We start from the raw sequence: 72,089 nt of genomic DNA, 5'->3' as shown, positions 1-72,089 counted from the left end.
GTTAATGTTATTTTTTGTAGCACTAAATCACAATGTACATTTTCTCTAGGCACTGTACATAATAAGGCAGAAACCTTACAATAATAGAGAGAAGAGAAACATAACAGTTCACACAATGAACACACACTAAAAAAAAATGCAACTCTCTATTAGCAAGAAGAAATCTCTGGCAGAACCAGACTCAAACATGTGCAGTGTCTGCCTCGACTGGTTGGGGTGAAAGGAAAAATGAGGGGACAGAGGAGAGGTGGAGGAATGTAAGAGAGGAGAGAAAGGAAGACAGAGACCAGGAGCAAATAACAGTTGTATCAAGTTTTAAATTTAGTCAGGACAGTTCTGAATTGGTTATGACATGTTTATAGAACTACATTGTCATTTATACAAGCAATAGCATCAATAGTTGAAAATAAAATACTGATATACATTTCAATCATAGCATAACAATGATGACAATAATACTACTGCTACTACGATAGAGGACAGGAAGGAAAGGCACAAACCAGGATAGAAAAAAAACAAGGTTAATGTCATATTCATCCCCTGAGTGTAAAGAAGTGAGTGTGAGTACACCACAGGAGTTATAGCAGCATAACCAGGAGATGCTTTAGGTTTCCCTGAGCCAGCTCATAGTATAAGCTTAATCAAAAAGGAAGGTTTTAAGTGCAACTTTAAATACAGAGAGGGTGTCTGTCTCCTGAACCGACACTAGGAGCTGGTTCCACAGGAGAGGAGTCTGGTAACTGAAGGCTCTGCCTCCTATTCTGCTCTTACAGACTCTGGGAAACACAAGTAATCCTGCACTCAAAGTGATCTGTTAGGAAGATAAACTAGTATGATGGAGACTGATCATTAAGTGCTTTGTACATGAGGAGGATGTTAAATATATATAAAAAATCCAGAATTATAGTAGAATAAAATAAAAATATAATTATTTATATTGTTTAACAATATTAAACTTCAGTGCATTAGGTCTAAATCATTCACAGCAAAAGCAAAACTGACAGTTATTGTATCACTTTAAACACAGAGTAAATGTGTTTGAATAAGTTGAAGCAGAGGTGATTTTCACTCTGTTCCTATAATAACTCTGAACACACTCTTTTATTGGCTCCAGTTACACCAACACTGATGCTGCACATATTTGACTCGATGCAAACTCAGTGATCTTCCTATAAAAAGTCAACATCAGACTGACAGTGGAGCTCACAGCACGTTAGATTCATCATAAACCATGTTTCCTGTAGCTCTGCTGCTGCTGCTGTTGGCAGCTGGATCCTGTGAGTCTCTCTAGATTTGTCAGAGTCAACAAATGTTTCTTTTACAGGAAAACTTGATCATTTATAACTCAACATTTTATTCTTTTAACAGGTGTGAAGTGTCAAACATTGACACAGCCAGCCTCTGTGACTGTGCAGCCAGGTCAACGTCTGACCATCACCTGTCAGGTCTCTTATGATGTTAGTAGCTATTTCACAGGTTGGATCAGGCAGCCTGCAGGGAAAGGACTGGAGTGGATTGGAATGAGACAAGGATCCAGCACATTCTACAAAGATTCACTGAAGAACAAATTCAGTATTGACTTAGACACTTCCAGCAACACAGTGACTCTGAATGGACAGAATATGCAGCCTGAAGACACTGCAGTGTATTACTGTGCCAGAACGGCACAATGATACAAACCATCAGTAGACATGAACAGAAACAAATCACAATGTACATTTTCTCAAGGCACTGTACATAGTAAGGCAGGAACCTTACAATATTACAGAGAAGAGAAACACAACAGTTCACACAATGAAGAAAGACTAAGCATTAAAAAAAAGCAACTCTCTATTTGTAAGAAGAAATCTCTGGCAGAGCAAATATGTGATGTGTATAACAAATATGTGCAGTGTCTGCCTCGACCGGTTGGGGTGAAAAGAAAAATGGATGACAGAGGAGAGGTGGAGGACAGAAAGAGAGGAGAGAAAGGAAGAGACCAGGAGCAAATAACAGTTGTATCAAGTTTTAGGTTTAGTCAGGACACTAATATTAATAATACTACTGCTACTAAGATAGAGGACAGGAAGGAAAGGTTAGAGATAAACAAGGAGACTGATCATTAAGTGCTTTGTATGTGATGAGGATGTTGTATCGTCCTATAAAAAGTCAACATCAGACTGACAGTGGAGCTCACAGCACGTTAGATTCATCATAAACCATGTTTCCTGTAGCTCTGCTGCTGCTGCTGTTGGCAGCTGGATCCTGTGAGTCTCTCTAGATTTGTCAGAGTCAACAAATGTTTCTTTTACAGGAAAACTTGATCATTTATAACTCAACATTTTGTTCTTTTAACAGGTGTGAAGTGTGAAACATTGACACAGCCAGCCTCTGTGACTGTGCAGCCATGTCAACGTCTGACCATCACCTGTCAGGTCTCTTATTCTGTTAGTAGCCATTACACAGGTTGGATCAGGCAGCCTGCAGGGAAAGGACTGGAGTGGATTGGAATTAAATACACTGGAGGCTCACACTATAAAGATTCACTGAAGAACAAATTCAGTATTGACTTAGACACTTCCAGCAAAACAGTGACTCTGAATGGACAGAATATGCAGCCTGAAGACACTGCAGTGTATTACTGTGCCAGAGACACAATGATACAAACCATCAGTAGACATGAACAGCCTTCAGACCACTGATGATTTCAGATTTAATTCAATTCAAATCAATTTCAGTCAATGTTATTTGTATAGCACCAAATCACATTGTACATTTTCTCACTGTACATTGTAAGGCAGAAACATTACAATATTATATCCGAGCTAAATACAATGGTAGCCGGATCCAAACCTTTGACCTGTCTCCTCGATCTCCATTCCTACTACAATGTTAAAGGAAGTTCTACCATTAATTATCAATCCCATATTGTATCAAATAAATCTGTCTTTACATGCAGGGTATGTGCCACAGTCTTTGAAAGTTGCTGTCACTAAACCCCTACTTAAAAAAAAAAACACCCTGTACCTGTATTTTGTGGCTAATTATCGTCTTATAAGTAACCTTCCATTTATTTCTAAACGCCTTGAAAAATGATCTGTTTGAGGACTTTCAGTCAGGATTTTGAAAACATCACAGTATAGAAACAGCACTTTTGAAAGTCACCAATGACCTTCTTTTGGCCTCAGACAATGACCTTGTATCTATATTCAACCTGTCCCTGGCGCAGGCCATCATCCCACCCTGCCTCAAAACCTCCACATTAATTCCCGTTCCCAAGAAGACAGCAGTGCACAGCCTCAACGACTACAGACCTGTTGCACTTACGCCTGTAGTCATGAAGTGCTTTGAGAGGCTGGTCTCCCAGCACATCAGGGCCTGTCTGTCTCCCACATTAGACCCACACCAGTTTGCCTACAGGGCAAACCGATCCACGGAGGACGCTATCACTATAGCGCTCCACGCCGCGCTGAGTCACCTGGAGCACCGGGGGAGCTACGTCAGAATGCTCTTCCTGGACTTCAGCTCAGCCTTCAACCACATCCTACCGGAGATCCTGGTGCAGAAGCTCTCACACCTGGGTCTCTCCAACCAAACCTGCCTTTGGATTAAGGACTTCCTGTCAGATCGTCCTCAGTCAGTCAGACTTGGTCCACACCTCTCCAGCACCATCACACTCAGCACCGGCTCCCCACAAGGATGTGTATTGAGCCCCCTCCTCTTTACTCTCTACACACACGACTGCTCCCCGACCCATCTCTCAAACAGCATCATAAAGTTTGCGGATGATACCACCGTAGTCGGGCTCATTTCAGATGGAGACGAGTCTGACTACAGAGATGAGGTCAACAGACTAACAGCGTGGTGTTCAGTTAATAACCTCAAACTAAACACCACAAAAACAAAAGAAATAATACTGGACTTCAGAAAGGACAGAGCGGCCCCGACCCCACTGCACATAAATGGGGACTTAGTGGAAAGAGTCCACTCCATCAGGTTTCTGGGTGTGCAGATATCTGACGACCTCTCCTGGACTGTCAACACCAAGGCGGTGGTAAAGAAGGCCCAGCAGCGTCTCCACTTCCTGAGAGTGCTCAGGAGAAACAACCTGGAGGAGAGGCTGCTTGTAACCTTCTACAACGCCACCATTGAGAGCATCCTGACGTACTGCATTACAGCGTGGTTCGCAGGGTGCTCTGCAGCAGACAGGAGAGCGCTACAGAGGATCATAAACACAGCCCAGAGGATCACGGGGTGCTCTCTGCCTAACCTGGAGACTATTGCCAGCTCTCGCTACCGAAGCAGAGCTGGAAATATCATCAAAGACTCCTTCCACCCAGCTAACCAGCTGTTCCACCTGTTACCCTCGGGCAGGCGGTACAGATCCCACAGAAGCAGGACTAACAGGCTCAGGGATAGCTTCTTTCCCAGAGCCATCAGAGAACTAAATAAATAAACAAAAGCAAAAACATTCATTCATAGGGAAACACCACTGGAAAGTGCAATAGTCTGATGTTTCAGTCACTTTGTCCTTGCTGCTATATTTTGTCATCTTGCTGCTATATTTTGTCATCTTTGTAAATGTCATAGTCATAGTTTCTGGAAAAATGTAAACAACATTTTCATATTCTTATTTTATTGTTAATATTTTTATTTTCTCTTTTTAAAATTGTTATTTATATATTGTATTTTGCACCAAGGGAGTGGCACCCAAATTTCGTTGTCCACAAAATAACGACAATAAAGGCTATTCTATTCTATTCTATACTGTTAGACCTGAGTGCTGCATTTTGACACCGTTGCCCATCGCATTTTATTACAGAGGTTGGAGCACGTTATTGAGATCAAAGGAGCTGCATTACTTATCAGAAAGATCCCAGTTTGTTCATGTTAATGATGAATTGTCTTTACCCACTGGAGTTAAACATGGAGTTCCACAGGGTTCCATTCTCGGACCAATTCTTTTCACCTTATACATGCTTCCTCTTGGCAATATTATTAAAAAAAACACAATCTAAATTTCGGGCCACACAGTGGTGTAGTGGTTAGCACTCTCGCCTTGCAGCGAGAAGACCCGGGTTCGAGCCCCGCTTGGAACAAGGGCCTTTCTGCATGGAGTTTGCATGTTCTCCCTGTGTGTGCGTGGGTTCTCTCCGGGTTCTCCGGCTTCCGCACACAGTCCAAAAACATACAATGTGGGGATTAGGTAAATTGGACACTCTAAATTGACCATAGGAGTGAGTGTGAGAGTGAATGGTTGTTTGTCTCTATCTGTGTGTGTGTGTGGCCCTGCGATGGACTGGCGAACTGTCCAGGGTGTACCCCGCCTATCGCCCGATGTAGCTGAGATTGGCACAGCACCCCCCGCGACCCTCTGGCAGAGGATAAAGCGGTAGATGATGACTGACAATCTAAATTTCCATTGTTATGTAGAAGACACAGTTGTACAGTACATTTCCATGAAGTCATATGACAGTCATCAAGTTATAAAGCTCCAGGAATGTCCCACAGACATTGAGACCTGGATGACACATAACTTTTTACTTCTTAACACTGATAAAAGTAACGGTCCTCTGCCCTATAAACCTTAGGGAAGCTCTACCTGAACACCTAGTCACACTGGATGGCATTACCATGGCCTCCAGTTCTGCTGAAGGATCTTGGAGTTGTACTTGACTCAGATTTGTCATTGGACTCTCACATACAAGTCTATAAGTCAGCCTTCTTCCACCTGCGCAACATAACAAAAATCGGAAACATCCTGTCATTAAAGGATGCTGAAAAGCTTGTTCATGCTTTTTATTACATCAAGACCAGATGACAGTGTGTAATGTTTGCATGACATATTAAAGTGCAGGAGTTGAGGTCACAGTAATAAATTAGAAACACGGGCACAGTTTACTGTTTACCTCTTTGTCTGTCTAACAAGATCGAACGAAACGCCCCAAGTGAAATCAGTTCAGACGTATTAAGGTCAGTGTTTGTGTGTGTGTGAGCATACTGTATATAAAGGTAAACCCTGTACTACACCTATACTATACAACCAGCCTACTCAAATGGTGGCCCGCGGGCCACACGTGGCCCAAAATCAACCTCTTAGTGGCCCAGTCAGTGGTCCCACCAGAAACAATGAGAAAAACAAGACAAACGCTTTTCACTGTCAGTCAAATATTGCTACTGTAGCACTGAACACGCGTATGGGTCATAATGTGACAAATAAAAAAAATCATCTTAAAAAAAGAGAAACTAATGCTGTTGCTGATATTGTGCACCTTTTTTGAAATCACCTTTTTTGAGGAACAACCGTGACGGCTACTTCAGTGCACATTTTTAGTTTAGTTGAAAAAAGTTATTGCTACTGCCTCAGATTCTGTTTACCTGCAGTTATTGTATTATTTTTCATGCATTTGCGCTGGTTTTAAACTTTAAATTCGGTTTGAAAATGTGGCCCAGCTGAGTTTGTAATTGAATAGCCCTGCTATACAATTATTCATTAATGTCCCTCCACTAGGGGGCAGTAAAACACTATGATATGCATGTTACTGCTCCCTTACTGATATTCTGTTAAGACTGACAAAACTATTTTATCTCTGTTTTATTCTTTTGCAGAACATGTGTCTGCTTGGCACTGTATATACTGTACATTAGGCCTTTGAAATGCTGCCTGATGCTGTGATAGATAGATAGATAGATAGATAGATGGATAGATACAGTGCTGTTCATCATCTATATATGTATTTTAAATTTGTGTTGTGTATGTTTTTACTCTGCTTTAATTCATCTGCTGACTGTTCCATAATTTAATTTCCTCACAACACAGTTCATATCTTTCAGTCATTTGTACTGTATGGGTCAGTTATTGATAGGCAGTCGGTGAATTGCATTCATGTCCCTATGTGGTCCGTCTTCTACAGACAGATGTGTGGCCTAACTGCATTCTGGCCCCTTCAGTCCAAATGAGCATCAACCAAAGGATTTGTGGAGCCTGTGGCCGTGTAGTCTTCATCCACATGATGTCCTGCAGTCTCACGGCAGCTTCTCACCACTGGGTGGTGCAATAGTATGAAAAAGGAGAAAGATTACTGCATGCAGTCATTCTAAGAAAAAAACATAAGAGACTGATTACACAGCATTAATCTGAATTTACTGAACTTGTCACATCAGAAATTACATCGTTTTATATATATATATAGGAGTTAGCCCGTTCTTGATTATCATAGCATCTTAATGTAAGTGATACAAATTAATTATTAATTCAGCACATAATTATCTTGACTCTCAGGTAATATCAAGAGGGAAAGTGGATATATTTTTGTTGATCTAACATAGAAAGACACACTTTGAATAAAAACCTGTATTGTCCAAAAGCGACTTTGCATGACACATATGAGTTTATCAAAGTGCCTCACCAGTCCAACATGACAATGTGACATGAAGCAAAGAAAGCAAAACAAACCAAGGCAATCAGAGATGGCAGACTTCACCCCATTCACGCAACAAGCCTCTGTCGGCCTCTGTTGGTCAAATTGGCAAGTGCAAGTGCGGAAACACAGACAGACAGTCAGACACACTCAAGTTTTGGACTACATACTAAAGTATGACTTTTTTTGTCACATTTTGGACGACATACTAAAGTATGACGTTTTTGTCACATTTTGGACGACATATTTAAGTATGATTTTTTTGTCACATTTTGGACGACATACTTAAGTTTGACGTTTTTGTCACTTTTTGGACGACATACTTAAGTATGACTTTTTTGTAACATTTTGGACGACATCCTAAAGTATGACGTTTTTGTCACATTTTGGACGACATACTTAAGTATGATTTTTTTGTCACATTTTGGACGACATACTAACTTATAACTTTTTTGTCACACTTTGGACGACATCCTAAAGTATGACGTTTTTGTCACATTTTGGACGACATACTTACGTATGATTTTTTTATCACATTTTGGACGACATACTAACTTATAACTTTTTTGTCACACTTTGGACGACATCCTAAAGTATGACGTTTTTGTCACATTTTGGACAACATACTTAAGTATGATTTTTTTGTCACATTTTGGACGACATCCTAAAGTATGACGTTTTTGTCACATTTTGGACGACATACTTACGTATGATTTTTTTGTCACATTTTGGACGACATACTAACTTATAACTTTTTTGTCACATTTTGGACGACATACTAAAGTATGATGTTTTTGTAACATTTTGGACAACATACTAAAGTATGATGTTTTTGTCACACTTTGAAAGACATACTAACCTATTATTTTTTTGTCACATTTTGGACGACATCCTAAAGTATGACGTTTTTGTCACATTTTGGACGACATACTTACGTATGATTTTTTTGTCACATTTTGGACGACATACTAACTTATAACTTTTTTGTCACATTTTGGACGACATACTAAAGTATGATGTTTTTGTAACATTTTGGACAACATACTAAAGTATGATGTTTTTGTCACACTTTGAAAGACATACTAACCTATAACTTTTTTGTCACATTTTGGACGACATCCTAAAGCATGACGTTTTTGTCACATTTTGGACGACATACTTAAGTATGATTTTTTTGTCACATTTTGGACGACATACTAAAGTATGATGTATTTGTCACACTTTGAAAGACATACTAACCTATTACTTTTTTGTCACATTTTGGACGACATACTTAAGTATGACTTTTTTTGTCACATTTCGGACGACATACTAACCTATGACTTTTTTGTCACATTTTGGATGACATACTAACCTATGACTTTTTTGTCACATTTTGGACGACATCCTAAAGTATGTTTTTTTTGTCACATTTTGGACAACGTATTAAAGTATGACTTTTACCCTGCACTACAGTGTTGAGTTTGTTTAAGAATCTCGTACAAGCACACTTCAAAGACCCAAACTATCTACTGTAACAAATTTTCTTTGCTCATCAGACGACTCATGTTTTTGCTGACATTAGTCAACAAAAAACACCAGCTAGCACCTTTGAGGCTTTTTCAAGCCTTTTCAAGGCTAGCTTATTCCTCCTTTTATCGCAGAGTCATCGATGATGAAGTTGAAATCCTCATTGAAGTTGAAATGTCGCAAACGCACGCACGCAACGGAGTGTTTTAGTTTGGTTTTTTGAAGTTGTTTTGTTTGCTTTTTATGGTTTTTAGTTTGGTTTTGTTGTATTTGAGACACCCAGACAGACACACACACACACACACATATATATTCGTAGACACATACCTCCAGTGGGATTTGAACCCACGGCGTTTTGAGTCATGATGCGACGTCCTTGTCCGCTGGACCATCTTCAGCGCTTGTAATGTGTCCGACAGGGACAGAGGATCACATGAAATAAGTCAACTGATGAAGGATCTAACAGTTTTTTCTCGTAATTCAATGGTTCAGTTGTTGAAAAACTCTGGCCAAGATGAGAAAGTAAAAAATTCAGAGGAAGAGCATGAAGACAAGTCCACCAGAAGATGACTTGTATCTCTGAGGTCATAAGTTTTAATCTTTCAATGAAGTGAAGTAAACACGCTTTTTCAAGTGTTTTCTTGAAGCTCAAAAATAGCTTCTTCTGTAAGAATACTTGACTTGCGTATCTTGCGTAGACTCGGGTGGAGTGGCTCAGTGGCTAAGACCGTTGCCCTGTATGGCAAAGACTTCATGGTCGCAAGTTCAACTCCACTCCTCGCAGGTTGTACTCAATTCCCTTGTAAGTTGCTTTGGATAAAAGTGTCTGCTAATTGACATCTAATGTACCTGAGACTGTGAGTTCAAATCCTATGACAAAGTGAACTTTTGAGTTAACAATCAAAAGTTCTAAGAAAACGTGAAGAAGTGTAGTAGCAGGTAGCTCAGTGGATGTGAAATCCTGATTTCATGGGTTAAATTCTTATAAAGAGCAACACACAACAACATGTCCAAAGTGAAGATTGAAAGGAGATGAAAAGTCCTATTTTTACCAGATCTAGGTGGTGTGCTACCTTTATTCATGACTCTAAGGTTGTGCAATCTGCAAGATGGTCGGTTCAATACCAGAAGTGCACAGTCTACAGAAGTCAGGCTGAGTGGACACCACAAGTTAATGGTGGGAAACAAAAGCAAACAATTCCTAATGGGTGAGAGACTACTTTGTCCTTACAATATTGATTTTGGATGTTGAATTAAAAATGGCTTCTTCTTTTTAACAACTGGTAAACTATGACTTTTTTGTCACATTTTGGACGACATACTATACTTTGACTTTTTTGACCAGTTTTGGACGACTTACTATACTATGACTTTTTTGATAAATTTTTGACGACACACTATACTATGACTTTTTTGATAAATTTTTGACGACACACTATACTATGACTTTTTTGATCCTTTTTCGACGACATACTATACTATGACTTTTTTGACCGATTTTTGTCGACATACTATATACTATGACTTTTTTGGGTGATTTTGGACGACATACTATACTATGACTTTTTTGACCCATTTTGGACGACATACTATACTATGACTTTTTTGACCCATTTTGGACGACATACTATACTATGACTTTTTTGACCCATTTTTGACGACATACTATACTATGACTTTTTTGACCCATTTTGGACGACATTCTTACCATGACTTTTTTTGACCCATTTTTGACGACATACTATACTATGACTTTTTTGACCCATTTTTGACGACATACTATACTATGACTTTTTTGGGTGATTTTGGACGACATACTATACTATGACTTTTTTGACCCGTTTTGGACGACATACTATACTATGACTTTTTTGACCCATTTTTGACGACATACTATACTATGTCTTTTTTGACCCGTTTTGGACGACATACTATACTATGACTTTTTTGGGTGATTTTGGACGACATACTATACTATGACTTTTTTGACCCTTTTGGACGACATACTATACTATGACTTTTTTGGGTGATTTTGGACGACATACTATACTATGACTTTTTTGACCCTTTTGGACGACATACTATACTATGACTTTTTTGGGTGATTTTGGACGACATACTATACTATGACTTTTTTGGGTGATTTTGGAGGACATACTATACTATGACTTTTTTGACCGATTTTTGTCGACATACTATACTATGACTTTTTTGATCCTTTTTCGACGACATACTATACTATGACTTTTTTGGGTGATTTTGGACGACATACTATACTATGACTTTTTTGGGTGATTTTGGACGACATACTATACTATGACTTTTTTGATAAATTTTTGACGACATACTATACTATGACTTTTTTGATCCTTTTTCGACGACATACTATACTATGACTTTTTTGACCAATTTTTGGACGACATACTATACTATGACTTTTTTGACCCATTTTGGACGACATACTATACTATGACTTTTTTCACCCATTTTGGACGACAAACTATACTATGACTTTTTTCACCCATTTTGGACGACATACTATACTATGACTTTTTTGACCCATTTTTGACGACATACTATACTATGACTTTTTTGGGTGATTTTGGACGACATACTATACTATGACGTTTTTGACCGTTTTGGACGACATACTATAATATGACTTTTTTGACCCATTTTGGACGACATACTATACTATGACTTTTTCGGGTGATTTTGGACGACATACTATACTATGACTTTTTTGACCCATTTTGGACGACATACTATACTATCACTTTTTTGACCCATTTTGGACGACATACTATACTATGACTTTTTTGACCAATTTTTGACGACATACTATACTATGACTTTTTGAGTGATTTTGGACGACATACTATACTATGACTTTTTTGACCCATTTTGGACAACATACTATACCATGACTTTTTTGACCCATTTTGGACGACATACTGTACTATGACTTTTTTGGGTGATTTTGGACGACATACTATACTATGACTTTTTTGACCCTTTTGGACGACATACTATACTATGACTTTTTTGACCGATTTTTTGTCGACATACTATACTATGACTTTTTTGACCCATTTTGGACGACATACTATACTATGACGTTTTTGACTGATTTTTGACAACATACTATACTATGACTTTTTTGACCAATTTTTGTCGACATACTATACTATGACTTTTTTCACCCATTTTGGACGACATACTATACTATGACTTTTTTGGGTGATTTTGGACGACATACTATATCATGACTTTTTTGACCCATTTTGGACGACATACTGTACTATGACTTTTTTGGGTGATTTTGGACGACATACTATACTATGACTTTTTTGACCCATTTTGGACGACATACTATACTATGACTTTTTTGACCCATTTTGGACGACATACTATACTATGACTTTTTTGACCCATTTTTGACGACATACTATACTATCACTTTTTTGACCCATTTTGGACGACATTCTTACCATGACTTTTTTTGACCCATTTTTGACGACATACTATACTATGACTTTTTTGACCCATTTTTGACGACATACTATACTATGACTTTTTTGGGTGATTTTGGACGACATACTATACTATGACTTTTTTGACCCGTTTTGGACGACATACTATACTATGACTTTTTTGACCCATTTTTGACGACATACTATACTATGTCTTTTTTGACCCGTTTTGGACGACATACTATACTATGACTTTTTTGGGTGATTTTGGACGACATACTATACTATGACTTTTTTGACCCTTTTGGACGACATACTATACTATGACTTTTTTGGGTGATTTTGGACGACATACTATACTATGACTTTTTTGACCCTTTTGGACGACATACTATACTATGACTTTTTTGGGTGATTTTGGACGACATACTATACTATGACTTTTTTGGGTGATTTTGGAGGACATACTATACTATGACTTTTTTGACCGATTTTTGTCGACATACTATACTATGACTTTTTTGATCCTTTTTCGACGACATACTATACTATGACTTTTTTGGGTGATTTTGGACGACATACTATACTATGACTTTTTTGGGTGATTTTGGACGACATACTATACTATGACTTTTTTGATAAATTTTTGACGACATACTATACTATGACTTTTTTGATCCTTTTTCGACGACATACTATACTATGACTTTTTTGACCAATTTTTGGACGACATACTATACTATGACTTTTTTGACCCATTTTGGACGACATACTATACTATGACTTTTTTCACCCATTTTGGACGACAAACTATACTATGACTTTTTTCACCCATTTTGGACGACATACTATACTATGACTTTTTTGACCCATTTTTGACGACATACTATACTATGACTTTTTTGGGTGATTTTGGACGACATACTATACTATGACGTTTTTGACCGTTTTGGACGACATACTATAATATGACTTTTTTGACCCATTTTGGACGACATACTATACTATGACTTTTTCGGGTGATTTTGGACGACATACTATACTATGACTTTTTTGACCCATTTTGGACGACATACTATACTATCACTTTTTTGACCCATTTTGGACGACATACTATACTATGACTTTTTTGACCAATTTTTGACGACATACTATACTATGACTTTTTGGGTGATTTTGGACGACATACTATACTATTACTTTTTTGACCCATTTTGGACGACAAAAAAAAAACTATGACTTTTTTGACCCTTTTTTGACGACATACTATACTATGACGTTTTTGACTGATTTTGTCGACATACTATACTATGAGGTTTTTGACTGATTTTGGACGACATACTATACTATGACTTTTTTGGGTGATTTTGGACGACATACTATAGGATAAGGATGTGCTAACATTTAGGAGAACAAGGTTGGTGAAGTGGTTAGCACTCATGCCTTTCATGTAGAAGATCCGGGTTCAAGCCCTTGTTGGAACAATGCTCTGCAATCCTGAGACATAGAGGTTAAATGATGGACAACATCCTATACTATGACTTTTTTGGGTGATTTCGGACATACTATACTTTGACGTTTTTGACTGATTTTGGATGACATACTGTACTATGACTTTTTTGGGTGATTTTGGACGACATACTATACTATGACTTTTTTGACCCATTTTGGACGACATACTATACTATGACTTTTTTGACCCATTTTTGACGACATACTATAATATGACTTTTTTGACCCATTTTGGACCACATACTATACTATGACTTTATTGTCACATTTTGGACCACATACTATATTATGACTTTTTTGTCACATTTTGGACGACATGCTATACCATGACTTTTTTGTCAAAATTTGGACGACATACTATACTATGACTTTATTGTCACATTTTGGACCACATACTATACTATGACTTTTTTGTCACATTTTGGACCACATACTATACTATGACTTTTTTGGGTGATTTTGGACGACATACTATACTATGACTTTTTTGACCCTTTTGGACGACATACTATACTATGACTTTTTTGGGTGATTTTGGACGACATACTATACTATGACTTTTTTGACCCTTTTGGACGACATACTATACTATGACTTTTTTGGGTGATTTTGGACGACATACTATACTATGACTTTTTTGGGTGACTTTGGAGGACATACTATACTATGACTTTTTTGACCGATTTTTGTCGACATACTATACTATGACTTTTTTGATCCTTTTTCGACGACATACTATACTATGACTTTTTTGGGTGATTTTGGACGACATACTATACTATGACTTTTTTGATAAATTTTTGACGACATACTATACTATGACTTTTTTGACCAATTTTTGGACGACATACTATACTATGACTTTTTTGACCCATTTTGGACGACATACTATACTATGACTTTTTTGATCCCTTTTCGACGACATACTATACTATGACTTTTTTGACCCATTTTTGACGACATACTATACTATGACTTTTTTCACCCATTTTGGACGACATACTATACTATGACTTTTTTTGACCCATTTTGGACGACATACTATACTATGACTTTTTCGACCCATGTTGGACGACATACTATACTGTGACCTTTTTGACCCTTTTGGACGACATACTATAATATGACTTTTTTGACCCATTTTGGACGACATACTATACTATGACTTTTTCTGGTGATTTTGGACGACATACTATACTATGACTTTTTTGACCCATTTTGGCCGAAATACTCTTCCATGACTTTTTTGACCCATTTTTGACGACATACTATACTATGACTTTATTGTCACATTTTGGACCACATACTATACTATGACTTTATTGTCACATTTTGGACCACATACTATACTATGACTTTTTTGTCACATTTTGGACGACATACTATACTATGACTTTTTTGTCACATTTTGGACCACATACTATACTATGACTTTATTGGCCCATTTTGGACGACATACTATACTATGACTTTTTTGACCCATTTTGGACGACATACTATACTATGACTTTTTTGACCCATTTTGGACGACATACTATACTATCACTTTTTTGACCCATTTTGGACGACATACTATACTATGACTTTTTTGACCCATTTTGGACAACATACTATACTATGACTTTTTTGACCCATTTTGGACGACATACTATACTATTACTTTTTTGACCCATTTTGGACGACAAAAAAAAAACTATGACTTTTTTGACCCTTTTTTGACGACATACTATACTATGACGTTTTTGACTGATTTTGTCGACATACTATACTATGAGGTTTTTGACTGATTTTGGACGACATACTATACTATGACTTTTTTGGGTGATTTTGGACGACATACTATAGGATAAGGATGTGCTAACATTTAGGAGAACAAGGTTGGTGAAGTGGTTAGCACTCATGCCTTTCATGTCGAAGATCCGGGTTCAAGCCCTTGTTGGAACAATGCTCTGCAATCCTGAGACATAGAGGTTAAATGATGGACAACATCCTATACTATGACTTTTTTGGGTGATTTCGGACATACTATACTTTGACGTTTTTGACTGATTTTGGATGACATACTGTACTATAGCGTTTTTGACCGATTTGTGAAGTCATACTATACTATGACTTTTTTTACCCATTTTTGACGACATACTATACTATGACTTTTTTGGGTGATTTTGGACGACATACTATACTATGACTTTTTTGGGTGATTTTGGACGACATACTATACTATGACTTTTTTGACCCATTTTGGACGACATACTACTATACTATGACTTTTTTGACCCATTTTTGACGACATACTATACTATGCCTTTTTTGACCCATTTTGGACGACATACTATACTATGACTTTTTTGACCCATTTTGGACAATATACTATACTATGACTTGTTTGGGTGATTTTGGACGACATACTATACTATGACTTTTTTGACCCATTTTGGCCGAAATACTCTTCCATGACTTTTTTGACCCATTTTTGACGACATACTATACTATGACTTTATTGTCACATTTTGGACCACATACTATACTATGACTTTATTGTCACATTTTGGACCACATACTATACTATGACTTTTTTGTCACATTTTGGACGACATGCTATACCATGACTTTTTTGTCAAAATTTGGACGACATACTATACTATGACCTATTGTCACATTTTGGACCACATACTATACTATGACTTTATTGTCACATTTTGGACCACATACTATACTATGACTTTTTTGTCAAAATTTGGACGACATACTATACTATGACTTTATTGTCACATTTTGGACCACATACTATACTATGACTTTATTGTCACATTTTGGACGACATACTATAATATGACTTTTTTGACCCATTTTGGACCACATACTATACTATGACTTGTTTGGGTGATTTTGGACGACATACTATACTATGACTTTTTTGACCCATTTTGGCCGAAATACTCTTCCATGACTTTTTTGACCCATTTTTGACGACATACTATACTATGACTTTATTGTCACATTTTGGACCACATACTATACTATGACTTTTTTGTCACATTTTGGACGACATACTATACTATGACTTTTTTGTCACATTTTGGACCACATACTATACTATGACTTTATTGGCCCATTTTGGACGACATACTATACCATGACTTTTTTGACCCATTTTGGACGACATACTATACTATCACTTTTTTCACCCATTTTGGACGACATACTATACTATGACTTTTTTGACCCATTTTTGACGACATACTATACTATGACTTTTTTGACCAATTTTGGACGACATAATATTCTATGACTTTTTTGGGTGATTTTGGACGACATACTATACTTTGACTTGTTTGGGTGATTTTGGACGACATACTATACTATGACTTTTTTGACCCATTTTGGACGACATACTATACTATGACTTTTTTTGACCCATTTTGGACGACATACTATACTATGACTTTTTCGACCCATGTTGGACGACATACTATACTGTGACCTTTTTGACCCTTTTGGACGACATACTATAATATGACTTTTTTGACCCATTTTGGACGACATACTATACTATGACTTTTTCTGGTGATTTTGGACGACATACTATACTATGACTTTTTTGACCCATTTTGGACGACATACTATACTATGACTTTATTGTCACATTTTGGACGACATACTATACTATGACTTTTTTGTCACATTTTGGACCACATACTATACTATGACTTTTTTGTCAAATTTGGACGACATACTATACTATGACTTTATTGTCACATTTTGGACCACATACTATACTATGACTTTTCTGTCACATTTTGGACCACATACTATACTATGACTTTTTTGTCACATTTTGGACCACATACTATACTATGACTTTTTTGTCACATTTTGGACCACATACTATACTATGACTTTTTTGTCAAATTTGGACGACATACTATACTATGACTTTTCTGTCACATTTTGGACGACATGCTATACTATTACTTTTTGTCAAAATTTGGACAACATACTATACTATGACTTTTTTGACACATTTTGGACCACATACTATACTATGACTTTTTTGTCACATTTTGGACGACATACTATAATATGACTTTTTTGTCAAAATTTGGACAACATACTATACTTTGACTTTTTTGTCACATTTTGGACGACATACTATAATATGACTTTTTTGTCAAAATTTGGACAACATACTATACTATGACTTTATTGTCACATTTTGGATGACATACTATACTATGACTTTTTTGGGTGATTTTGGACGACATACTATACTATGACTTTTTTGACCCATTTTGGACGACATACTATACTATGACTTTTTTGACCCATTTTGGACGACATACTATACTATGAGGTTTTTGACCCATTTTTGACGACATACTATACCATGACTTTTTTGACCCATTTTGGACGACATACTATACTATGACTTTTTTGACCGATTTTGGACGACATACTATATTATGACTTTTTTGACCGATTTTGGACGACATACTATACTATGACGTTTTTGACCCATTTTGGACAACATACTAAAGAATGACTTTTTTTGTCAAATTTTGGACGACATACTAAAGAATGACTTTTTTGTCACATTTTGGACGACATACTAACCTATTACTTTTTTGTCACATTTTGGACGACATACTAACCTATTACTTTTTTGTCACATTTTGGACGACATACTAAAGTATGCATTTTTTGTCACATTTTGAAAGACATACTAAAGTATGACTTTATTGTCACATTTTGAAAGACATACTAAAGTATGACTTTATTGTCACATTTTGGACGACATACTATACTATGCCTTTTTTGACCCATTTTGGACGACATACTATACTATGACTTTTTTGACCCATTTTGGACAACATACTATACTATGACTTGTTTGGGTGATTTTGGACGACATACTATACTATGACTTTTTTGACCCATTTTGGCCGAAATACTCTTCCATGACTTTTTTGACCCATTTTTGACGACATACTATACTATGACTTTATTGTCACATTTTGGACCACATACTATACTATGACTTTATTGTCACATTTTGGACCACATACTATACTATGACTTTTTTGTCACATTTTGGACGACATGCTATACCATGACTTTTTTGTCAAAATTTGGACGACATACTATACTATGACCTATTGTCACATTTTGGACCACATACTATACTATGACTTTTTTGTCACATTTTGGACCACATACTATACTATGACTTTTTTGTCAAAATTTGGACGACATACTATACTATGACTTTATTGTCACATTTTGGACCACATACTATACTATGACTTTATTGTCACATTTTGGACGACATACTATAATATGACTTTTTTGACCCATTTTGGACCACATACTATACTATGACTTGTTTGGGTGATTTTGGACGACATACTATACTATGACTTTTTTGACCCATTTTGGCCGAAATACTCTTCCATGACTTTTTTGACCCATTTTTGACGACATACTATACTATGACTTTATTGTCACATTTTGGACCACATACTATACTATGACTTTATTGTCACATTTTGGACCACATACTATACTATGACTTTTTTGTCACATTTTGGACGACATACTATACTATGACTTTTTTGTCACATTTTGGACCACATACTATACTATGACTTTATTGGCCCATTTTGGACGACATACTATACCATGACTTTTTTGACCCATTTTGGACGACATACTATACTATCACTTTTTTCACCCATTTTGGACGACATACTATACTATGACTTTTTTGACCCATTTTTGACGACATACTATACTATGACTTTTTTGACCAATTTTGGACGACATAATATTCTATGACTTTTTTGGGTGATTTTGGACGACATACTATACTATGACTTGTTTGGGTGATTTTGGACGACATACTATACTATGACTTTTTTGACCCATTTTGGACGACATACTATACTATGACTTTTTTTGACCCATTTTGGACGACATACTATACTATGACTTTTTCGACCCATGTTGGACGACATACTATACTGTGACCTTTTTGACCCTTTTGGACGACATACTATACTATGACTTTATTGTCACATTTTGGACCACATACTATACTATGACTTTATTGTCACATTTTGGACGACATACTATAATATGACTTTTTTGACCCATTTTGGACCACATACTATACTATGACTTGTTTGGGTGATTTTGGACGACATACTATACTATGACTTTTTTGACCCATTTTGGCCGAAATACTCTTCCATGACTTTTTTGACCCATTTTTGACGACATACTATACTATGACTTTATTGTCACATTTTGGACCACATACTATACTATGACTTTATTGTCACATTTTGGACCACATACTATACTATGACTTTTTTGTCACATTTTGGACGACATACTATACTATGACTTTTTTGTCACATTTTGGACCACATACTATACTATGACTTTATTGGCCCATTTTGGACGACATACTATACCATGACTTTTTTGACCCATTTTGGACGACATACTATACTATCACTTTTTTCACCCATTTTGGACGACATACTATACTATGACTTTTTTGACCCATTTTTGACGACATACTATACTATGACTTTTTTGACCAATTTTGGACGACATAATATTCTATGACTTTTTTGGGTGATTTTGGACGACATACTATACTATGACTTGTTTGGGTGATTTTGGACGACATACTATACTATGACTTTTTTGACCCATTTTGGACGACATACTATACTATGACTTTTTTTGACCCATTTTGGACGACATACTATACTATGACTTTTTCGACCCATGTTGGACGACATACTATACTGTGACCTTTTTGACCCTTTTGGACGACATACTATAATATGACTTTTTTGACCCATTTTGGACGACATACTATACTATGACTTTTTCTGGTGATTTTGGACGACATACTATACTATGACTTTTTTGACCCATTTTGGACGACATACTATACTATGACTTTATTGTCACATTTTGGACGACATACTATACTATGACTTTTTTGTCACATTTTGGACGACATACTATACTATGACTTTTTTGTCAAATTTGGACGACATACTATACTATGACTTTATTGTCACATTTTGGACCACATACTATACTATGACTTTTCTGTCACATTTTGGACCACATACTATACTATGACTTTTTTGTCACATTTTGGACCACATACTATACTATGACTTTTTTGTCACATTTTGGACCACATACTATACTATGACTTTTTTGTCAAATTTGGACGACATACTATACTATGACTTTTCTGTCACATTTTGGACGACATGCTATACTATTACTTTTTGTCAAAATTTGGACAACATACTATACTATGACTTTTTTGACACATTTTGGACCACATACTATACTATGACTTTTTTGTCACATTTTGGACGACATACTATAATATGACTTTTTTGTCAAAATTTGGACAACATACTATACTTTGACTTTTTTGTCACATTTTGGACGACATACTATAATATGACTTTTTTGTCAAAATTTGGACAACATACTATACTATGACTTTATTGTCACATTTTGGATGACATACTATACTATGACTTTTTTGGGTGATTTTGGACGACATACTATACTATGACTTTTTTGACCCATTTTGGACGACATACTATACTATGACTTTTTTGACCCATTTTGGACGACATACTATACTATGAGGTTTTTGACCCATTTTTGACGACATACTATACCATGACTTTTTTGACCCATTTTGGACGACATACTATACTATGACCTTTTTGACCCATTTTGGACGACATACTATACTATGACTTTTTTGACCGATTTTGGACGACATACTATATTATGACTTTTTTGACCGATTTTGGACGACATACTATACTATGACGTTTTTGACCCATTTTGGACAACATACTAAAGAATGACTTTTTTTGTCAAATTTTGGACGACATACTAAAGAATGACTTTTTTGTCACATTTTGGACGACATACTAACCTATTACTTTTTTGTCACATTTTGGACGACATACTAACCTATTACTTTTTTGTCACATTTTGGACGACATACTAAAGTATGCATTTTTTGTCACATTTTGAAAGACATACTAAAGTATGACTTTATTGTCACATTTTGGACGACATACAACCTATCACTTTTTTTCACATTTTGGACAACATACTAAAGTATGACTTTTTGTCAAATTTTGAACCACATACTTAAGTATGACTTTTTTTCACATTTTGGACGACATACTAACCTATTACTTTTTTGTCACATTTTGGACGACATACTAATCTATTACTTATTTATCACATTTTGGACGACATACTTAAGTATGACTTTTTTGTCAAATTTTGGACGACATACTTAAGTATGACTTTTATGTTACATTTTGAAAGACATACTGTACTAAAGTATGACTTTTTTTGTCATTTTGGATGACATACTAACCTATTACTTTTTTGTCACATTTTGGACGACATACTAACCTATTACTTTTTGTCACATTTTGGACGACATACTTAAAAGTGTGACTTTTTTGGGTTTTTCTGGACGACATACTTAAGTATGACTTTTTTGTCAAATTTTGGATTACATACTAAAGTATGACTTTTTTGTCACATTTTGGAAGACATACTAAAGTAGGACTTATTTGACAAAATTCAGATAACAGAGGATGCAGTGGATCTGCTGTAATCAAGCAGGTCAAACAAGTGTCAGCCAGATTTGTTATACTGCCCGTTTGCACTGAATAAATAACGTCACTACACTCTGAATGAGCATTTTCTTATAATAAATTTTTTTTTCTGTTTCTATTCACATCTAATGATGCTTCAGTGAATACTGGTCTCATGAGGCCGCTTTTCCTTTAAGTATGCAAAAGCACTTTAATCGTTAATGTGTGCCAAACATACGAAAGCAAAACTTTCAAGCAAATTGTGGCTGAAACCACCGAGTGGGTTGAAACCACAAAGAAAATTGTTCATACACGTCAGCCACCAGGTGGGCCCAGTAAAGTGTGTCGAGATTCAAGAATGAGCGGGTCTACACATTTCATCTGAAGGTTTATGAAAGTAATGTACAGTAAATAACCCAGTTCTTCTCATTCTCATAATACGATGATTATAATATATATACACAAATGATTTTATAACGATGTTTTAATGTATTCATTTGGCAGTAAAAATGTTACATTTCCCAATCAAATTCTTATTCATGTATTCACTTTATCTAAAATGATATTAAGAAATAATTATGTAAATTCACAGGTGGAGGTTACATGTCAAAGATTTTCCTCTTCGTCTACATACATATGGTACACACACATATACATATATATATATATATATATATATATATACATATATATATATATATATATATACATATACATATATATACACACACACACACAACAGCTTGGACATAATCATCCATTATCATTCATAGTTTTCGTGATTATCATTGTGGAATAATATTGTGAAGGATCATGTGAAATGAACACTGTCAGTTTAATGCAAGTTTGAACACAAAATAACACGACACAAACCAAATACAACTCGGAGAGAAATTGTTACAAATCTTTTATTAAGATATTCATTATTGAATCCATTTTTCGACATTTTAACTAGGATTTGTACTTATTTTACAGTCGTTAATGTGCAATTACCTTTGACAATGTTGGGTCACAGTTACAGGGCTTTCACAAAGTTATTGGCACTTGGAACACAGAAAGAATAGAATGAACAGTACAGGAGGGAAAACTGGAGCTACAGGGTTACAGAGGGCAAGGCGCAGGGGGGCAGAGACATGAGCAGACCAGTTACTGCGCAGCTTTGTGGAGAAGCGCTGTTTCTAGGTAAATATATATACCTCATGCTGTGAGTGCACAACAAACAATCTGACCTCTATGTGTGTGTCTATATATAATATACAGTATTTATCTATACATGTATATAATCGTATTTATATATGTACTGTTTAGTGACAAAAAGGTTCCCCATGCCGCGCCACACCTTATCCATTCAAGTGTGTAGGTCTACATGTTTTGTGAAGTGTAAACACATAAGCTGTCAAGTACCAAATTTACATTTTGCTGTAGCAAGAAATTTGAAAAAAAAATTAAAAGAAAAGTAAAAAGAATGAAATCCTTACACAGTAGAAACGCAAAACCACACTTGCGTCATGTCTATTGCAGATAATGAACAGTGCAAGTAGGTTGTGAGTGAGCAACTTGCTGTGTGTGTGTGTATATATATATATATACACACACACATGTATATGTATATGTAGAGTTGTCATAAGAAGTAGAGTTGGCCCTGAAAGCTGACTATAGATAAAAGGTCCTGACAGTACCGTTTCCATTTGAGCTGATCTCATTCAAGCGATCTTAACGCAAGCCTGAACACAGCGCTGTGAAGCTTTGCTTGTGAGGTGTGACGGCGAGAGACTGTGACTTTGTCCGCGGTACAGACAACTGTGTGAACACCTCCAAATCCAGGCAGAGCCAGTGTTTTGTCAGAGCACACGAATATGGCTTCCTTTAGAATGAATGCAAATTCACTAGTGATAGTTCAGCTTCACATTTCTTTATATTCTTCTCGTCGCAACTTAATGTCTTTTCCACAAGCGTCGATGGTAATCATACTCTGCTTTCATCGATCCCCTTCTGAGAGGCACAATCAATAACAATCCTCCAATTATGGCGATAAAGACATTTAAACAGTTACTTGGCCATTTTAATACCTGGTCTTTTCTTCTTTCTTTCTTTCTTTAAGCAGGAATTTGAACTGGTTTAACGAACATTGTGCTCAACGAGGAACTAAGCAATGACCTTTCTCATAGAATTTTACACCGATTGATTTTGTCTCAAAAAATCCACCTCTGTAATCAGAGTTGACAACAGATCTTTGAGCAAAGTATTTTGGGCCTTTCAGTTTAATGGAAATCTTCAAGTTTGAGTGGCTGAGGTTTTCGGTTTCATGTGTTATCCCAGCAGACTAGTTCATGGATAATGGTAACTTTAACACAACTGGCAAAGACTTAACTCAAGTACTATGCTAATTGAATATGAACTGCAGACTTCAGGACCTGATATAAAAACCACTTGAAAGCAACAGTTCAAATGACACGTATTATAGTTCAGATTTGTCTACGTAAAACTACTGCTTTGCCTCTTGACACAAAAGTAAACTGGTGGAAGTGAACCATGACACCAGCTGCATGAAGGACAGGAAGCACAACAGTCTTCAAAAATACAGAGGAGGTAAGTAAGGGAAGGGCTGCCCATTTGGCATCTACAGTCAAATGCAAATTTGAGGTTTTGTTGTCATTATACTTACAAGGTACTGCATTGTTGTTCTTTCCACATGTCTCCGAGTCAAAGCACCTAAAGTAAACTCATTCTTAAAATCTTAAAACAACAATAATAAACACAGGTATATCTAACATGCCGTTACTTATTTTCTAATAAGATTGACTCAGCACACATCCCTTCTCAGTTTTCACACTGTGTCAGTCTTCAGAAAATTAGAACCTTTTTCAGAAATGCCTGTTCAGTCACCTGCGTGACACCACCTCATCATTTCAGGAGGAGCGCACATACACCTAATTCAGACATATATCCACCTGCAACCAGAATAATTAATTCCCTGTGTGTGCGAACTAACTTTCACAAAAAAAAAAAAGGGTCATTACTCAAATTCAGACACGTCATCAACAGAAAGGAGGAACACTTGGGATTCAACTCAACAATCGTCTTGATTATTTACAGTAGGACTTTGTGCCACTTTAAAAACAGGACACACAGGTAGACATGGGAAAAAAATAAAATTAAATTCTCCTCCTAAGGGGATTCAATTGCTACACTCATTTTTCCCCCCAAAAAGGTGCATGAACCACTGGTTCTTGTCATTAAGGTGCACAAACCTCTACTTCCTCTCATGGAAGGTGCAAAATCATTTAAAACTCAAAAGACAAAAGAAAGAAACAAAAGTCAGCCATTCTGAGTTTCCATGTGTAAGAGAGGTGGAGCATTAGATATGTGAAGTACATACCAGAATACAAAGCCGCATAAAACAGAGATCTATGTCTCACATAGATAGTACCATAAAACCTAGATTTCCTATTGCAATTGTTTTCTCTTTGACGGTGATATACCCACCAGCCTTCTGCTACTTAATTTCAATTAAAAGGCACATTCCATTATTTTAAAACTATTCCACAAAATGTCAGCAGTTTCTCTTTACAATAATGTTAATACAATTACAAAAAAACTAACCGAGGTGTTAGATCAATATAACGCTTATATATTTCTACAGGTAAACGCTGCAGGTTCATTACCGAACAAGTAACGGTTATCACAGACAACAGTCAAGCTGGCTAAATCAGTCTCATTCCTTTTTAAGCTAGTGAACAGAAGATGAAACGCTTCAAATTTAGCAGTTCAACTGCCCATTCCATCACTCTGCACAGTAAAATAAGGATAAAAATAAATGACTATGGGACCTCTGATAAGACTGCTTTATTACACTCCTTTTTTCAGCAAAAATACCACTTCTCCTTATTTGACAAGACCCCTTTCGATAAAATATGAAGATTGAGATTTTAAAACAAACCCTCTCACTCTCTCTTCGCTCACGCCATTCGAGGCATGGACACTCATATAAATATAGTTTGTCTTCTAAAAATAGGAACGTCTCCAAATTACCTGTTGCCCTTCGTTTTTCTTTACAGTCAACACAGGGATAAAAAAAGGAAAAAAAAAAGAAAAAGCTTCTTCCCTTCTCTCTGGATAACATCTCAGAATATAGACAAACATGCTAGAAATTTAGAAAACAGAAAGATGAGATATATTTCTGTAAGACACTGCACAGTGAAACACTCCGGTGAGATTCTGTGGTCTCGAGAGAAAGAGAGGTGAGGTGAGGTGGGGTAAAGAATTCTTGCAGGGCAATGAGCAGAATATGCAAGAGGAGGAAGAACAGGTAGTGTTTTTTTTTTGTTTTTTTTTTAGTAATCATACATCCATTTCTAATTTAGTTCCTTTCCCAAGGCTGAAATACAAGATGTCAGAATACCACTGACACTTACAATCATTATAGTCTCCACCTCTACTACTAGTCTGTCCATCAGCACCTGAATACCCCCCCCCCCCCCCCCATCACCTGCACGCCAGGGAATGTATTTATTTAATATGCAACAGTGGATGCGCTTACACACCTTAAAAAGACAAGGGGAGGCAGAGGCAGTTAGCATGTCGCCGACTCTCTCCCCCATTCCTGAACTAACTCCATTGCACAGTCATAAAGCAAAACTTAAGTTTTCATGTCCTGGTTACATCAGGGTGACAAAAACCCCAGCAGTGTAGTATAGACAGTCAAATATGAGATATCAGTGTGGGCAAAAGAGTGAGGAGGCAAGCAGAACTGGGGGTATACTGGTGTGTATGTTGCCAAATTTGAAATTTCTCCCAGGAACAGTGTTCAAAATAACGGTCCTCCGTCCCCACCCACACCTGGTAGTGATTCACCTGAAGAGCCACCTGACTCCATGCCAGCACTGCCAGTGGCCTCCAGGGAGGTGGGGTCAAACGCCTGATCCATCCCGAGGGCGTCGTCCTCCGTCTTGACGCTGTCGGGGAGGAAAGCGGAGTAGGCGTCGCTCTCGGCCATCAGCAGCTTCAGCTTTGGGATCCAGCTCTTGCGGACCACACGCCGGGCGTTGGTGCACATGTCGGCTGCGATGGCGTTCATCTCGCTCTCTTTAAAGCTGGTGGCAAAGTTCTGGCAATAAACTGACATGGAAGAGGGGGAGGGGGGGGAAAGGGGGGAAAGGGGGAGATACAAAAGAGTCAAGAACGGCTGTCATGAAGGAACAGGAGCCTTAACACCACACATCAAATGTGTCTTACCACCTACTATTCCTGCATAAAACTGATTTAACATACAAAGGAACAGAGTCGTAAACATAAAAACGAGTAAAGCATTTTTATATACAGTGGCATTCCAAAGTGGTGCACAGTGTGCAACATTTTCTCAAGATTACTTAAAATAAAAGAAGTAAAACCTCTGTACATTAGTTAATAATGTAAAAGATCTTTTCCTTCCTTCTGGGTCTGTAAAAACATTTACAGTTGACATATTGAAATATTGTTCCTCGATGTTGCCGTTTTTCTGCAGCAGTTTGTTTTGGCGGCTCATTAGTTCTCAGACACAGAAACATCAAAGCAAAGTTTGTTTAATTTCTTTTGATGCTTAATGTGGCATCACAGATGATACAAGCAGAGTGATGTCACCCATCTATTAATCTAAGGAATGTCTGTCTCTCCGTCCGTCTATTAGTCGCCTGACTGTCCTTTTGGTCATTTGACAGGTTTCTAACTTGGCAGGGGACGGAGAAATGTGACGGAGATCTCATTAACAAAAAAAAGCCTCTTTTGAATGCCTATAGACATTTGTGTCGATAGAGAGAGTATAAGCAGTTGAAGCCAGAGATGTGGGTTCTGCACTAGTATCAAAGAACTAAAGTACTAAAAGGGTAGTTAAAATTGTAAAGTAATTTCCTAAGATGAAGCCAATCTGGCAACGCTCCATTGAATTGTATGAACAAGCAGCTGAAAATGAGGAATTAAAATGTCTGAATGAAAGGAAGAGGTTGAAAATGAGTGCAAAATGAGAATGAGGAAAAGTCTGTATACATCCAATTCGGTGAATGTGACCGGCTGTGAGGCACCTGCCTCTAGTGGAGCCCGACAGAAGTTTTGTGAAGCTAGAGTCCAAAATGGAAGAGACATTACAGCATTAAAATTGGGGACTTTTGTCAGACAGTTCTCCTCTCACTCAGAGGAAAAACTGGTCAAAGTCGCTGTGCTTTGGTGGTCAACAAAAGCATGAAACTCGACACATGTGTGTCTACATTCTGTGAGGACATCATGTATGAGTTGAGGAGGGAAATTTGTGAACTGGAGAACAGTGTCTGTCGGGGAGAGGGGTGGGAAGAAAGGGGTAATTCTGATCTCATGTGGAGGATAAAGCGGTAAAAATGGATGGGTGGACGGACGTGGACGCATGTGAAAAAAATGGTAGAATATGAAATAGAAGGGGGAAAAAAACGGTCACATCCCACAACAACTAATTAGCGAGATTGCTGCAAGAAATGTGTATAACTACAGTACTGTGCATAAATCTTGGGCCACGATTAGATTTGTTGTTTGAGCAATGCTGTAATGTAAATGACATACATTATTTCTCAATCACTTTATTGGAACACGTCCAGAAAATGCAGGAATTGTTAGAAAAAAACAGTGTCAAGTATTTAGACGCCTGAGAGTGGAACCATAGTTAATGTTACTGGTTAAACCTGTGTTGCTTCTACTATTATATGTTGAAAAATGTCTGCTGTGGAAAAGGTCTATTTCGCCAGTTTTCTTCAAGACATGCTTGAGTTTAACTAATTGTCAGCTTAACTCCTTCAGTCACGTCGAGTTTGACAGACTTAGAACAACAAAGCTGCCCTGACATTGTTGCACGGCACCGTAGATCACTCCATGTTTTCCTTTAAGATCTGTCTGCGGCTGAAGTTAGCCGTCAGACTGAACGTTGCTCTCTAGTGGTCACTGTGAGTTACTACCTTTCAAACAACATCCAAATAAACAGCCAAGTTTAACTGCTAATGGGTAATGGTCAGCAAGAATTATCTTCACTGAATAATCGAAAAGAGGAATTGGAGAAATACACCCAAGTAGGGCTGAACAATAATCTAACTACTAATTGAAATGTTATTGAAATCGCAATACGGCGTACTGCAATTTTCAAATCGCATGAGGCGCAATATCTGTTAAAGCCAAATTGTGTGTAAAAATATAATTTTAGATGAATTATTGTCCAGATCTATACACATCTTATTCTACACACTGAAGAGAACATATTTGTTTTTCACAAATATCACACAGTTATCATTTTAAATATGTTTTTCGATTAAAAATGAGAATAATAGAGCTGAAACAATCGATTATTAATCAATTACTAAATTAATTGACAACTATTTTGATAATTTCTTTGCTGTGGATAACAAAGAAATCATCGATCAACATTTTTTAAGGTTTTCTGATATTTTATGGACCAAACGATTAATCGATAATGAGAATAATCGTGAGTTGCAGCTCTAGAGAATAATGATGTACAAATTGCAATTTCCTGTGATATCACGAATCACATCGCGATCCCTGTAAAAATAATCGCTATTATATATTTATTCAAAATCGTTTAGCCCTACACCCAAGTGTACAAAAATCCCCTAAAACTAACTGCACATGGTTGTTTGTGAGGTGTATTTTGAGTTGAGGTTGGGGGGGTGGGGACTAGGAAGTCATGTGATGTGATGACATTGTTGGATAATATAAGGACTACATCACTTCAACAACAAACGATTGTTTCAAAAATGAATGACATATCGTTCTCTGTTAATGATAATTGGTTATTGTTAATCGGACATATTATTCTATGGAGTCAGTGAGGGTTGATCTGTTTATTTACTATATCTGTGTTGTCATGCCAGGAGGAGGATTTCTTCTCTGACAGCTCAGACCGGTAAAAGTGACATTTGCATTTAAACACACCAGGATGTCCCCAGAACAGCTGTGTTTTCAGAGCTGCAGCACAGCTCTTACTGGGTTCACCAGGAATGGCAGTGTGTTTACAAATCCGAATATTTCAGCCTGGCTTTCATGTTCAAGTCAGTCCACCTTTACTGTTGAGAAACATTTTACTCGGCCATTTACTTGAGTGTAGCTGAGGTGCATTGCTAATGCTCAAACGAGAGAGCAGAGAAGCAAGAAGCGAGAGGAGTTACAGAGAAACTCTCTACAAACCCCCCCCCCCCCCCCCCCCCAGCCCTGAAATAAAAGTAGCATTGATCCCAATGAATGGTAGAGGAAACAGTTGATACGTACAACACTCGTGTTGATATTGCGATGATAATAAATGTACAATATGTCGTGCAGCCCTAATGTAGATTCCCCTTTTTGTCTGTATGCAACATCACAAGCAGATGTTAAAATGGTCTGCATGCTTTTGGGCAAACACCCACGTACAGACAAATATGTACACTCACATTTAACAGCGTGCAGCACTCTGTTGTCCAGGGGCTTGCGGCTCGGGTCGTTGGTGGATGAGCGGATGCCTGTGCCACAGCTATTGGCCAGAGTATTCCTGATAGATAGAGAAAAAACAAAAAACAATTGAAGAGAAACAAAAATAGTCTTCTATGTTTTATCCCTTCTATGGCAGCAGATTAAAAAACAAAAAAAACAAAAAAAACATCTATATTAAAACTAAGCTTTACTGAACTTTACATGAAACACTTGCAGAAATAGAACCAGATACGCAGACGGAAGGAACAAACCTGTCAAAGAAGGCGGCCAACAGCCTTCTCAGCAGCACTTTATGTCTGGTCCCTGCACTCACATGACAGTTCATTAGCTGGGCTCGCGATATATACACAGAAGTACCTGCAAAGAATGTGGATGAAAGGGACAGATTTACCACCAATCGTAATCAAATCATACCACCATTCATGATTTACTCAATTTATGACACTTTAATACTGTTTTTGAGTATTTATCCAGTAAAAAAAAAAAAAAACCTTGTTCATATCCATATCAAACACTACAGTTGTAGCTGGGGAGAGATGAGGCTTCTTTTTTTTTCTATATTAAATTTGCATCCGCGTCACATGGTGAGTAAAATAGCTTTCTTTTCCTGTATTTTTTTGTTTTTTTGTCATGATTCAATCTCTCAAAGTTTGGATGTAACCAAAGCCAAAAAGAAAACACAGACACGGTCACAGGATGTCCTTGACATACACACAATGAGTCACATGTGCAATAGTGCTGAGGAATCTGCATGCCGGTGCCAAGCCCAGGCATTTGAGGACACCCTTCTCTACATTTGTATACACATCACTGCAATTGTTTAGATCCCTAGAATCAGGCAACACTGGTTTATTGCTGCAAGACGACTTGTTTCATTCAGTAATCCAGATGTCAAGATTATGCACTATATGCCAAACTATTAAGGGGCCTGGATAAACAATAATAATAAAAGTTAGATTAAATCTAAATCTTAAATTGTTTCTACGGAGAACAAACATAGAAATGTTTGTGAGGTCACTCATTAACGTGGTGGAGTAACTGGGCCCAAACCTTAACCAACACAGATTAAAGCCTGACCATACCACCCTTCCAACATACCTGAGACTAACTCTAGTTTCTCAGTGGGGTCTCCTTCTTCATACAGTTTGGGATGACAGCGGTTGCCTATCTGAGCAATCAGTTCTGCTGGGAGACACGTCAGGTCTCGGCCTCGCATCCGACCCCGCGTCTCTGTGTGGTCTGGTAGAGCCTCAACACGCTCGCCAGCTGCTGTAGACACGCAGATAACGTTACAGTAAAAATAAAAACCGCATCACATTCAGACACAGAGACAATATGTTGTGCTTTTCATAATCGATTAACCAAATTTCCATTTACAGGTATCATATATCGGTTACCTGCCGCTCCCATATTAAGCATGCTGTACATGGTATACATGTTGCAGATTTGCCTATACTGCTCTTCGGCACATTCATCCGTCCCTTCCTCCTCCTCTTCATCATCATGGTAGCTGATGGGCGAGTCACTAGTGTAGGTGCTCAGAGTGCCCGGGCTTGCTCCCTCTGACATGCCAAGTCCTGCTGCAGAGTTCCCGTTGGTGCTGGCACTGCCACTTAGCCCACCACTGGCTGCCATGCCTGCCAGGCTGGTTGCTGTGGCACCCATACTCATGGCCAGCCCGAGTGCTGCGGAGCTTTGGATGGCGCTGCCCCGCACTACTTCTTGGGAATAACGAGCCGCCTTCCTGGCTCCACCCCCTCCTGCTGAGCCTACCACACCTCCATCGCGGCTGCTGCCGCCCTCCCACAGCCGCTTGGCGACGGGGGTACAGACCACCGAGTAGGGAGTGGCTGCTTCGGGCTGGCTGGGTGGCTGCTCAGTCTTCACTCGTGACACCAGAGGGAGTGGCGTCAGGCAGGAGGCGGGCCGTGCTGCACTGTTACTGGTCTGAGTTACAGGGCTTTGTGGCTCAGAAGGTGGGGCCTCCTCTGCATGAAGGCCCTGGGAGTCACAGCTGGGTGAGGAGACCTAGAAATGACAGAATATGTATAGATCAGCGAGGGGTGGACCAGTTCCCTGATAAAATCACGGTTTGGGGGAACATGTGTACAGTCCAGCCCATTTGGTTCATGACGTAACGTCCATACCCACAAAAAAGAAGCACAGAGGCATGTAGCTTAGTGACGGAGATGACGTTGGAGAGAGAAGGACGGATGTAAAACGGATGGAGTATAAATGGGCCTAAAGTCAGACAGAGCAAAAGCCATAACTAAAACAAAAGGGGTGTTTACCTTTTTAGTCTGCTCAGTGTTAGCTGTTTATCTGTTTTTTTAGTGACAAGAAACCCTATTCTTTTAAGACTTGACAGAACAGACAGTTTACCTAGATGGCAAACAGTTGAAAAGCATGTTTTCACGCTGCAATGTCTCCCATCTTGCTGTTAAAATCGCTTTGATTTAAGATTGTTACAATGACGTGCATTGTAAAGTCACCCTGTTCTTTCAGTTTTTGCATAATTAAAAAAAAAAAAAAAAGAAATCTGTAAAAGAATTAAATTAAGCTATAGATCTGATGTTGATATATTTGGGTGCATAACATTAAAAAAAGAAATGAACCGAAAACCCCAAAAAACCTGATATGAACCAAACCACGGATTTTGTGAACAGTTCCATATCTATTATCAGCTTATTGATGACCCAGTCATGTGCTGAGAAATGCCCATTAAAATCAATTTTAATTGTGGGAACTTAGTTTCAGTTTCATTTCAACTGCCCTGTTTGGGCCTGCCCTCTGACTACAGCTAATGTCAGTGGTTTGCGATGTGTATTTACCCCACGACACACTGTGAACCGACATTATAAGTGGAACATATATAAAAGCCTAATTTCCTCTTTTCAGTTAACAAGTTCCAGTTACAGACACATTTCTACTCCAATCCACTTAAACTTTACCTTGAGGAAGAATTCAGTGCCTTTTTCCATGATCTGCTGGATCTGCAGAAAGCCAGCAGTGTACATGAGGAGAAACTGGTCTCCCACTGTCATGCTTAGACGGCCTGTGTAGCAGAAAGCTAAAATCTGCTGGAAGCTCTGGGGCTGCACTGCCGGTGGGAGCTCCACTACTGTGGGGCTGGTGTCATTGCTGCTACCACCTCCACCACTGCTGCTGCTGCTGAAAAGGTCCCGGAAATAAGAGCTGCTAGCAGCCAGAACAGCCCGATGAGCCTAGAATAAAAATGAGTAAGGTATCCTGTTGGCATGTTTGACAAATCTTTGACCCAACATTAAGTTATAAAGGAACAAATCAACATTGTCAGGTGTTTTCAGATAAAAACCTGCACACAAATCTATCAGTAGCTGAGTGCTCCATCATTTATCCTAGTTACAAAGTTACAAAAACAACCACCAAACATTGAAAGAGTTATATTTGGTCATACAATGGTCTTCAGTCTGCCATGGAGCTTTAAGACTGAATGTGCACATCTCCAAATGTAACCTTGACTTAATATGATGAGTGTACAATTGCCATCATGTAAACAATAACTTTGTCAGTACCTTGAAGGCATGGCCCTTGACCACCACGGACACATCACAGTAAAGGCCCTGCAGTCGCTGCTCGTTCAGACACTCTAAAATGTTGTTGCCAAAGTTCGGGATCGCCATCTGGAGGGTCTGGGCCATGGTGCGCCTACGCACACCACCAAAGGGTCTGGTTGATGAAGAAAAAGAGACAGAAATGAGGAGCATGAGATAGGAAGAAATTGCACAGGTAGAGTCATTTCATAAGCCCACTCTGGGGTTTGCAACTGTTTACAATATACACATATACAAACAATGAGAGATTGTCTATATAACTGCAAGGCACCTCACAGAGTTACGGATCTAATGCCATCTATTTACATTTTGATGCAGGGTAATGATCCAACAAAGGTGGGATAACCTGTCCGGACCCATGTGCAACATTCACAAAAGACTTGTGCTACTTCTCTGGTGTGAGGAAGGTATCAGCAGAAAATATGAGGAGGTGGTGTAATGTAACAAGGCCACAAGATAAAACGCTCAAGGAGAACAAGCCTAAAACTTGTCTTCAGTCTTGCCCCAGGACGAAGTGATTCAGAATCCATAGCAAACCAAATATAGATCTATTTTTCATCACTGCAGGGCTGAAATGTGGCTGCTGCATGAGTCGAGTCTGCTTTTCTGCTTCTGTAGCTTTATAGGTTCCTCTTTACCCTGATTCCACATGTTTTGGGGTGTTTTTTTTTTACACAGACTGACTCTAAACAACTTGAGCATTGATTTAATCCCTCTACCAGGGCACAACATTTGAACGGACACATTTTGATAGTGAGCAGCATTTACAATTCCCCGTCAACATTGGGAGAACAAGTTCATTTGTTGAGACAGCATGTTGGAACTAACAAGGACAATGTGCAGGAGTATGTCTCTCGTGTTCAGGTGCTAGAAAAAGACAACTCCTAACTGATGGACAAAGTTGATGACTTGGAGAACCGAAGCCGGAGTCCTAATCTCTGCTTTGTCGGGATACAAAAATCTGCTGAAGGTATGATCGGGTTAATGTTCCAACTCATTCCACAGCTTCCACAGGGAAACTTCCCTACTCACCACTCCCAGACAGTCAGAAAAGGTGACAGAGCCAGTCCAAGACTGATTATGAGATTATGATCAAGACCATTAACTTCCAGGATGAGGATAAAATCCCTCGCCTTGAGAGAGAGAGAAAAGGAAAATGTAGTACAATGGGTCTTGCACCTTCATCCATCTTGAGTTCAGTGCTGATCTGACGAGGAGATGCCGGAGTTTTGATCCTGTCAAACGCAGCCTACGTGAACTCAACATCAAGCACTTTCTGCGCTATTCCTCAACTCTCTGTTATTGTTGATGGCAAAAAGCAGCGTTTCACGAGCCACAAAGATGCTGAAGCAGTTTTCATGTCCCCCTCGACTTTTCCTGGATAATGACTAACCTGTTACTGGGTAACTTTGCTGTTGTTATGTTGCAGATTTAAGTTATATAAACTCCTCATGTGGTTTATAATCAGTTTTCCATGCATTTGCTGTATGGTACAGTAGTTGGTGAACTCCCCTCAAAGATCTCCCTCATGGAAATGCCCAAGGATATAATGTCTATGGTTGCTGGGTCATTCTTTAAGGGTATTGTTTTCTGTTTGTCGTTTCTATGTCATGTATTTATTTTGTCTGTTTTGCTGTAACCCATAAATCAGGTTGTCCCTAAAGCCTTTTTGGATCCAATTTATCCTTGAAATATGTTATATCAGTGCCAGTTGTTCAAGTAATTTTTTCTCCCAGTTTGGACAACACAAAATTGTTTCATTCATTTGAACAGCAGGAGTCTTGTGCCTTAAAATCGACTTACTTTGTGCATGAATCTCTATACATAAGCCTAACATCATCACACTTTCTGAAACACGGCTCAATAGTTATATCTCAAATAATGATATTGGTCTTACAAATTACACTTAACATACAATTACATACAAATGTTATTCTGACTTAGTAATACCAGCGGTTGATACATACAAAAGAAAATAATATAATTGTGAGTCTAAATGTTACACAATTAATTAGTGAGCCTACTCAAATTATCCCTAGAACCCGATCTCTACTTGACAGGATTCCTGTCTCTCACCCAGACAGAATACGCCATTATATTAAACGACTGCTTCAGTAATCATTCACTTGTCTACTGTGTCAGGAAAATCACCATCAAAATTAATCAAAGTGTGACAATACAAGAAACTGAACATTAAACTATTAATTGATGATTTTTGATTGATATCTATCTATCCCCCGTTAGTGGCTAACGGGGGATAGATATCAACCAATCTCTAATGTACAAGATGCCTGGGATTCTCTATACCCTGAATTAATCAGTGAAAGTTGACAACATTGGTGAACATCTCACAAGGATCAGCCCTAAACTTAGTCTATTTAGACAAAGGGTCAAAGGGAAGCTGACTGGAAAGTATATAGACAGTTGAGAAATACGAGCAAAACAAAAACCTGTAATGCAAACACCACCTACTAAACAGATAGTCTTGCTCGTGATTTAAAAATAAACAAAAACTGAAGCAATTCTGGAACAAAATCAAAACTATGATTTTAAATGCATCTGATAAAAATTCCAATAATTAAATATGGTCTGCCAACACAATAATAAATGAGCATGCATCCATTGCTCAAACATTCAATCAGCATTTTTCTTTGTTAACTCTTCCCTACTGCCAGACTCTTATCTTAGTACTGGCTTTTTTGTTAATACTTCACCTGCTGCAGTTCTTTTTCTTTCAGCAAAAAATGATCTGCTGAAGTTCAGACTGCTATTGGTGAACTGAGATTGAGTGATGGTGCTAGACTGTGCAGAATAGAGAGAGCAGGTTTAGTAGCTTCATGCATCTACTTGCTGATTTTGTTCAACCTCTCTCTTTCTACCTGTGAGTGGCCAGTTATATGGAAATAAGCATCCATCACTCCTCTTCATAAGGGTGGGTATGCGCACGATTAGTGCTGGGCGGTATGACCAAGAATTCCCAGTATTTTTTTTAAATTTCAGCAGTTTCACAATATACAGGGGTATTTTTTAATGCATGAGCATGAGTGCTCCAGTGAGGTAAAAGTGCATCTAAGTGTGTGCTTGTATTGAGTTAGCGGTCAAACGAGAAAGAGGGAGTGGCGCAGTTGAGTGAGTGTGTGCTTGTATTGAGTGAGTGGTCGAGCGAGAGGGAGAGATGTGTATGAGAATGTAACTGCATACATTTGTGGTACTCTAACACGTTTTCTGCTAAGTTGGTGAAGTAAATCATTGCTGCAATTACTACCACAGTTACTTCTGCAGTGGCAGTGTAATGGGTCCCCCCCCCTTCAAACAGTATTTTGCTGCACCATGTTTAATTTCACGTAAAAATTAATATAAAAAAAGTTAAAAAATACCAGTTTTCAGTATGTATACTGCCCAGCACCATGCATCATATCAACTAAATCAACATATATACACACATATATATATATACATATATATATATATATACACACAGTATATACACATACATACATATACATATATATATATATACACAGTATATACACATACATACATACATATACATATATATATATATATATACACATACATACATATACATATATACACATGTATATGTACATGCCACAAACTATGATGAAGCTGTCTATCAGGCAAAACAATATCTTGTACAAATCACATCCAACTCTAAATTAGGCACTCGGCTGGATGTTAATTCAACGTCCCACGCATGCAAAAATCTATTGGCAAAAGATCTTTTATGTTTAAAGCTCCAACAGACTGGAATAATGTACCAGCTGATACCCTGTCCTTTGAATCGGTGGTTTGTTTAAATGAACTGTGTCCTCTTACTGGTATTATACTTAACTGTATTTGGTGATCAACTTAAACTTGACTGTTTATCTGTTATTGACCACTCTGGCCATCCCACGGTTGTGATGGTTGCATTGTTATGCGTGTATTATTTTGGTATTATTATCATCAAGAGGTTTATCCTAATAAATTAAATAGATAATAATAATAATTAATAATGAAATACCCCTTTCCTGGTCCTGTCCTGAATAAGAATTATATCCCTTGGTATATCCAGTTGACATAGGCCACAAAATATGTTTCCACATAGTTCTGCTGGGAGCTTTTGGCAGGCTCACAGGACACAGGTATTTGAAACAAAGCTAAGTAGATGCTTCAATGAATAATCTACACTGCATTAATCCCATACGTCCTGCAGCAGTTGTTATTGCCAGGAGCAGTAAAGGCCATTTAATAATTTTATGTGTTCTGTGAGTTATAAAACCCTGTGTCCTTATATGACTGGGTCATGGGCCATTATTCTAAGCGTAAGCAAGTATGTGTGCCCTAACCAAACACCACATAGCATGTTTCTATTCACTTCTCTAAACAGTCAAAGGCAAACAAACCTCCTTGCTATGTACTCTCCAGAAGATTCCAATACGACAAGACCGTCATACTGTCAATATTAAATTAAACTAAACAAATGTTCCATCGGGTGTGGATATGAACAATATATGCAAGATAGGGTTTTGCCTGATAGACAGCTTCATCATAGTTTGTGGCATGTAAGTGCACTTTTCAAATTTAATAGTTTCTGTCTTACCCACTCAAAATACAAAATATTATGAAAGAGAGGATTTTTTAACATAATATAGGTATAAGTGTAGATGAGGATACAGTGACAGCTTCTTTGTCCACGGATAATTTAACACTTAAAAGTGCTGCATGAATGCACACCACAGAAACTCAGAGATATAGACCAAGTGAAGAAAATCTCAGATACTATAAAGAACAAAATGATCGAAGTCTGCCCTGTTACAGGCATACAACCAAATTTGGTGTGGCTGCCCGATGCGGGCTGGAGTGAGCCGCCCCATCATATCCAAAGTCTTTCTTTGGGACCTAGCCAAGCTCCAGGGTACAGAGAAATGCTCTCTTTGTCTCTGTCTCACTCAAGCTCCCTCTCCCTCATACTAAAACACAGATGCACACACAAACTCAAACTAACCCACAAAAGGCACACTGAATCACACAGTGACATTAGACAATACTGCTTGTTTACAGTTTGGCGAGCCACAGTAAGCACACATGCGTGCAGTGAAAGACACACAAACATAGGGCTGAGAGCTTGGATGTGTTTGCACAGTTTGCCCTGACAGTGAGGAAGAATGCGAGTGTGTGTTTGTGTATGCATGTGTGTCCTTAAACAACAAAGAGGGGCAGTGGGGCCTGCAGAGATGAGAGAGATATCTCATGTCCTTATTCCATTGTAGATACTGTTAAGTTCAGTGGTGTGAGTGAAATTCACCTCAACTCACCCTGTGCCTTAGATACAAACCAGCCTGAGAAGAAAGTGGGTCAAACATGCTCACAAGTTCACAGTGTGTAGTATTTGCACACACTCACGTATATATGCAGTATACTGTATATACACATGCATACTTTCCGTGTTTCTACAGTAGCATACCATAAGAATGGTTTGCCTACTTTCAGCTTATGTTATGATGAGATAGCCATCTACATACTTCTAAACTTATGCTGTGCAAATACATTCCAGTTTATCCAGTTCTGCTCATAACAGCATGGCTTCTGTGGATGGTATAATTGTGGAGTCACTGGTGGAGTTGGCAGGGAATGCATTCCCTCTATAAGCATTTCCTGGTTCTCATGTGCCCCTGCCTGCATGGCTGTGCTGCTCCAGCCAAGTCAGGACAAACTCGGGCCTGATCCATTATAGTTCATATGGGCTGAAACAAGAAGAGCAGCACAGACGAAACTTCCTAACTTCTTATTGGTATGCGTTTCAGCTTCCGATCTGAACTGATATTAGACAGGATAGGATGTGGGATTAACACGCACGCCGTGTGCCAGTCTACACGCCGAGTGTCTGCTTGCACCGCAGCCGAAAGGGGGGCGACAAAACACCGGTGATACTCAATGAAGGCAACGGTGTATTACTGTTACAGTGACATTCAAGAACATTCATTTAAACAATATTCGGCGGACCAGGCGGCTGTCATTTGCCACTTCTCCGCCCCTCTGCCTTGTGGCAGACGGCGCTGAAATGTTTAATGCCCTCTCCCACCCGCAGCAGGCCTACGGAGGTGGCTAACAGCTAAGCTAACGCCACTGTTAAATATTTTGGGTTCGCACCATCCACCTCATGCACAATATCAGGCATTTCCGAGGAGGTGCACACACGATGACTCACAACACAAACAACACTTACTGCCTGAGCGGACGAGGTAGGTGCTGCTGCTGCTGCTACGCCGGTTGTCAAGCCCAAAATGTTGCTTATTTAAATATTTTGGTGATGGGGGAAATCGCTCCCCCTGTCATTCTCCATTCTACCGACATCAACAGGTCATCCCAGGACACGCAGCAGCTGAGGGCGAGCCAGACGGAACCAGTGCGGCACGGAGCAGGGGGGAAGGCGAAGGTGGGAGAGCACAACAAGGCACAATTCTTTACAAACGGCGCTCAAATTGGGGCCGACGTGCCAAAAAAAACGACTGCCACTGTTTGTTCACGTATTTGTGAGAAGATCCTCGTGGAGTTCACCATTTGACTACAAACACCGCTGGCAACGGCGCCGATTTCACTGTCCTGAAAAAGGTTGGAATGTGCCAAACTTCAACCTGAACGCTCCCCTTATCCCAAACTTTTATCGTCTTGTATCTGTAACTTTATGTTGTCACACATTTACAACTTCGGCGACCACCACGCTATAAAGACCACCGGCACAGTCAGACACCCCCTCCCTCCTCCTCCTCCCCCCCCCGCTGCTGCTGCTGTTGCCGCCGCCGCCGCTGGTGGTGGATCCTCACACGACCTCGACAGGACGCCTCACAGTAACGGCTGCAGACATAAGAAAAAAAAAAGAAAAAAAACACTCACCCCCTCGCTGGGAAGTTGATGCAGGGTGAGGACGATGGTTCACAGGAGGAGACGCCGCGCTCTCTCTCCGCGCTTTTCCTCTCTCCAGCTCCGGGCAGCCATTCAGTTTAAGCGGAACGCCGAGAGCAGAGCCATGGAGGGCGGTACTGTATCCCGAGGGATTGCGGAACACAGAGCCACTGATCGCGCAGAGCAGGAGAGGAGGAAGACGAGCATGACGCGCTCGTCATTCAAACCATTGAGCGCTCCGAGCGCAGCCTCATTTTGGGGGAGACCTAACCCACAGCAGACTGTTAGCGCATTGGCACAGCAAAGGAACAACTCACTCCCTGACTCTCCCTCTCTCTCCCTCTTAGCCTACGAGTGGTAGGATTGGGAAAAGTAGGCCGTGCTTGTACAATTATCTCGTGAACTAGTCATATAATAAAGCTCGTAAAAATTGTATGTGCCCAAAGGTATGAATAACACTTTCACAACTACCCCCCCCCCCCCCAAACTGTTTATTAGATTATGCCTCATTAAGGCAAATCAATGGCTAAATTTAGTAATTAATATGTCAAAATTACAAATACCAGGGTCCAGCCAGCTTGCACACATTGACCTCTGAATTAGTCAATACAATGTTGTCAATGTGCATCTACAATGTTCACACATGTCTTTCACATAAAGAAGAGAGCATACAGTATTTCTGCCAAGGTTAATGCCTCATTAATGTAAAAGAAAGTAAGAAAAATCCGGGAAATCCCAGAATTGAATGGGTATGGGGTCATAGGCCACCACAAACTGCCACCACAACTTCCATTTAAGTCAGTTTTAGAGTAATACTAATGACTGACAGATAGACATTGACAAAAGTAGAAATGTATTTCAAACTTTTGCCAAATTAAAATGCATGGAATATACGGCAGAAGTCCATTGGAGAACTATATTATGACAGAATATTTGTCAACTTAATAGGTCACTTGTCCTCCACAAATGCACAAATACATGTGATTTAGCTCTGTCTAGTCTCACTAACTGAATATCAGTTATACCTGGTAATATGACTAGTTATATTTATGTTATACACATCGCAGTCTGAATAATAGAAAAACATATTTTGCTTATTTTAGTTATTTATTTTTATTTGCAGTTTTCCACAGTTTACATTGAGAGTTTATCTACAGTACGAGTGAACGGGCACTTTGCGCAGCACCATTGTCCACGGTCACAGTCGGAAAATAAAAAAATCCTGTGTGTAAATAGTCAAACTAATGATGGCTGAGTTCCATTTAGCTTCCTCTGTGCACTATTAATATCTGTAATCAGAAACACCATACACATGAATATAAAAAGTGACAACAAGTGTCCTAGGAATAGGGACGGATACCACTTTTTTTGTGTGAAACCGATATCACAAACTCAAGTATCTACCGATACCAATATTAGTCCGATACTGTCAGAGCAGTCAGAACAAATATTGTTCTCCCACAAAAGAAGACATAAACAGCCCCAACATGTTTTTATTTACATGTTTACACTCTGTGCATAGTGAAGCATGCGATATATAGGATTTTTAATTATATCGGATTCTACATTTTTATCTGTCCGATCTCCAATCCAGTGATTTTGACCAGTATTGGACCGATACTGACCGATACCGATTCCCATCCCTACCTAGGAAGTATGATATAACATGATTGCTGTTGATAGGAAATGTTAATATCTGCATAGTTACTTTTGTCTAGGAAGAATTGTGAATATTTACAATATAGCCAGACTCGCAATGAACCATCCAGGTCATGTGTCACTCTCTTGCACCCTGTCAATATAAAAGGAATATAAAGTCTGTATATTTGCATACATTTATGGGGCAGCCCATAGCCAAGCAGAGGGGGATCTTGGCTTGTGACAGAAGGGTTGCCGGTTTGAGCCCACACTATGTCAAGGGTTGGGGTACCCCTGAGCAAGAAACCCAATCCCCATTGCTCACTGATTCAAGGATTCTTATTTGTCACATTTGTAACACAGTGAAATGTTCTGAGTTGCACCGAGACCAAGATAATTATGACATGTTACAGGTCACGATTAAAATCTTAATGGTTTGAGTGGATTAAACTGAAATTATGGAATCCTGGAATTGTATGTGACATGCATCCGAAGCTCCCACTTCGGGGTCCGGGAGGCAGACACTCTCCTTTCCTCTGGTTAAGGTTGGTTCAAGTGAACCATTGCTTAGTTATGCTGCTATAGCCTAGACTGCTGGGGGAACAGCTATTATGCAGCAAGCACTCTCTCTTTCTCTCTCTCGCTCTCTCTCTCTCTCTCTCTCACCTCCACTATGTTAATCCCTCTGCCTCTCTCTCCTTTTCCCTCCCTCCTCCCCTTCTTAGCACTCACACTTTACCATGACAATAACTTTGTTTTCTCTCCCTCCCCCTAGTTTGTGCTCTTCCTCTCTGTCCCCTCTGCCTCTCTTTGTTCTTATGTTACAGGTATCCCCGATTCCAGAGCTTCAGCACAGCTCAATTACTATATAACTATTATCATTACTATATATTATACAGCTAATTAATGCTGTATAATTAAATTAATCCCAGATAGCACTCTGGACAAGATGGTCAAGATGATAATTGTTATTAATGTCAGTGATTCTTGTTCTTCTTCTTTTCACCCACTTCTCCTTCACTAAACCCCCTTCCCTTCCCCTTCCTTTCCCTCCTCTCTCCTACCCCAACCGGCCGAGGCAGATGGCCTTACACTCTGAGTCCGGTTCTGTCTGAGATTTCTTCCTGTTAAAAGGGTTTTTCTTTCTCTCCAGTGGAGGTTTTGTTTCCGAGCATTTTGTCAAGTCACTGCATAGCAGCATCAGCATTCACTCTCACACTTTTGCGTTTAAGGGTTTCTTCATAAGGTTTTACGACGCCACCTTTCTTGTGAAGCTTTAACACCAAGAGGCCATCGTGAAAATGTTTCCTGCAACTGGAAAGGTTGACCAAGGCAAACAGCCTGCGGTAAGAGGTTCTGTGTCATTTTATATTTTCTCTGCATGCTGTATTGATATTTAAATGAGTGAATCCTCGCAGACAGTGGGTATATGGAAACAATATTCAGTGGCATGATGTGGTCTCCATGCTCTGGCTCATCAGAATACATCATTTTGAGATATCTTTGGGTCATGCTGTGTTATGTCCTTTTCCTATAGCCTTTAATTTCTCATGCATTCATACGCCTCTTGATTAGGCTTACACGTTTCATTGACCATAGGCAACTACGTTCTGTGGGTGTGTGTGTATGAGAGAGAGCTCTATGTTATGCCTGTGATGCGGTCATGATGGTATTGATGTGACAATGCCGTAATGATCATCTTGCTCTCTCCTCCTTATCTACCTTTTATATTGTGTATGTATGCCCCTCTAATGACTGCACTGCTTCACACTCATGTTCAACATATTTAACACTGCAAGCTGTTTGGTACAACCACAGTCCTCCATACTACTGGCCACTGGGTAGATCTGGATAGAGTTCCTTGCTACTGCTTCAAGTTCTTTAGTATCTTGTCGCTGGTTTATAAAGACCAATTCATGTACAGCAAGCACTTTGGATATATGGCATTTCTCTCAGGGCAGCCTGCTAACTCTATAGTTCCTTGCTTCCCTGTTGCAGGCCCCTCAGCAATGAGACTGGCAACATCATGCTGTGACTCCATCCCAGCAACAGCGTCACAGAATTGGGCTGGCTACCATTGGGTCCCTGGCCAATCGGTGCATACAAAGTGCCAGATCACTCCGGACGTAGCCAATAGTGAGCCTATATGTGCTTAGTGACATCCCTCCCAGATGTGAATTCCTTAAAAGCCACAAGGTACACAAATGCAGACCCAAACATGCAACTCAAAATCAAAGACAGAGTGTGCACATGTACAATGACCGTGTGTGTACTGCATGTGTGCAAAGCAGAAGGGACACAATATGGTCTCTGTGAGCTTTTATGAATGTACCTGTGAATTATGCCCTTTTCGAAAGTTCAGCATGTCAACATCATCAAACTACTTCATCACCAGTGTTTCACACACGGTCGAGGCAACAAAGCACCCCTGCCGTATGTGGACCTTTGTCTCACCCTTGTGGAAAATATTAGTAATGCAGGGGAATTGGTGACATGAGACGTCATTTGTTTTATTGTAATCAACGAGACACATTGTAAGACACATTATAAAAGAGATCCAACTAGTCCAGTCACTGAATATGTGTTTATTATATTGGTATTTGAAAGACAACATATGAAAAAGAAATCAAAAGAAATGAATGTAGTCCCCAGTAAGAGAAATAGAAAAAACATGAACAAAAAAAAAACTTGAAAAAGAAATAAATGTGACCTCTCCATGTCATTTGGATCGTAAGATGAGAGAAGATCTTTCCTGTGATCATCATCTGGTCTAAAAGAAGAACAAAAGAGGGAATGAATATTAAGTTCACTTTAAGAATACAGACAAATGTTTTTAAACACAACACAAGTATTACAACCATACTGTTAACATGAAATATTGGATGATAACTTTGAAATTTCAAAATGGCAACAGGTGCTTTGTCCTACCATAAATATGGTCACCGAGATGCCATAGATGACAGCGATGAGGAAAAACAGCAGGAAAACTAAAGTGATATAGCTTTCCGCACCTATGTCCTGATACAAGTCCGCATACAAGATGTCATCTAAGAAATGACAGTGCTCCAATGTGTCTGTGAAAGAATTAAAATGAGATTTAGCACAGGTTAGATTTTAAAAGTGAGTACTGACCCAGTGTGTAAATTAAGCTTTTTATTACAAAACAAACATCAAGAGACAAGCTAACACCTGGTTTAGATATGTTCAGGGATAGCATGGTGTTTGCATGCGTCACCCTGCAGGTAATGGTTGCTCCAGGTAACCAGTTGACTTTGGACAGACGAAGGTGGCTTTGGATACTGAACTTTCCATGCTGGCTCGTTTGGGGCTCACTAGTATTGAAGTCCAACAGTTCAATGGAATCATCAAGAAACCAGCTGATGTTTATAGATGCAGGACTGAAGCCAAACGCTAGGCACACAAGTTCTTTTTTACCCTGGAGCAAGGTGCCAGAAGGTTCACTGTGGGTCACTGTGGCTGGACAAAATAGTCAAAAGAAAAGTTTATTTGTCATTAACTGGTTCTGAAGAAGGTCAACGTGCAAGAAGAAATGCAAGCATATTCAGTGTCACAAGGGGACATTTCAGGAAGGCAATCAAAGGCATTATGCTTAGTTCGTCATTACAGTTACTACTGCTGTAAAGAAAATCCTGCAATTGACACTGAACTCACCAAACACATTATTTATGGTGCTTTGAAAAAGTATTTCCGATGACTCATGTCTGACTGAACAACAATATGCAGACCCCTTGTCTTCATTTTTGGATATGTTTAGTCTGCTGCTCATTGAATAAGTGCTGCTCCCTGTGTAAGTCCATGCATCACTGTTGGTGAAGCGATTTGATGGAAGTCTCTGGCCACTTTCCTCCCAATACACCATGATATTGGATGGATAATATCCAGAAACTAGGCAAACAAGTGTGACAAAGTCTGACAGGGCGAGCTCAGTGGCACTTGGCTGTATTATCTTCACTGTCGGTTGGTACAGGTCTTGAGAAACAAAATGAAAACAACAGTGAATGAGAAGACTTTTTATTTTGGCCAATTTTTTCTAAATTATGCTGAATTCATATTTTTAAACTATGAGTGTGTGTTGCTGTCTGGAAAGGGAACTACAACAATACCTCTGCTTTTGCTTATTTGTTCCTTGTACCCGTTTTTGGAGCATCGATGCGTTCCCTCACAGGACACCGGTCTATAAGCATACCAGTCTTCTGCCGAAACACTGAGGTAGCTCTGCAGAGTCTCTGTCCCGTTATTGTGAGTTACTGGTTGATCGCTATGGAAATTCGACGAATGTTTCATGACCCCATCGACTCTCCAAGTGATGATGAAATCATCAAGCCGGCGGCCAACTAGAAGACAGGTGATTGTCACATGCCCCTTGTTCTGAAACTCATAAAGTGGGGGTCCCTGAACATATACGCCAACCTTCTGAAATGATGCTGGAGTCACTGAAAAAAGACCAAGACAATAATAGAAAAATGTCTCAAATTCTCATCAGTTGACTAATAAACTACTAAGAGGCTGAAACATCAATCGTAACACATGGATTCAGTTGTACCTGAGCAGAGGCTGACACTTTTGTTGATTTTCTTCATCAGAGATGTGTCAGACACTTCACAAGTGAAGACTTTGCCTGTTTCCCACTCTGTTTGAGGGACATGAAGTTGACTGTTTACGTCCACGTGTCCATCCGCTCCCATGGTGAAGTCATTTTTTGGGGATGTTTGCTGGGACTCAGGAAACCATTTAATTTGAGGGTGGAATCCCCTTCCAGAGCACAAGAGTCTTTGTGGTCCTGATTCTCCACTGGGAACCGAAAAAAGTTCCACAGAAGGATCCTCTAAAGCAAATCAATGAATAGAACCACTGCAGATTAATCAAGTGTAAAACATTAAAACCGACTGTTTGGGAAAGAAGTGCGACTTTCTCACCAAATATATTGGCAGTTGAATTTGATGTGAAGCTGGCGGTGAAGCCTTGATGGACTTTGCAGGTAAATGTTGTGTCTTTTTTCCAGTAACTTTGAGGCACAGTGAAGCTTCTGGTAATTGAATGGAGTTCTGGTGCCTCAGAAAGATCACTATACAGCTTTGCAGAGATGTCAACATTGTTGGCCTGAAAAGTGACATAGAGGTCACTCGGGAAGTGGGGTGTGACGACACACTCGAGCACAGCACTATTTCCATTCAACAAATCTGGGAGAGATCGCTTGATTTCTACCGATGGAGCTGTAACTTTAGGTCCTGGATGAGGAAGCACAGCAATATTAACACTTTGCAGTCTTTGCAGTTATAATATGTAACATTTTCAGATGTCAAGTCATCTTACCTCCAACATTTACTCTCCTCTGAACAGATGAAAAGCACTTGTGGTCAACTTTACAAGATATAAATCCGAGTCGTTTCCACTGACTAGAGGGAACCGTCAAATCACTGTTTATATGAGTTGCGTTCACAGCCTTATTGACTTTGTTATCTGGTGCAACGTTTCCATCCATCAGCCAGGTCACCTTAGCATTAAACACAGTTTGGACAGAACATGTTGCTTTCACGTCAGATGCTGTCATTACAGTCCTGAAGCTGGGAATCTTCACATCAATGGAAGGAGGGACACTTGCATGCACTGTGGATGAAATTCTGTGTTGTCATTCAACATCAGTGGTATTTTAGCAATGCTATTAATGATATGATTAGACATACATACTTTGACAAATATTGATTGTTTTGTGTTATGAGTAGAAAAATGTCTCAAATTCTCATCAGTTAACTAAGAGGCTGAAACATCAATCGTAACACATGGATTCAGTTGTACCTGAGCAGAGGCTGACACTTTTGTTGATTTTCTTCATCAGAGATGTGTCAGACACTTCACAAGTGAAGACTTTGCCTGTTTCCCACTCTGTTTGAGGGACATGAAGTTGACTGTTTACGTCCACGTGTCCATTCGCTCCCATGGTGAAGTCATTTTTTGGGGATGTTTGCTGGGACTCAGGAAACCATTTAATTTGAGGGTGGAATCCCCTTCCAGAGCACAAGAGTCTTTGTGGTCCTGATTCTCCACTGGGAACCGAAAAAAGTTCCACAGAAGGATCCTCTAAAGCAAATCAATGAATAGAACCACTGCAGATTAATCAAGTGTGAAACATTAAAACCGACTGTTTGGGAAAGAAGGGCGACTTTCTCACCAAATATATTGGCAGTTGAATTTGATGTGAAGCTGTCGGTGAAGCCTTGATGGACTTTGCAGGTAAATGTTGTGTCTTTGTTCCAGTAGTTTTGAGGCACAGTGAAGCTTCTGGTAATTGAATAGAGTTCTGGTGCCTCAGGAAGATCAATATACAGCTTTTCAGAGATGTCAACTTTGTTGGCCTGAAAAGTGACATAGAGGTCACTCTGGGAGTGGGGTGTGACGACACACTCGAGCACAGCACTATTTCCCTTCAACAAATCTGGGAGAGATCGCTTGATTTCTACCGATAGAGCTGTATCTTTAGGTCCTGGATGAGGAAGCACAGCAATATTAACACTTTGCAGTCTTTGCAGTTATAATATGTACAATTTTCATGATGTCAAGTCATCTTACCTCCAACATTTACTCTCCTCTGAACAGATGAAAAGCAATTGTGGTCAACTTTACAAGATATAAATCCGAGTTGTTTCCACTGACTAGAGGGAACCGTCACATCACTGTTTATATGAGTTGCGTTCACAGCCTTATTGACTTTGTTATCTGGTGCAACGTTTCCATCCATCAGCCAGGTCACCTTAGCATTAAACACAGTTTGGACAGAACATGTTGCTTTCACGTCAGATGCTGTCATTACAGTCCTGAAGCTGGGAATCTTCACATCAATGGAAGGAGGGACACTTGCATGCACTGTGGACGAGATTCCGTGTTGTCATTCAACATCAGTGGTATTAAAGCAATGCTATTAATGAGATGGTTAGACATACATACCTTTACAAATATCAATTGTTTCCTTAAATTCGTTTCCGTTGTGGAAAGCCCTGCATTCAAATGAGGAGCCACTTTCCCATATTTGGTTGTTTGGCTCAATCTCACTGTCAAGCCTGAAGGTTTTATTCACTCCCTGAATGCTCCACAACTTTGTCTGAAGTGGGACATTACTTAACTTTTGGCCGTCCTGTTGCCACTCCACAGTCAACTTGTCTGGAAAGAAGCCACTTAGGGTGCAGATGAGTTTGACTCGTAATTGATCTTCCCGGATAGAGTGCAATGCGATATTTGGTGAGATAACCGTGATTTCTGAGGAAGAGAGAGCGAGAAAGATCAAATTAGTTTTGTATTTACTTGCCTTATTCCAAATATTAGATGTAAACATTCTGAAAGCTGAATTTAATCTTTTCAGTTATACATACCTTCAAATTTCTCTGCGATAACCAACTGTGTAGTCTCAGTTCTAAATGTAATGTCTTTATATTTAGGCTAGATGGCAGAGTTATACTTTGAGAGTGTCTGGTGTCTTACAGTCAGGTGGAATTAGGGCTGTTGCAGTGGAATAAGTCTGTTGCACAGATGTTGCGGTGTGACAGGGCAGAGTGATCACAGCAAGCGGCAAGCAGAAACATTGAGTAACACCCACACCCCAAAAAAGCCCGGAATAGAGAAGTGAAACAATGCAGAAATCAACGGTGCGTCACAGACAACAGGTGTGAGGTGGAGTTATGCCAGTAAGAGTAACAGAATGTACATTTACATATTTCAGGTCTGTTTACATACGTTGTCCCACAGATTTAGCGGGCCATCTTATGACTTTTTGACAAAGAGTTTAGATCTCAAGTCTATTAACGGCAAGAAAACGAACAGACTGTAAAACCTGCACATTTTCATGTGGAGATGAACAAGGTCTGTTGAGTCCAGGTGCCTGGGAGGTGATGGACTGAACCTCACATCACATAATAAAACAAAAAAAGAGAGATAAAAATAAAACATCACAGTTTTTGAGTTTTGTGCAATAAACTCCCACAAATGAAAATGAACTATATTAATTCAAAATAAAAGAGAGAAAAAAAAAATGCAGTAACAAGATTAGTTATCTTCATGTGAACATTTATTTAAAAACACACGCACACGCACACACACACTCACACACACAAAGTAATGGACACAATTACTTACATGACACTGAGTTTTTAAGAAAAATATGTGAAAAGATTTAGTTTTTTTACATCAAGTTTGCCTTGTTTCATTTAACCTGAAAAGACGGAAAAAAGAAAGCATTAATGATTCTGAACCAATTCAAACCACGAATCACTGCTTAAAGTTGTGGTTATAATGGAACTATATTAAATGAGCAATATCACATTGCTGCATTATAAAAATTGCACTTCACTCTTGTAAAGAGTTTCCACTGGGACCCTTTTAAATTCAAATGGTCTTTTTTAGCTGTTATAGATAACTGATTTTCTAAAGATCAGTATTAAGTGGCACAGTGGTAATTGACTCTTTTGTAGTTTGGTGAATTCATTTGATTCATTATTTTGAGACTCATTAGTGAGGGGAGCATTTTGTTGCATGTCGATTATATACGCCATGCTATAACTTAAAAAATGACAGCAATAAACATAATTAAATTAGTCAAAGTTTTAAAATGTTCCTCGTTTTACCCGTAACACCTCCCACAAAATGTTTCTCGTTTTACCACCGGTCACATTGCAAGTATAGTTTGCTAATTTGTATTATAAGTGTCACTGTGACTGGTTAATTAAGTATTTTTTAACAACATTATTCCAACATATAAGGTCATTGTTACCTTGAAAGCAGTGGTTCCAATTGCGAACAGCAGGGTGATGAGAAAGAGGAGGATGAAGATGATGGCAGTATTTCTCATGTTATCTTCTACCTCCTTGTCACTATCCCATTCAGTCAGGATCACTGCATTGAATGTACAATAGGTATTTAGTGAATACCAAGGACAACCCACACCCAGACGAACAATAAATTCATTTCCTGCAGTATAGTTATACACTACTAACCCCATAGATCTGATTCTACCAGTCAAACAATCATGAACTAAAAACGAGCACTAGCTTATTTATCTATTGTTACATATTTCATTTCAAGTGTAGCAAAGTAGGCTAATGATTTGACATCTAACTCGAAAACAATTTATGAAATAGTTGATTGCATTGATTAAAGGGCTCCCACAGTGACACTGATTTGCAAAGACTCCATTATATGTGTGATATACATGATGTGGCTTATGAATGTATTGATTGTCTAACTGAGAATTCAGAGTTGATCCAAGCTGATTCAAGCTTTTTTTTTTTTGGGGGGGGGGGGGGGGGGGGGGGGTACAAGACCCAGAAGAAACAGACACACACAAAGACACACAAACAATGTCCATGCATCCACTCTTTTTTTTGTAAGTGATTTGTAAATATAGAATTTAGTAGAGTGGTGTTGAAGTGATGCCATTTTTAGTGAACATAATGTTGAACGTGACGTTGAAATGACCGAGTTTTGAGTTCCAATTAACTGAGGCTGCATTGTAGAATAGCGCTGAGCCTGTACATAAACATATAACACAGAATCTTGGTCGAATAAAGACATGTACAACATGCAACAAACAACAACAGAGTTGCAAAGTGCTTTTTTTTTTATTTTGATTTTGAAACTGCATGAAAACGACAAACACAATGTCATATCACAAGCAACAAACATTAACAAACATCAGAAGACACAGCGACACAAAATGACATCTACTGGGTCTTGCACGGGATGTTCATGTTGAGGTTGACCATGTTGTGCTTTTCAGATATTCTTTGGCCAATGGATCTGATAATGACTTTAGTATTGTTAACCATAGACTGGTGGTAAACTACACAGCTGTAAACCATATCTGTTTTATTCTGCCAGTCATCAAGACTGAGGGATAGCTGGCCATAAGCAGAATAGGATCCATTGGTTTCAACGGGCAATGTGGTATTATACTCATATTTGGAGTCTACTGCTACGTCATCAACAAGCCAAGAGACGAAAACCTCCCGAGGGAAGAAGTCTTTTACATAGCAAGTCAGGGTCACTGTTTTTGCCCTAGTGTGTTCTATTGGGGGCATCATAAACACTGATGGACGTTGCATCTCCTCTCCTGCAAACATGAGAGCACAGTTAAGCCTCCTACCACATGTAAAAGTGCCCATGGTGCTGTAACAAGACTTCAATACAATATGCACTTAGAAACAACCATTAGCCATTACATTGTTAGCATGGCGAGCAGAATCACAATAGTCTTACCAGTACTCCTTTCGTAGGCTTTCTTCACTGGGAAACTCCAATCATGACGTTCCACAACGCAGAAGCGCTTAATCCCCTGGCTCCATTCATGCAACGTGATATCAAGTGGAAGGGAGATTTCTTTTTGTTTTCCATTTGTGTTCACCTTTTCCGTTAACAATTTCTTTCCATTCTCATTCTCCCAAGAAATTGTATCAATGGGTGGATTATTTATGAAGACATTACATTTTAATGTTCCAAGTTCTTTCAAAAACAGGTCCTCCAGTTTGGGTTCCTCAATGTGTATTTCAGCATCTGCTTCAGTACATCCCTCCCTCACTGAATGAGAAATGATCTGATATATTAGGCTACTGTGGAATCAGTGACAAAATAACACAACTTGAAAGATCAAAGAAGAAGAGTTAAAAGTTTACTCACCACATAGTACTTCTGGGTTGTACTGAAAAACGAAGTCTTTGTTAGAATCACCGCCGTTTTGATCTTTTCCCTTAAACCTACAGGTAACTGCAGTTTTTTCAGCCACAACATCGGAGTCCACTGTGAGAATACTTGTAGCAGTGTACACTGTACCATTGTCAATTTTTACTCCATCAGTGTGTGTTTTGATCACACTATTGCCAACGATTTCCTTGTTATTTTGTAGCCATTTGATCTCATGAACCTTTGGTGAAAAGTTTTCGGCTAAGCAGAGGAAGGAAGTCGTGAGTTTCTCGGGAAAGGCCAACACTTTAACATCTGGTGGGTTATAAAAGTTCTCTGAAAGACAAACACACACACAGATATATGTATGCAGAAGCAGGGTGTAATATACATACACACACACACATATATATATATATATATATGCAGAAGAATAATGTGCTTCATTGATCATGTTATTGAGATGTACTGAAATATATGGCTTTACCACTGTGCTTCGTAACATGCACAAACAAATACACAGGGATGGCACAAACTGTGACTAAAAGGTAAACAAAAATACTCATGAGAGAATAGCACAGCTTTAACGCTCACTTCTGCATATACATGTACTCTTCTGGCAAGCAAACATGGATGTTAATAATGTGTTAATTCCTTTGAATGTTAATATCGACACAGTTAAAAGACAGAGATTACGCAGACAGGTGGAAGTAAGCAGAGCACACGTCAATTTTCTGTGCTTGGAGAGGCGCAAAGAAAAAAATCAGTGGCTGAATATAAATCAACAAGCCTTAGCCCTCTAATTCCACCTCACTGTTTCGAGGAGTTATATGCATGTTACCTTTGAATGACACAATGTACAATGATGTAAGCAAACAAATATAGCATTTTCCATAAAACCCCACACAATTTTGTTTACTTTGAATCAGATGAGTGTTCTGACCAATTTGCGATAGCCAAATATCTCACATAAAACATTGCTGTAATAATAATAATAATTAATAAATATTGATCCTTATCAGATTGTATCTTATGAGCACTGCACTGTAAAATTCACAATAAGGCCTTTTTTTTAAATCAGTATTTAACTACTTGTAGCTTGTAGGATTGTGAAATAAATTATTAATAATAATAATAATAATAATAATAATAATAATAATAATAATAACAAACATTGCAGTGCAGTACCATGTAATAGAAATGACCAATTAAGTACTTATAGTTAAGCATAGGTCTTACTTGGCTTAACAATGTCTTCAGTTTCTATGTTTCCTGTGGTGTGGGACACAGCACACTGGAAACGCTTCCCTGTATTCCAGTCCGCTCTGCTGACACGGATTTGGCTGACTCCTGTATAAGCGTTGCCTTTCTGCACTGGAGGGTATTGAATGAAATCCTGCAAGGAAGCCCCATTTTTTTTCCATGTGAATGTCAGAGATGAGGGTGTGAAGCCAGTGGCCAAGCAACCAAGAGTGACAGTCTCCGTTGTCCCGGAACCACAGGGCATCAGAGGAAACACAGTCGGTGCGGATGGAGTGCCTAGAAAATAAAAATAAAAATCAAGAAGAATTACCTAACACAAAAAACAAGGCTTTTTTCAGTCCCATTACAACACACAACAATAATATGCCGAATGTGAATATTTCCATCATATCCACATACCTTTATGTTTTTGTTTTCCATTCTTGGACAAAAACTAAACAGAATTTGTGGCACCCTCATGTTAGATATTACTTTAAATACACAGTTTTTGGTATTGATTAGTATGTCTGTTGTTGGGAAGGAGTTTAAAGTCAACAAAAATGATCAAAAAGACATTATTTTTCTTTCACCATTTTACTTACAGTACGAGATTTCCTCATTCTTACCTGAAGAAACTGTTACCATCGTACCCTTTCGTACCCATGATAGTAGCACAGCGTTGAATTTACTTAGCCGTTAATATGAAAAGGATTCATCAACTATAAACACAAAAACTTGTTTGTGACATTCCACTAAAACGTGTCTATCGTTACTGTAGACTAGGACTTTGAGTTTCAGCACTCGATAGTGTTTAAAAGTCGCCCTTTGGAAGTGAGACTTGACAGGAGTTGAAATATAATTTAAACACAGCACTAAAAAGACTGAAAGTACATTTTTAAATTGTATTGTTCATACCTGAGGAGACAGTTACTGTTGTTCCTTTTCCCCAGTAGTCAAGTTCACCATAGTAGCACAGCGCTGAATCTACTCAGCTGTTAATATGAAAATGTTTCATCTACTATAAGCACAAAAAACTTGTTTGGAATGTTAAAATTAACCCCCACTGTTTTAAATTCCACTTAAAGGTGTATATTGTTGCTGTATTTAGACTAGGACTTTGAGTTTCAGCACTCGATGCAGTGTTTAAAAGTCACCTTTTGAAATTGAGACTTGACAGGAGTTGAAATATAATTTAAACACAACACTAAAAAGACTGAAACTACATTTTTTAAATTGTATTGTTCTTACCTGAGGAGACAGTTACCGTCGTTCCTTTTCCCCAGTAGTCATAAGCCCAGTTGTCACAGTTTAGAAAGTCAAGTCATGCTTCTTACAAAAACTCATTACTCCAGTAACAATAATGCCATATCATACAGTTTCAAAGCAACACTTTCAAAGAAAAATCGAAAAATGCTGCTTATTGACTTTGAGTTCCATCGGAACTAAAAAGTAAAGTTTTAAATTTCGGGCAGGTTCTTTGTTAACAAAATACCGTGCCGTACATCGTAATACTTATCACTGACAAATCACTGACAAATGGTTGAAAGTCGTGACTATGAGTAAATTGTGGTAAATGTTTTAGTGACAGAATCAGGAATTTCTTTGTCCAGTCAAACAATATTTTATGAATAAAATGACATACCTGAGGTGACAGTGACCGTGGTCCCTTTCCCCCAGTAGTCAAAGCGACCATCACAGTGAAACTAACAACTAACTACTTCATTCAAAAAACTTCTTCCCAGACACAGATACATTCAAGGAAAACTTGACGAAAAAGAAATTGAATAAACCTAGACACTAATAATGTGTGGTATTTGAAAAATTACTGGGGTATGTTTGTATACGTTAAAATCTCTATATTTGAAGAGAGAAAACAATTGGATTTACCTGATGTGACGGTCACCATTGTGCCTTTTCCCCAGTAGTCAAAAGCACCATCACAGTATAGAACACCAACGCACTCAACATACAAAAACTATCACCATAAAGAAGATAAAACTTAGATTTAAAATTGTTGACCAACATTAATTCGTATAAAAAGGCTTCTTTTACCTGATGTGACGGTCACCATTGTGCCTTTTCCCCAGTAGGCAAAAGCATCATCACAGTATAGTACACCACCGCACTCAACATACAAAAACTTTCACCATAAAGAAGATAAAACTTAGATTTAAAATTGTTGACTAACATTGATTCGTATAAAAACGCTTCTTTTACCTGATGTGACGGTCACCATTGTGCCTTTTCCCCAGTAGTCAAAAGCATCATCACAGTATAGTACACCACCGCACTCAACATACAAAAACTTTCACCATAAAGAAGATAAAACTTAGATTTAAAATTGTTGACTAACATTGGTTCGTATAAAAAAGCTTCTTTTACCTGATGTGACGGTCACCATTGTTCCTTTTCCCCAGTAGTCAAAACCATAGGCACAGTATATTACACCAACGCACTCAACATACAAAAACTATCATCAAAAAGAAGATAAAACTTAGATTTAAAATTGTTGACCAACATTAATTCGTATAAAAAGGCTTCTTTTACCTGATGTGACGGTCACCATTGTGCCTTTTCCCCAGTAGTCAAAAGCACCATCACAGTATAGAACACCAACGCACTCAACATACAAAAACTTTCACCATAAAGAAGATAAAACTTAGATTTAAAATTGTTGACTAACATTGATTCGTATAAAAAGGCTTCTTTTACCTGATGTGACGGTCACCATTGTTCCTTTTCCCCAGTAGTCAAAGTACCAATCACAGTAAATTACACCAACGCAGCCAACATACAAAAACTTTCACCATAAAAAAGATAAAACCTAGATTTAAAATTGTTGACAGTGATTCGTATAAAAAGGCTTCATTTACCTGATGTGACGGTCACCATTGTGCCTTTTCCCCAGTAGTCAAAGTAATAGTCACAGTAACATGTTTCAGCAGCACTTTAGTACAAAAACATTTTACAGCACAAATTCTGACAATAAGAACGGATAAAGTTCTTTTTATAGCTTACCTAAAATGTAATATGATCATTTGTGTTTTCCTGCAGATTACTACAGTTTTAGGACAGTTATAGCCAACATGAATGTAATAAACCAGAAAACATATTAGATCATTACTTACCAGATGTAACTGTGACTTGTGTCCCTTTCCCCCAGTAGTCAAAGTAACTGTAGTAGCACTGTGGTGTCATACAATGTTTTTCTAGTACAAATATTTAAAATGTAGTTTGAACCGAGAAGCATAAACAGGTTTCACTGACAAAGCAGTGGCAACTGAATTATTTATTAACCCTCTCCCTTGAGATGTTCCACACTTCCTGAGGTCTGAGTTATATAAAATTATGGGTGTTTGCCAATGGTAAGTTGACACTTCCTCTTTTTATTCCACCCTCCTGTCAGCTCCAATTCCTGCAGCATCACACAAGATCACACACAATAAGATGTATCAGATTCCAATGTATTACAATTAAGTTTGATACAGAGAGAGTTTTGTGCTACAAAGTCTTGTTTAGATTTAAATCAATCACAGTCTTTGTACATTTGACCTTTAACAATTGCTATTTTAATGAACCATATTACCTAACCTTGGTATTTATTTAATACTCACAAATATATAAATTACAAGTACACACACAGAGGGAGAGAGAGAGAGAATACATTTTACTTCAATTGGGTATAGACACTGTAAATTGACCCATCATCACCTGGCTGCTGTCTATGTCTATTAATGGTTTAGTTCATTATTTTTATGCAAGCAATCGCCTCTTTTGGTGACACACAACAGAAAGAAAATTGTTCGTCTCTAAACCAACCACATGAAAATGTGATGACCATTACTGCTGCATCTGTACACTCCCCCCCCCCTTTGTTATATGTTATATATGGATGTCTTATTGCATATGAGAATAAATGTCACACGTGTAACAAGCTCTCTGGCTAAATAAAATGGGGGATGCAAATCTCGGCAGCAATAAAACAAACTCTGCTGGACAATGCACCCCCTGCTTATCTTTTTTCTAGACCATCTGGGATAAAATAGTGTTGCTCAAGTTATATTTAAATGCCTTCTTGCATATGAGAGTTAATATCACATGTGTAAAATGATTCCTATTTAGATAAAATGGGGGATGAAAATATCGGCAGCTGTAAAACTAGATCTGTCAAATAATGCTCCACATGTTTATTTTATTTTGTGTAGTATTTGGAATGAAATGGTGGTGCTCATGTTATATATGGATGTCTTCTTATATGTGAGAGGTAATTTCACGTGTGTAACAAGCTTCCTGGCGAAATAAAAAGGGCGGATGCAAATCTCGGCAGCTGTAAAACCAGCTCTGCCGAAAAATGCATCCCCTGTTTATTTTATTTTGTAAAGTATTTGGGATAAAATGGTGGTGCTCAAGTTATATTTGGAAGCCTTCTTGAATATGAGAGTTAATTTTACATGTGTAACAAACTTCCTAATTAAATAAAATGTGGGATGAAAATATCAGCTGTAAAACTAGTTATGTCAAAAAATGCTTTACGTGCTTATTTTGTTTTGTGCTCATGTTGACAGGGATCTAAGGCTGGGACTCAAATGCACGACTCACCACACAGAGATAGATTCAATAAACTCAAATTTAATGCACAAGGGCAAGGCAAAACAGGATGAAAAAAAAACTAGACTAGAACTAAGAACTACTGGCAAACAAAGATCTGTGTCACATGACCTGAGCACTGAACGCGAGGTTTCTTTGGGCAGATAATTGTAGCAGTTTCTTAAGTTTTAACTGTTTTAACTTATATCTTAAACACTTTACATAAGAACACCCGTTTCAGATCAGTGGTCAGGTTACAGAAGGTGAGAGACCAGTTCAATCACACTATGGTAAAGGGACAAATCCCTTTTCAGTCAAAGGGGAATGGGGTAAACACACACACACACCATGTATAGTCCACACAACAGGAAAAAAAAAAAAAAAAGTATATAAAAAGTATATAAACCAACACTCCCCTGAAAACAGATATAGTTTTCCATTAAATCCCTCGACACTGGGGGGAAACAAATCTAGTCTTATCTGCGATAAACTGCTTAAAACTAACACTCAACCATGCAGCACAAGCTGTGTGAAAGCAGCCAAAGACTGTGATATGTTCATGGATTCACCTCCCTTTGTTTTTCTTTAAAAAAATTAAAATCTTTAAACATCTTAGATATTTCATCGAAAAACATAATTATCTTAATTATTCTTCAACAAACTCCCTGCTTGTAAAAAGCTTGTAAAGAAAATTATATTTTCCTCAAAGACAAGAAGCCGAGAAAACAGCGTCTTAAGCAGAAAAACTTTGTGTGTTGGGGACGTTGAGCTCAAACGTCTGAAGAACAGCAGCAGGTTGAAGTTGACTTATATAAGCACAGAGACATCATTATCATCGTAAATACCTGGTGGAAAGGTTCATGGCAATACAGTAGTTTGAAGGTGTGAGCAGACAAACACCAAGCACAAGACTTAAACACACAAGGGAAGGGGAAGACAAAGACACAGGTGAAAACAATCAGGACGGGGCTGCTGCAAATCAGCACACAGGATAACATGAGGGCAGGAAGTCAAGACACCTGAAACGAGAGGAACGGGTAAGTTTTACAAAATAAAACAGGAAGACCAAAAACAAAAACACATTACCTTAACCAGTCTCCACACATGTTCTATATGGATGTCTTCTTGCGTGAGAGAGTTAATTTAAAATGTGTAACAAGGTTCCCGGCAATATAAAATGGGAGATGCAAATGTCAGCAGCTGTAAAACCGGCTCTGCCGAAAAATGCACCCCCTGTTTATTTATTTTTGTAAAGCATTAGGGATAACATGGTGGTGCTCAAGTTATATACGGATGTCTTATTGCATGTGAGAGTTAATTTCACATGTGTAATAAGGTTCCCGGCTAAATAAAATGGGGGATGCAAATGTCAGCACCTGTAAAACCGGCTCTGCCGAAAAAATGCACCCCCTGTTTATTTTTTTTTGTAAAGCATTTGGGATAACATGGTGGTGCTCAAGTTATATACGGATGTCTTATTGCATGTGAGAGTTAATTTCACATGTGTAACAAGGTTCCCGGCTAAATAAAATGGTGGATGCAAATCTCAGCAGCTGTAAAACTAGCTTCAGAAAGTTACTAGTCGCTAAGTAACTGCTGTCCTTGGACAAACTTATCATCACTAATAAATCCCAAAAGTCTCACAAAAAGTATTGCCATAAAAAGTATGAGGTTGTCGATGTCCGATGGTTTCCACTCCACTGGATTCAGGTCAGATGCATGTTATTCTCGGCAAGCACGCAGAACTTGCCGAGAAGTGCAGTGGTAGTTTTTGTATTGCCATATATCACTGTGCCCACCCCGCTCCATCCACAGCAGTTCATACTCATACAAAAACCTCTGCCTGATAGAGTTAGTTTTTTTTAACTCAGCAGCAGCTGTTTCACGATTAAGATTATTGAATCATAAATAAACCCTTTCATCTTGTATATTTTTATTCTGTATATATATATATATATATATATATATTTTTTATATGATATCCTAACGCAAACACAATCCGTATGGTAACTTAAACAGCATTTTCTTTCCCAGTGGCAGGTTTTTGTTTTAGCATGTATGACTGTTGATTGATGTCGGGCTGCATAAATAAAGTTGACTCGACTGTGGTCGTGATAGTAGACTCCACTGTGATGATAGTAGAATCCAATGTGATACCTGTGATGTACAAAACAATTCCCTGCTTATATTCAAGAGTGTATAGATTTTTCTTAATAGGACTTGCATGAGTATGCCTATTTCTCTTAAAGATATGACCTGGAAGGGTAAGAACCTTCATAGACCTTGCGTGAATTATGAATTATCTTTACCAGGCCTGCCTGTCTGCAAGTGGACGGCACACTCTCGGGCAGGCTTGACATACAGAACTCGACGTTACACCTGAAATGTGGAAACAGAAACAACCAGACAGCAAGTCACAGAAAATGGCAGAGAAACTCCAGCCATAACTTGTGCTTCCTCCAACCAAGAAAACAAATGATGACTCATTTTGCAAACAAGGCCAAACCCGGGTAAATATTGGTCATGCTTTTCAGCAATGGGGTAAGATATGAAGGTTATAGTTTTTCCAAAAATACAGCCAGCTCTTGCTTTCTTTGAATAAGAAACACCAGCTTTAACAGCTGAAAGTGTTAAATCTTTCCCGCTCACTGCTCCCAAGTAAAGAATGAATATTGTTATAATTATATGCTTATAAATGAAGTGCAGTTTAGCATTACGCGTTGCTATAATTACACGATGTGCATATCATTCAACAAACATTGTTTTAATGTCTGCTCATTTTTAAAGGGCTTCACTTAAAGGTACTTGTCCAGTCAGTGCAGCAAGATGAAAAGGCATTAACAGTTGTTTTCTGTCAAAACTAAATCGTTGAAATCAAACACTGAGTAAAACACATAAAGCATGAAGAAAGTTATTAGTGCTGGTGACTGAGCCTCTTTTTCAAGTCGGAAGTTTTAGTTTTTTAAACTGGCTGAGGAAGCACCTGTTGTGGTCAAACTTGTTTCCTCTGGATTACATAAATATTACCCAGTAAAGATATTTTTGTCGTTATATACTGATTACAACTGAAGACAAATTAACAGCATTTCAGTTCATATATTAAAAAGGTTACAAATGGTAATTCCTTTAAATGACAATAAAAATACTCATTGGATTCTCAAGTAATCATTTTTAACTCACGTTTCCAATATGTTTTTCTAGGTTTCTAAAATGCATTACATAATTAAGATTTTATGTCTTAAGGTCTGGAAGGGTTACCGAGTGACTTCTGCACGTCCTGCAGTGCAGCGACAGTTTTTGTATTGCCATATATCACTGTGGGTAGCTATATGCACACAGCAATACATACTCATTCAAAAACCTCTGCCTGATCTGCCTGTGTCAATATCTGTGGTCAGTAGGTGTTTCTGTATTTAAATTGTGGATTCCTGATCAAAATATGTTGTGCTAATACAAACCTTATTGTACAAATGTTTTATTTCTTAAAATGTGGTTTCTTCTCTATCTCTATTATATGACAGAAATGTCTGACATTTCACAACACAACGCATGACAGAAATTATGAAGACAGAATCTCTTCTTAAATCTTTGAAATCATGTTTGTGACATGAAGCCATTTGCATCTTTGCCTTTTTTTTCATCAATTTCAAGAAATTGCAGTTTTTGCATCACTACCTCACTTTTCAAAAAACATTAAAACATTTCTTATGGAATCTCCTAGGAAACTTTGACTCTTATTATCTCTGTTACTGTCAGTAAAAAAAGGGTTAGCCTAAGTATAAATCACTCTTTCGTTGACCAAAATATAATGAAAATCATCATCTTTAACCACAATTAAAGAAATGTCTTATTGCAAAAACGCATTGATTCTGGGTCATTTTTGACCCCACTCATGGAAGAATGTAGGTATTGGTAGGTCATGCATCCAAGGGTTAAATTGTGCAAATCATATCCACTTGGCTTTTGTGTGTAACAGCCCCATTGAACAGGTTGCTTTTGCTGCAGTGATTGGTAACATTCAAATGTTGACTTATTGGCTTGTTTATCCTGCTTGATGCTTTTCCACTTGATCTGCAACTCCTTTTGCTGTGGCTCAGTGGATATAGCAGGTCATTTTCTGTTCTGTCGTGCAGTGATAGTTTTTGTATTGCCATATATCACTGTGCTCCCCCAGCCCCCCATACACAGCAGTTCATACTCATACAAAAACCTCTGCCAGATAGAGTCAGTTTTTGTACTATAGCCGCAGCTATTTCACTATTAAGATTATTGAATCGTAATAAACCCTTTCCTTTTGTATATTTTGATTCAGTTAATTTTGTTAATTTCCCAGTGGCAGGTTTTTGTTATAGCATGTATGGCTGTTGGTTGATGTTGGGCTGTATGAATAAAGTTGACTCGACTGTGGTCATGATAGTAGTCTCCACTGTGATGATAATAAACTCCACTGTGATATCACCGTTTACAAAACCTTCCCTGTAAGGATTTATTGTAATAGGACTTGCATAAGTTTGCTGATTTCTCTTAAAGATATGACCAGGAGGCTGAGAACCCTTCATAGACGCCCTGCATTGTATAATTACACTAATTGGTTTTCAGTCAAGTGGTGAATGTGAAAAGAAACTCCAGCCATAACATCCTTCCTTCAACCTCTGTTGCCAAACCAAGCAAGAAATCAAAGATGATCAATTTTTTAAAGGGCTTCACTTCGAGGTATTTGTCCAGTCAGTGCAGCAAGATGAAAAGCCATTAGTTGTTTTCTGTCAAAACTGAATTGTTGAACTCAAAGTTTAAAACATATAAAACATGAAGAAAGTTATGAGTGCTGGTGACTGAGCCTCTTTTTCAAGTCGGAAGTTTGCAGTTTTTTAAACTGGCTGAGGAAGCATCTGTTGTGGTAGAGCTTGTTTCCTCTGGATTACATAAATATTACCCAGTAAAGATATTGATGACCACAGGCTTCACACATTTTTATTTTGTCGTTATATACTGATTACAACCGAAGGCAAACTAGCATTAGCATTTCAGTTCAAAAGGTTACAAATAGTGGTTCCTTTAAATGACAGTACAAATACTCATTGGATTCTCAAGTAATCACTTTTAACTCACATTTCCAATATATTCTGTTAAACCCCACAATGTAAATGGACAGACGCCAAATCTTTGTTGTTTTTCAGTTTCTAAAATGCATTACATAATTAAGATTGTATGTCTTAGGGTCAACATGAATGAAGGAGTCTCCTCTTAGATTGTTTTAATAGTATCAATTTTATTTAGTGTCTAAATGCCATGTTGAACTTTGGGTTGCTTGTGCTGCAGCGATTAGTAAAATTGAAATGTTGAGTCATTTGCTCGATTTGTAACTCATTTGCTGTGACTCACTGTAGGTTATCCTGTAACTGGAAGTCATACTGAGTGACTCTGTGTGTGTGTGTGTCCTGCAGTGCAGCGACAGTTTTTGCATTGCCTTATATCACTGTGGGTACCCCCCACTGTATACACAGCAGTTCATACTCATACAAAAACCTCTACCTGATTGTGTCAATCTCTGCGGTCAGTAGGTGTTTCCATATTTAAATTGTGTATTCCTCATCAAAATTTGGCTTTCATACATTTTTGCTCTATTTGTTTTATTTCACTGTGTTGTGCTAATACAATCCATTATTACAAATGTTTTATTTCTATAAAAAAAATAAGTTTGTTCTCTGTCATATGATATAAATGTATGACATTTGTTAATACAATGCATGACAGAGAAATAATGAAGATTTTATGTTTCAGAATAAACTGAAAGACAGAACCTCGTCTTAAATTGTGCAAATCGTATCCACTTGGCTTTTGTGTCTAACAGCCCCATTGAACAGGTTGCTTTTGCTACATGATTGGAATGATTGGTAACATTCCAATGTTGACTTATTTGCTTGTTTCCACTTGATCTGTATATTCCTTTTGCTGTGGCTCAGTGGCTATAGCAGGTCATTTTCTCATTTGAATGTTGGGGATGTGACTATGTGAAGGGCAACGTATGGCACTGACACTGAGTGACTCTGAGTGTGTGTCCTGCAGTGCAGTGATAGTTTTTGTATTGCCATATATCACTGTGGCCGCTACCCAAGTACACAGCAGTTCATACTCATACAAAAACCTCTGCCTGAGTTTTTGTACTCAGCAGCAGCTGTTTCACAATTAAGATTATTGAATCTTAATAAACCCTTCCATCTTGTATAATTGTATTCTGTTTATTTTATCATTATTATTACTGCTACTTTTTTTCTTTTCTGTGATATACTAACCCAAACACAAGCTGTGCGATAACTTTTTTTTTTTCTACTACAAAATACGCAGCATTTAATTTCCCAGTGGCAGGTTTTTGTTATAGCATGTATAAATAAAGTTGACTTGACTTGACTGTGGTCATGATAATAGACTGCACTGTGATACCACCATGTTCAAGAGTGTATAGATTTATCGTAATATGACTTGCTTGTGTTTGCCTATTTCTCTTGAAGATATGACCTGGAAGGCTCAGAACCTGCATTGTATAATTACACTAATTGGTTTTCAAACAAAGAGTGAATTATGAATAAAAGGGTAACGATGAGGGATATTTTAATACCCTTATAGAGTGGATCACCATAACATCATTTAAAGGGGGCTGTCTGTGAAACACTCGTTAACTTTTTCATTTAAACCCTCCTCATCCTTACAGGAATCCAATATATAAAGTTGTGTCAAAAAAAGAAAGAAAAAAAAACAACAATTTACCATTTACATTCACTAGAGCTGCTCAAATTGAAAGTCATACTGAGTGACTCCTGCAGTGCAGCGACAGTTTTTGCATTGCCATATATCACTGTGGGGTACCCCCCGTATACACAGCTGTACATACTCATACAAAAACCTCTGCCTGTGTCAATCTCTGTGGTCAGTAGGTGTTTCAAGATTCAAGAATTTTTATTGTCATTATGATGACATTTTTGCAGAGACTCCCGGGTTGAGGTACACCATAAAATAGCAAAAATTATATAAATATATATATATAAATAAATTGTAAAAAAAAAAAAAAAAGTTTTATTTCACTGTGTTGTGCTAATACAATCCATTATTACAAATGCTTTATTTCTTAAAAATTCACAGAAGAATAATGAAGATTTTATGTTTCAGGATAAACTGAAAGACAGAACCTTGTCCTAAATTGTGCAAATCGTATCCACTTGGCTTTTGTGTCTAACAGCCCCATTGAACAGGTTGTTTTTTTTGCAGTGATTGGTAACATTCAAATTTGGACTTATTTGCTTGTTTCCACTTGATCTGCAACTCCTTTTCCTGTGGCTCAGTGGATATAGCAGGTCATTTTCTCATTTGAAGGTTGGGGATGTGAATCACAATCAATGGCACTGACACGGAGTGACTCTGAGTGTGTGTCCTGCAGTGCAGTGGTACTTTTTGTATGGCCATATATCACTGTGGCTGCTACTCCATACACAGCAGTTCATACTCATACAAAAACCTCTGTCTGATGGTGTCAATATCTGTGGTCAGAAGGTGTGTCCGTATTTAAATTGTGGATTGCTGATCAAAATTTGTCTTTCATTCATTGCATTTTTTTTAAAATTTCTTTTATTTGGGCTGCCCAGTCATGAAAAGGGCTTAAGAATTGTGATTGAACTATAAATATACCCATAATCTTGGTAGTGTACAAAAAAATGGTTTTGGGTTGTTACGTTTTTTCTTTTTTGTTCAGGATAAAACTGAAAATAAAGATACCCAAGCACAAATTACATTTCCCTGTATGATATTGAATGTCAGTCTGGGGATTTTACTGAAGCAGAGTGCAGGGACGTAATGCTTTAGTACAGGAGAGGTTTTTGCTCGACAATTTATCACTGTGGCTCCCAGTTATCACTGTGCCACACACTCGTACAAAAACCCTTGCACAGGAAGCACACGAATCAGCAGTGTACTTTTTCTTCACGGTATTTTAGATATTAAACTATATAAAAAAAAAAAACTATGCTTTCTTCATATTCACAGAACAAGTCGCGTCCCGTTTTCACAGCAGGGTTTATGTAATGGTGTGTAACACAGTGCTATCACCGTAGCCACTATAGTCAGCACAGTGAGAAAAGCACTTCCCAAAACCTTAGTACACTTTCCCGGGGTCATCATTTATTTATTTATTTATTTATTTTATACTTGGTCATGACAACTAAATGGAGATATATTATATTTATAAATGAATAAATGGCAACTAATGGAGCGACTAATGAAGTAACTAATTAATTGCAGTTTTGTGCAAAATACCGAAAACATTTCATGAAAATAAACGCAGAGCAGACAGGGCTTAATGGCTGTTGGCTTGTATTCACTGATCTTGCGGCTTCATTATGGCAAATTGACTTTTGCACCTTTTTAATGTCAGCATTGCTACTGTGAGTTCATATAATCGTGTAATTAATTGTTGTACTTAAATTGTAGCATCAGCGTTGACCTATTTCACGCTGTATCAGCTCCAAATGTATATAGATTTTAATGTGTGAAACAATGACATATTTTGAGTACAATGTTTTGTTTACATTATAAGAAAATGTAATCCTACTTTGAAATAAAACATTTGTGTTCTTGAAATGTACATGAGGTGTAGGAGGTGAGAAAATTAACCAGGAATTGCAATAGTTCTTAATTCTTTATAGGCTTTGGTTATATACTTATAATATATTTCAAAGGAAGAACACATAGAATTGTCTGTGCTGTGTTGTTTATCTATACCATCATTTATTTGCCGTGTCACCCAGCTGTGATGTATCTATGCTGCATTTCACAGAGCAGTGACAATTTACAGCACACGTAAAAACCCATAGATGGCAGCACAAGCGTACTTTTCACCTCGAGTGTCATACTGTACATACAGTGTGTAAGAAATTGATTTGACCTGTCATAACATTATTTAATATTTTAGAAATCTTTAAAAAAAAAAAAACTTGTTTAAAACTTAAAATGTTATTGTTATTTATTTGGCAAATAAACTGAATTTACCTTTTTATACCCGAATGTGAGTCTAATTTAAAACAGTAAATTTGAAAATGAATGGAACAACATTAACAATAATGATAATTATTTTTTAGCATTAAAAAACATCATTTTTGTTAAAGAGCTTTTACATACTGGTGTATTAACCATTAAAGAAACATACAAAAAAAATAGGGCAGCTGTGGCATAAACCTTACATTGGGTGGTGGTCTAATACATTTGTTAAGCACTGTACATGCAGAATCAAATGATGACATAACAGACACAAGTTTTGAAATAGATACATTGGTAACACTTTAGATTAGGGAACACATATTCACCATTAATTAGTTTCTTATTTGCATGCATATCTTATAAAGTCCATACTAAGCAAAGCACATTGAGATTATAATTCATCTTCAACAACTTCCTTACTTACTACTAATAAGCAATAATTCTTAGGTTATTGAGGAAAAGCTCTTAGTTAATGGCTTACTGGTTGTAGAATAAGGCCATGCAGAATAAGACATTCATAAGTACTTAATATTGACTAATTAAGAGCCAATGTGTTACTAATTTGCATGCTAATCAGCAACTAATTAATGATGAATATGTGTTCCCTAATTTAAAGTGTTACCGATACGGTATATCATGTTAAAACTCAATTATGAAAAGTAACAAGAGACTAAATGTGTTGGTCCTCTGATTGCTTTTAAAAAATTAATGTTGTGGTACCCTCAGTGAGAGAAGATTCTAACCTTTAGGCAACTTTAATTATAAACACTTATAACCACACCTGGTGTACAACATTAACAGCCTTAACTTAGGATAAGACACAAACTTTCAAGGTTCCCTCCCTAGATACCAAGGCGAACAGGCATCTGGACCAGATACACTATCTCAATGCTTATGGCGTGTTTCCACCGACTCGCCTCACCTTGCCACGGTACGGCACGGCACGGTTAAGTTGCATTTCCACTAGCATAGTACCTGGTACCAGGTACCTTATTTTAGTGCCTGCTCTGGCAAGGTTGCAAGCGAGCTGAGTAGGTACTATGCGTGACATTGTCAGACTGCCGGCCACTAACTGGCCAGAGTGCCATCACAGAAAGTGACGTCCGACACCAGAATCAAGCAGAACAATGTCGAACTGTAGATCAGTTAAAAAAATCTCAAACAAAATACCAGGGAAATGTCTAAAATCTCAATATTTAAAGCAGAGGAGTCTGATGTATTTAGCGACAGCACTGTCCACTGAATTTGACGCTGAATTTCAGTCAAGTGACTGTGTTCATGGAGGAAGTACTGAACAAATATTTTTGATTAACTGATTCTAATGAATGACTGAAGAATGAATATGTGACCTATAAACACCACACCCCCAGGATGTCTTCATAAGGAGTTGTGTATTATTCCCATGGCAAATACAGATCTGTGCCGCATGAGCACAAATTACCGATTTTTGTTTTCATTGTATTCTGAGGAGGCGTCACTGGGGCTTGAATGTGAGCTATTTCATATCCAGATGCTCATATGCAAATCCACAGCATGGCAGAAGCATCACTGTGTGTGTTGCTTGCTTCGAGGAAGTGTATTTCTGACCGTTTCTACAGTTTCACTGCAGCAGGTGTAATCCCACAAGCACAGAGGATGCGAGTTGTGGCTCTCTAATGATTCTATGTTTAGACACATCAAGAAACTGAAAAGCAGCAGGATTTAACTGATAACAAAAGTTCATGGTGTGTTGACAGAAAGTGGTTCCCTTTCTTAGATCACTGTGTGACTTATATGACAAATAAACCCCCACTACATTTACATTTACATTTAACCATTTAGCAGACACTTTCATCCAAAGTGACTTACAAAAGAGGAATAAGGTACATAAAAGTAGTCTTGGAAAGAGGTCCACTAGATAAGACCAGTGGACTGATATTGGGTGAGAGTGCAGAAGTGGATCCAAGAGCAGAAGGAGATAGTGCAGGGGAGGGGGTAAAGGTAAGAAGACGTTCTTGGAAGAGCTGGGTCTTCAAGAGCTTTTTGAAGATAGACAGGGCCCTTGTTTTGGTAGCACTCGATAGGTCATTCCACCAACGCGGAACAACTCATGAAAAGAGTCTGGATTGTCTTGTGCAGGGTGTTGGCATCACCAGACGACAATCGTTTGATGAACGGAGTAGTCGAGGGGTAACATAAGTCTTTAGGAGAGCATTTAAGTAGGTGGGAGCAGTCCCATGAAGCACTTTGTAGGCTAACATCAGTGATTTGAATTTGATGCGGTCGGCTAAGGGTAGCCAGTGGAGCTCAAAGAACAGAGGGGTGACATGTGCCCTTTTAGACTGATTGAAGACCAGGTGTGCTGCCGCGTTCTGGACCATCTGTAGCGGTTTCACAGCACAGATTGCGAGGCCTGTTAGCAGGGCGCATTGAAGTAGTCAAAGCAGGTGATGACCAAAGCCTGTACTAAGAGCTGGGTAGCCTGTTGAGTTCAGTACAAACTGATTTTCCTTATGTTGTAATAGTAATAGCGCAAAGCGACATGACCAGGCGACAGAGGCAACATGATCTGTAAAGGTCAACTGGTCATCAATCATGACACCCAAATTTCTTGCCATCTTGGAAGGAGCCAGAGATACGGAGTTGATAGTGCCGCTGTTATGATGTATCGTTGGCTTGGCTGGCAAGACCAGCAGTTCCGTTTTGGAGAGGTTTAGCTGGAGGTGATGGGCTTGCAGATATGTCAGAGAGACAATCTGAAATTCGTGCTGAGACCGTGTGGTCGTCCGGTGGGAGTGACAGACACAGCTGGGAATCACTAAGGCCAAGCATGCTATTACTAAAAATTAAATAATGTCTTTCTTAAATATCACATACACTGACTTAATAATCAACAGAATGGAGAAATATGAAGAAAAAGGATTTTATTTTGTCAAGCAATGAAACAATAACATTTCTTATTTACATTGTGAGGAAAAATCATACACTACAATAAAAAAAATGTGTAGCACTAAGCATTTGTGATTTTGACATACAACGGAATTTTTGTTATGTACTTGTTACAAGATATATTTAACAGAAAGGAACAGTGTTGTGTATCCGTACCGTCATTTATTTTCTCTTCACCTGAAAAACACAAAACAAGAAAGTTTCAGATATTGAAATGACATATATATGCATGTATGTAGTGTATTAATATAGATATTAAGTTGGAGACTGGACAATTAAATGCCCTCTGTGTCTTCAGTACAGTATAGTTTTAGTCAGCAGAATAACTGTGCGTGTCACTGGTTCTTGTTTTGCAGGTTTAGGTCTGTTTCATGCATCATAGTGTTTGAAAATTCATTTTTACAGGGTTCTCGTGATTTCCAGCTGTTATGTTTGTCCTGA

General features: G+C 38.2%; 2 protein-coding genes, 1 long non-coding RNA gene and 1 gene segment (V, D, J or C); 2 read left to right on the top strand and 2 right to left on the bottom strand.

Annotated features, from left to right (window-relative positions):
• Nucleotides 1–1,231: 1,231 nt before the first annotated feature.
• On the top strand, nt 1,232–1,673 carry LOC131475829 (Ig heavy chain V region XIG14-like). The segment is given in 2 exon segments: nt 1,232–1,277; nt 1,369–1,673. Coding segments are annotated over 2 exon segments (351 nt in total).
• A 25,372-nt stretch (nt 1,674–27,045) lies between these two features.
• nacc1a (nucleus accumbens associated 1, BEN and BTB (POZ) domain containing a) lies at nt 27,046–41,973 on the bottom strand. 3 transcript variants are annotated; one of them, XM_058653312.1, is made up of 8 exons: nt 41,538–41,973; nt 34,599–34,752; nt 33,996–34,268; nt 32,442–33,072; nt 32,143–32,313; nt 31,296–31,401; nt 31,005–31,102; nt 27,046–27,687 (listed from the first exon to the last, which is right to left on the bottom strand). In XM_058653312.1, exons 2-8 carry the CDS (start codon nt 34,722–34,724, stop codon nt 27,377–27,379), a joined length of 1,716 nt encoding a protein of 571 aa, XP_058509295.1. In that variant the 5' UTR covers nt 34,725–34,752; nt 41,538–41,973; the 3' UTR covers nt 27,046–27,376. The 3 variants fall into 3 exon arrangements, with proteins under 3 accessions (XP_058509295.1, XP_058509297.1, XP_058509296.1); XM_058653314.1 differs by having other exon boundaries at nt 32,143–32,310; XM_058653313.1 differs by lacking the exon at nt 41,538–41,973 and adding an exon at nt 40,870–41,066.
• LOC131475309 (uncharacterized) lies at nt 40,657–41,979 on the top strand. Its single transcript, XR_009242497.1, has 2 exons — nt 40,657–40,885; nt 41,004–41,979. It is a non-coding gene; the product is annotated as an uncharacterized LOC131475309 (long non-coding RNA).
• Nucleotides 41,980–45,186: 3,207 nt separating this feature from the next.
• Nucleotides 45,187–60,802, bottom strand: LOC131475265 (uncharacterized). The gene is made up of 15 exons (XM_058653239.1): nt 60,783–60,802; nt 57,983–58,056; nt 55,107–55,406; nt 50,148–50,456; nt 49,773–50,066; nt 49,375–49,686; nt 49,002–49,283; nt 48,519–48,812; nt 48,122–48,433; nt 47,749–48,030; nt 47,309–47,638; nt 46,857–47,174; nt 46,374–46,661; nt 46,113–46,258; nt 45,187–45,954 (listed from the first exon to the last, which is right to left on the bottom strand). The coding sequence occupies exons 1-15, from the start codon at nt 60,800–60,802 to the stop codon at nt 45,946–45,948; spliced, it is 3,570 nt and encodes a 1,189-aa protein (XP_058509222.1). The 3' UTR covers nt 45,187–45,945.
• Between the last annotated feature and the right edge of the window lie 11,287 nt (nt 60,803–72,089).

This window comes from Solea solea, chromosome 16 (genome assembly GCF_958295425.1).
Source record: "Solea solea chromosome 16, fSolSol10.1, whole genome shotgun sequence".
NCBI lineage: Eukaryota > Metazoa > Chordata > Actinopteri > Pleuronectiformes > Soleidae > Solea > Solea solea.
The sequence above is the reverse complement of the archived record's forward strand: the minus strand, read 5'-3'. Positions and strand labels throughout refer to the sequence as shown.

Bases quoted from the DNA above. Each gene is read 5' to 3' on its own strand.
- nacc1a (XM_058653312.1), bottom strand. From the start codon at position 34,724: ATGGCCCAGACCCTCCAGATGGCGATCCCGAACTTTGGCAACAACATT. The intron at 33,073-33,995 runs GTAAAGTTTAAG...TGTCATTTCTAG, and splicing joins GCACTGAATTCTTCCTCAAG to GTCTCCTCACCCAGCTGTGA. The intron at 32,314-32,441 runs GTAACCGATATA...GCGTGTCTACAG, and splicing joins GCTTAATATGGGAGCGGCAG to CAGCTGGCGAGCGTGTTGAG.
- LOC131475265 (XM_058653239.1), bottom strand. From the start codon at position 60,802: ATGTGTGGAGACTGGTTAAG. The intron at 50,067-50,147 runs GTATGTATGTCT...TCTCGTCCACAG, and splicing joins AACAATTGATATTTGTAAAG to TGCATGCAAGTGTCCCTCCT. The intron at 46,259-46,373 runs GTGTTAGCTTGT...ATTCTTTCACAG, and splicing joins CCTGAACATATCTAAACCAG to ACACATTGGAGCACTGTCAT.